General features: G+C 47.1%; 2 protein-coding genes across 12 annotated transcripts; one reads left to right on the top strand and one right to left on the bottom strand.

The window, feature by feature from the left end:
- The first annotated feature begins 3,288 nt into the window (after positions 1-3,288).
- Positions 3,289-39,664, top strand: TMEM269 (transmembrane protein 269). 11 transcript variants are annotated; one of them, XM_039509485.1, is made up of 8 exons: positions 3,339-3,354; positions 7,616-7,686; positions 20,088-20,197; positions 21,899-22,046; positions 26,039-26,136; positions 31,889-32,032; positions 33,920-34,120; positions 35,745-39,664. In XM_039509485.1, exons 4-8 carry the CDS (start codon positions 22,012-22,014, stop codon positions 35,852-35,854), a joined length of 588 nt encoding a protein of 195 aa, XP_039365419.1. In that variant the 5' UTR covers positions 3,339-3,354; positions 7,616-7,686; positions 20,088-20,197; positions 21,899-22,011; the 3' UTR covers positions 35,855-39,664. The 11 variants fall into 11 exon arrangements, with proteins under 11 accessions (XP_039365415.1, XP_039365419.1, XP_039365416.1 ...); XM_039509489.1 differs by lacking the exon at positions 3,339-3,354 and adding an exon at positions 4,733-4,782 and having other exon boundaries at positions 20,088-20,152; XM_039509484.1 differs by lacking the exon at positions 3,339-3,354 and adding an exon at positions 4,734-4,782.
- Positions 39,665-52,371: 12,707 nt separating this feature from the next.
- Positions 52,372-57,309, bottom strand: LOC120387631 (small vasohibin binding protein). Its single transcript, XM_039508565.1, has 2 exons — positions 56,947-57,309; positions 52,372-52,847 (listed from the first exon to the last, which is right to left on the bottom strand). Exons 1-2 carry the CDS (start codon positions 57,061-57,063, stop codon positions 52,761-52,763), a joined length of 204 nt encoding a protein of 67 aa, XP_039364499.1. The 5' UTR covers positions 57,064-57,309; the 3' UTR covers positions 52,372-52,760.
- Between the last annotated feature and the right edge of the window lie 13,652 nt (positions 57,310-70,961).

Consider the following 70,961-nt stretch of genomic DNA (forward strand, 5'->3'; position numbering starts at 1 on the left):
AGCAAAATATGACTTCTAAAAGACTAATGATACTGAAGTCCTTACTGGCAACATTCTCATGGACTTTGACTTCAGCAGGGATCTTTGATTAAGGACTTCCGCAATGGGATCTTAATCCCTGATGAGTTTAAGCAATTAAAACCTGAAGCCATATACATATTTTCACTGATTCATCTTCACAATGCATTATCAACCAGCAGAATTAAGAGAAATTACCAAGACCTGAAGTGGAGGAGAACATCCACTCCTCATAGAATATCATAGACTATCAGGGTTGGAAGGGACCTCAGGAGGTCATCTAGTCCAACCCCCTGCTCAGAAGCAGTGACTGTGGAATTGTGATCTCAATAGCACTGCTCAATAGGCAAACTTGGTTCAGAACATCAGAAGGGGAGATCCACCTGGTTCTGATGAAAAATAGAACATTTCCAAAATATGAGTGGATGTTTCTCTGGCTACCTGCTCAAAGATCAATCAAACAGACACTTGGATTCAGATTTTCAAAGGAGTCAAAGGGAGTTAGGTGTCCAATTCTCATTAATTTGGGCAGCTAACTCTCTGGCTTCCTCGAAAATCCCAGACTTGCATTTTAACCAGGGTTCCTGAAGCAGGCCTGAAAACCCTTCAGGCTAACAAATTTTAGTTGCACAACATGGATGGGGCCAAAGGAAGTTAAAACCCTTTTGACTTGAAGTATTTTTTAAATTATGTTTAATCGCCACTGCAGAAAACATGAATTAAGCATGGATGGGGCCTTAAATAGTCCATAGTAATTTGAGCTTTACACCTCTCATCCCTCAATAGTCAATGTATTTGGGCTAGAGTCACAAAAGAACGTCAGCCCCACTGAGATCCTCAAAAACCCCGCTCAACTGGTACCTAAGGTTCCAAGGTGCTGAAATTCAGCCATTAAAGTCTCATAGGTACCTACATTTCTGCCAGTGAACAGGTGGACAGCTGCCTTGGTCTAGGCACTCTCCTCACTCCTAAACCCCAGCATGATCCTCAAACTAGGCCTATCTCATTCACAATGGTGGGGGTAGGGGCATGTACTAAACCCACACAAAGCCACCAGAGGAGGAAGCTCCCTGTTAGAAGAATGTGAAGTAAATAGGGTAAAGTCTAAACAACCATAATCTTGCTTCTGGCCTTGCTTTTAATTTAAACAGGCTGAATAAGCAAGCAAGAGAATGTAAGTGAAAGCACAAGGCTGCACACACACACACACCCCCACCACTACCAGCAAGCGAGCTAATAGCCTTGCATTTCAGTAATAAGAGAAGATAAGGGGACCCAATCGAGCAAGGGGCTGCTATGGTAACCAAGCAGTTGGAAGGTGTAAGGAAGAGACATTGAGTCTGCGAGATAGTGACCATGGCCAAAAGTAACCCCGCTCCTTTCCCCTCCTGTCAAGTACGAAAGAGATGGTCTTATTGCCCCTAGACTCAAGACTCCCCAGAACAGAACATGACCATCTACTGAAAGGGGTGGTACCAGGGCAGGGGCATTACACGTGTCATCCAGTTTGCCAAGAAGATGGAGCTCCGTCGGGTACGGAGCTAGCGGTCAGGAGAAGAAGGGGCTCTATCGGCGTATAGAACTGTAGTTGGGGGAGGGGAAGAGGAAAACTCTATTGGCATATACAGATAAGCCCTACTGGTGTGAAGGGCTTTGGAATATGCTTGCTTGTTTAGCCCCAGTAAACCCATCGCATTGCCGCAGACTGGACTCTGGACTGTTATTTTCTGGCGAACCGTGTCTGGGAACTGAGAGGGAGGAGGGAGCTGGACCCCAGCCAACACCCCCCTTTATAACGTTTAGCTCAGTGGTTAGTGCTCTCACCCAGGACCTGGGTTCATTTCCTGCCTCTGCCTGCTGTGGAGAAGGGATTTGAACGTGGGTCTCCCACCTCCTTAGACAGTGCCCTGACCACTGGCCTATGGGGTATTCTTGGGCCAGGGCTCCTCAATTGCTTCTGTTGACACAGTTCCATGGTGCATACACAATTAAATATGCCTTGAGGCATGGGGATTGGAACCCAGGTCCCATATCCTGGGTGAGTGCTCTGACCCCTGGGCTAAAAGTTCTAAGGGGAGACAGTAACAACCCCCCCGCCCGTTTTTTGCAGGAAGGGCTTAGGCACCTAACTCCAGGAAAGGGCTCACAGCCGAGAACCCAAAGTAGAGATGGGCGCTCCCTCTGATCTACACACACACTCTTTGAGGGGTGGGGCTTAGGCCAGACCCCTCTCTGGCTAGCACACTGGCTTCTGTGGATCCCATTCCTATGCACTTAACTCTGCCCATGCATTGTCTAGGTGCCTAACTGGGGGCTGTGGGTTCCACGAGGTAGCAAGATACCTAAAAGTTAGGCACTGCAACACTGAGCATGGCAACCCCCAGGTCCCCTTTGTGAATAAAAAGGAGGTTGTTTGTGAGCAGAATTCTGTGCTGATGTAGATGGTCTCTGAGGTTTTCTCCTCGCCTTTGGAAATGAAATAAGACCTGCGAACAAACAGAAGACTTTCAAGTAGCTGCTTTTCACCTTCTTTATCTACAACCACCTGTCCTTAAACAGCAAGTTAATACAATTTCAGTGCTAAATTAAAAAAATATCATGGGCAATTCCAATTTTTTTTTAAGCAAGGGAGCTGGCTCAGGAGGGCTGTTGTGGAGGAATGAAGGGGGCTACCTCGGCCAGACTGCTCCAGGGTGAGTATGGGAAGGTTACCTATAGAGCGACGTACATGGGGCTGCTTGTCAGGCAGTATAGAGATTGTATTGGAGGGTATGTAAGGAGATGTTGGGGCAGGATGGGAGATTAAATAGGGGATGTATAATTGGTTGTTAGGGGTTGTATGGGGGCAATATAGCAGGCTATGGGGGTGGCATGGGGCAGTATAAGGGGCTGCTCAGGGCAGTATGGGAATGCTTGAGGGCAAGATAAGGGATGTATAGGGGACTATTGGGGTGATATAGTGACAGGGTTGATAAAAGGGTTGATTGGGGGCAGCCTAGGGGGTGTGCAGAGGTTCCTGGGGAGGATCTATATGGGGGGGGGGCTGCGGGTAGTACAGCAGGGGTATATAGGGGCTGCTGGGGGAAGGCATAGGAGATGTGGGGGACACAGTGCCGGCGTACAGGGGCTCTAGGAGCTGCTGGCAGGCGGTGAAGGGGATGCTGGGGCCGGTGCAGGGGGCTGCTTCCCCTCCCTCTCCCGGAGGCCCCGGCCGTCACTTCCTGTGGAATTTTCCCGGGGATGGAGGGGGGGAGCGGGTATAAAAGCGAGCGCGGGGCCGCCGGGAGCAGCAGCTGGAGCCCGAGCCACGTCCGAGTGCGGAGCCCCGCGCCCCTGGTGAGTGCGGCTGGGGGCCGGGCCGGGCGATGGGCGGGTCAGGGGCTCCGCGGGCGCTGTCCAGCTTCCCCAGCGTCTGCGAGCCCCCGTGCGGGGGGAGCCCAGCCAGCCCTGCCCCCGTCCTTCCCCCAACCCCCGAGCCCTGCACCCCCGGCTTGCCCGCATCACCCCCAGACCTGCACCCTCGACCCTCCCCGGTAGCCCCGCACCCCTGTCCTCCCCCAATCCCTCAGCCCTGCACCCTCGTACTGCCCCTATCACCCCCAACTCTACACTCCAGTCCTGCCCCCAGCCTCCCCTGTCCTGCCCCCCCATTCTGTCCCCATCACTCCACCCCCCCCAGCCTGCCCCACATCATCCCCCCCAGCCCTGCCTCCCCTCACCCTCCTGGATCCCCCCCCACCCAGCCGCAGCCTGTCATCTCCCTAGGCCCCACCAGACTCAGCCTGTTGTCCCCTGACCCCCCGGGGACCCACTCAGCCACCTTGGTTCCCCTTAGCAGCAGCCTATTGCTCCTTCCTCGCACCCCCCGGCACAGCATGCTCCCCTAAGTGATCTTAGCTGCAGGAACTGCCTGGGCCTTTGCCCCCACCTCCCTCCATGTCTTTGTGCCAAGTTATTCCTCACCCCAGTCTCTGAAGGGTTGAATCTAGGCCCTCGACTACGTTCCCCTGGGAACGCCACCTCTCCGCTCCCACCAAAACTGTCAGCGCTGCAAAACTGGTTTGTGCATATTCAGAACTGACCACGGCATTACAGGTCTTGCCCATTTCGCAGGGAAAAGATTTGCTTCTTTCCCTGCTCTGCCCCAGGCACAAACACCAAACTGCACCTAAACCGACACAAAACGAAATCCGCACGGAAACCCTCGGCGGTCCTAGCATCACCCAGCGCTACGACAAACTTCAGTCCTGTTCAATGGAGGTGGCCGATCTCACCCTCACTGCGGATGCAGCTGGGTGGATGGGAGAATTCTTCCACTGATCGATCTACCGCGTCTGGAGTGGGTGGGTTTACGGCAGCGATGGGAAAACCTGGAGTGTCCACACGACACCAGTGTAGCGGCGGGGCTGGGGCTGGGCTGTGCCTCTGGTGCAGGGGTAGCGTAAACATACCTGCGGTCTCAGTGCCCCAGGATCTTCCCACTTCTGCAGCTCCAGCCCCTGGGACCGGCCCCGTTGTGGAAGGCAGTAAACCTGGTCCAACCACTTCTCCCGCTATCTCCAGCGCTCCTCCCTCCCCGCTAATCCAATGTGTTTCGCAAAAAATTCTGTCCTGTGAATTAGCCCCACCCTGGTCCATGACTCAGAGCATTTATGAGAAGGGGATTGGTTATAAAATAAAGAAGTGCGTCAGGCTGGTGTTGTCCGCACAGGGCTGGGAGCAACGAAACGCTTAATTCGAATCCTGGCTCTGCCACTGATCTGGGTAAGTCACTTCTCTGTGCCTCGGTTTCCCATGCCTGGGTGCTGGATGCGGTGTCGTGAGGATGCGCCTGTCTTTGTGGACAGTGCTTGGATGCAAGCGGGGCAAGTGTGGGCGGCGGGTGGAGCCGCCCTTGGGGAGGCGAGCCCCGAGAGCCCCTGCCCCTCCCTCGCGGCCGGAGCCCCAGCCCCGAGTCCCCCCGCGGCCGGAGGAGGCCCGGGCCAGCCGCGGGAAAAGCCTCCCGCTGCGTCCGAAGCAGCGTCGCTATGCCCCATGCAGGTTCCGGGGCGGTGTGTTTGACTCAGCTTCCGGGGCCCAGCCGTAACTCGCCGGAGTGCAGGGAGATGAGCCGGAGCCCGGGAAGCGGAATAGCACATTCGGCCGCCCCGGAACCTGCATGGGGCATAGCACAGCGACCGCCAGCGCCGCCCCGGCCTGTGAGCGGCGCTAGCGGCATCAGGGCAGGCGGAGCCGAGCCCGTGCCAAGTTCTCTCGCTGGAAGCTGGCAGGCAAAGCGAGGCCAGATTCTGCTCTGCCCTCACCGGATTTACACCAGTCTCGCGCCAGGAGCTTTGGTGCCGCCCCCTAGATTTACACGCGGGGAACCGGAGAACCCGGCCCAGGCTGCCGGGCAGTGCTCGCTCCTCTCCCCGGGACGGCTCGGGCTGCTGTGTCTGCAGCAGGGCTGCCTAGCCCGGATTAGCCGAGTTCTCGGGATACTTCTAGGCGGGGCGAGCTAGAGCCGCCTGCGGCACTTGCTTATTGTACCCCATGGGGGGGGGGGTTCCCGGAGGAAACCTGCGTCTTTCTGCCGAGCTCAGCGTGCAGACTGAGCAGCAGCAGAATGTCCGGCCCGGGTGCCCAGCCAGGCGCCTCCTCTCCCTGCCGGGGCAGGGAGATTTCTCATGCCGCCCAGGCCGAAGTGCAACAAGCCAAGAGCTGTCTGGGTGATTTGCGAACGGATCACTGTGGTCCCTTACAGGCAGGGCCTTTCCCTCCCGGGTCCGTTGCCGTGGCCACTGGATTTGCTAGTGACCCTTACAAAGGAAGGGGTGCGCCCGTGATGGACTAAGCTGCTCAAAGGGAGTTAGTGGCTAAAAATCGACCCCCCCCTCCCCCATAAAAAATGGTGTGTGTGTCCGTCCGTCCCACAGCGGGGCTCCAAAGTTTTCTCTGAACTGCACCAGCCTTCTGAGCCCCCTTCCATCCCCAAACTCCAGCCCAGACCTTCCCTTTCCCTCTAAACTTTTGAAAAGCTGTCACATGTGCAGTCTGCCCTCCCCTAACATCCAGCCCTTCTCCACACCACTTTTCCAGATCCATGTGTATGGAGACTTAGCTGCCTGCAGCAAGTTCCCCCTTTCCCATTGCCCTGTCCCTGCTGCCTCCCCTACACCCACTGCCTCCCTAGGCCTCCCACCCATCCCCCCCATTGCCGCTGTCCCCGCTGCCTTCACTGGCCCCCTACCCATGCTGCCTTCACTGGCCCCCCAACCATCCCCCCATTGCTCCTGGCCCCCATTGCCTCCCTGGCCCCCACCCCCATCACTCCTGGTGCCCACTGCCTCCCCCATTCCCCGATCACCCTGGCTTCTGATGCCTCCCCACCCTCCTCCCAATCCCCGCTGGTCCCCCGGGCTCCCCACTGATCCTCCTTGGTCCCTGCTGCCTCCCTGGGCTCCCCATCACCCTTGGGCCCTGCTGCCTCCCCCAGATTGTCCTAATGTCCCTCAATTCACTCATCCTTGCACTTTAAAACTTCCCCATTTCCATGCTCTAGAATAACATTGCACTTCCGAAACCTCAGAGCCGTCTCTGCTGAACTCTGGGATTTCAGAAATGCAGTGCACTGCGGGGTGTAAATACCAGGGAAGTCTCCGACTGCAAGGAAGTGTAACTGGATCCAGCAGAGAGTAAACTTTAATTCAGGCTTAAACCTTGTTTTTTGAACAGGTCCTTACAGCAAAATCACTTTTAGTTCATCTACGCCACTTAATTAACATATAGATACAGTAAGAGTAACAGTTTCCGTAAAGGTTTTCTCTGTAAGAGGGAAGGTGTTTTTTTTTCTTTTTTCTTTTACAGTATGTTTCTAAGCTTAGTAAATTGTCTTTCAAATCTCAGGGATTCTCTTGTATAAGCAAGTTTGGTCTTGAAATTGCACAAGCCCTGATCTTCCTTTCACAGTACAGAAATTACTGTAATACCCTGTGGGATTGTCCCCGGATCAGTCCTAGGAAGGTTCATTCTCAGCCTACTGCAGGCTGGGTTAGGAATTCTGCTCCCACTAAATATCAGTGGGATTTAAACCCCCAACTCGTCTAGGTTCGTTGGAAGACCCAGCTGGGTTCCAGAACCAAATGCTCCTACCTGAAGCCCAGGGATGGGGGGGGGGGGGGGGGCTTGCACAGGAGACAGGAAAGCAATCAATCTATTTGCTAGTTGAGCTGCTTCTGTCAGCTGATCTGGAGTCTAGCATTGTTTGTTGAACAGTGTGAAGCAAGCTTGGTCCTACTGGTAATGAGTGTTGTGCAAGTAAGCAGAAATGCTTAGCTGTGTAGTTCCAAAGGATATGCCCATCTCTGGCTTGTAGCTTTTGTACTTCCGGCCACTAGGGAAGTTTGGGTATTTGGTACAACGGCACTTCTTGAAGGTGTTTTTTGTTTTGCTTTGGTAACAAGTCACACACCAAGTGGGTGTTTTTAGATGCTGGCAGAGCCTTCCCCAGTTAATTGGCCTTTTATAATACCCATTTGGTAACTGAGATGAGCAATTTGGGCAATGATAACTAGATGCTGTGTGCATGATCTAACCTCTCTCTAAATGTGTTTATTAGTCTTCAGTAGTAGAAGAGTGCAGCATCCCATAATAATTCAGCAAAGATGTGGATGGTGTCGCCCCCTTCTGGTGAGTACTTCTTAGCACTTTGAGCATGTTTTACTCCTTTTTGCATACTGATCTACTGATCTGACTGTTTTTTCACTGAAAACACAAACAAACCAACCAACCAGCATCCATACAACTTGGGAACCAGAGAGGAAGCATGGAGCAGATGTTCCATTTATCATACAAAGATGTTTAGTTGCCAGAGGTGTGTTAGTGTATAGATTAGGGCGGGGGGAGAAAAGAAGATTTCATTTTAGACCACAAACTACAAAGACAACAACAACGAAGCTTGTCCAGTAGTTCTTGCAGCTGATTGGAAAATGAGGGGAATCTGAACGGTTTTGTGTGCCCCCTGCTCATCACTTGTTTTGGGGTTAGAATTTCAAAACTTTTCACCCACTTCTGGTCATTCTTGACAAGTTGTGTTGCCTTTCTTAATGGGACCCTTTTTCTGGCTTTGATTACAGTTTGAGCTGAGGGAAGGAGTTGTAGCCTGAAATCCTGCAGAGCTACCAGACTGCAGCTCCACAGATCCTGGGACTGTGGCCTAGGCAGACAGTGGTCCCAGGGCTCCTCATTCCCCAATCCTGCAGAAACCATTCTGCCACTGTTTCTGCACCTCCCACACATTCAGCCCATACTGCCCTAGACAAGGAATTGAAGGGGAAGCTGGAGGTCTTCTCAGAATCCACCAGCTTAACGTGGAGCATCTGGTCCCAGCACACCCCATCGCACTCCACAGAGCCCCAATCCTGTGGATGCTTGTGAAGGGACTGTGGCTAGAGGAAAGGAGCACAGAACAGAGTCACTGTGCCCTGCTTTCCACACCCTTTCTTCCTTCCTGTTCCTGGTGACTTTAGTTCCCCTCTCCCCCCGCCAGCCAGCCCTTGGGCTCCAACGTGGCCTACCAGGCTTAGCCACACAAAGAACTACACAACATGGAGCTGTAAGATTTAATAATGACTTGTGATTAACAATCCACTGGCTTTGGGGTTTTTTTTTTTTACTTTGGTACAACTGAGACAAGGTGTAAAAAGATGAATTCAGCCAAAAGTCATTCCCCTTCTTTTCGGTACTTCATGGAAAAAATAACACTTGACCTCTTATTAATGGTGGTAGCATCCAAAGGCTCCTTTCATCCCAAGAGCAGAAGACTTGATCTCTGCCTCAAAGAGCTTAAAATATTAAACATAATCATTTAACACTCGGGCCAGCCTGGCCTGCTGGGGTCGCAGTGTCATTTTAACGTGTGTTAAAATACTCCCCACCCCCACCCCAGTGCAATGTAAGTGTTGGTTTGACAAGGAACAAAGCCTGGAGATTGAAAGTTAAGCCTGACACTGTTCGGGAACTTGAGGCCCAATCCATTTCCTGTTGGAATCCAGGAGAATCTTCCCATGGAATTTAATGGCTCTCGGATCAGGGCCTTTTCTGTCTCAGTTTGTGATAGGCTGACCAAGGAGCCAAATAATTACATCCTGCGATGGATGGGTGCATGCGAATCTTACTGAAGTCCTTAGGAGCTGTGCATATGCATCCAAAGGCAGAATTTGGTCTGTAATTTTTAACATTAATGTGGGTGATTCTGTGATGTCCATAAAATTCCTTCCTTGATATTGCTGGAGGTTGGTTTGTTTGTTGTTCTTTTAACATAGGTTTGAGCGTTCTCTTTCCTTGCTGGTCTCCCATGTCTGTGTTCTAGAAGGTTTTTCACGCAACCATTCCTGGGCATGATCCATCTTTATTTCTGAACTTTAACAATCTGATTTTAATGAACTGATTTTTTTAATGATCGTGTAACTACTAATTACCAAACAACTCCCCCAGTACAGTTACCTACCAAGATCGCAGTTCCCTATGCCGTAATATGCTGCCTTCCACATAATGAGGAAACAGTAGGAAAACACAGGTTCTGAATTAGTATTTCTCCAGCTCCCCTAAAACAGTCTGTGGCCAAGGGAGCATTTTTACTTTGAAATTCTTCTTGAATGGGCCCTACAGTATCAGGATTGCGTGATATTGCTAGTTTTTAAATGTCTGAGTATTTTCTTTTTTTCACAGTCACTGGACTGGAGGTATACAAATAGAGAGGCTGCCGTGTGCTTCTTATTACATGAGCCAGTTAGATTCTCTCATAACTGCTTCTCTCCTACTATCCTTTTTTCCCCTGCTAGCCTAAAGCAGACTGCAGTCCGCTTGAACTAGCAGTTGTGTACTCCTGTGCAGTTGGTAAGCATTGGGCTCAGTCTGCTTTGAACTAGAGAGGTGATTGCATTGGGAAACAGGAATTGGATCCTATTTTAAATACTTCCCTCTCACGGCCAAGGAATACATTTGATGTAGCTGAGTCATGCAAAAACTCTGTCTTTAATGTTTGAATAGAGTGAGGTTTAAATTTCTTTAAAAAAATGTAATTCTGGTTTTGCTTGATTGCAGAATGACTGAAATTGGATTTGGAGCATGAGATTAGCATTCACAGTCTCTCAGTGGAGCAGTTTCTCCATTGGGTTAAGATACCTGCATCAGGTTATACCTGCCTTCTGAAATTAATCATGGGTGAAATTCCCCACCCCACTGCAGAAGGATTACATGAGAGCAATACAGCCGTGCTGGCCTGTGTGCCTGGGATGTAATTTTGAAACGTTTCCTGAACCATTCTTGTGACCTTGAGCCCAGATTGCTCTCTCTGGTAGTGATGTCAATCAGGGCAAACTCCACTTGAAGTCGATGGCATTATGATGGTATAAAACCAGGATAAGTGAGATGAGAATCAGGCCTTGAGTGTCTCCCCAGTCTCAATAGGTCTAATTAGACCGATCGATTTGACAGTGTCACAGAATCTGTCCCGTGCCACAGAAGTGTATTTCGGTTTTTGAAAAGTGCTAGCCCCTGTGTTTGCCAGATAACTTTCTAAGTGTGAACTGAGCCTACATCAATGCAGAATCGTCTTGCTGATTATGCAGCCCGCTGGGAACAACATCTGAGAGATGGTGACTAGCCCCATTCATGTCAGTGGCGTGTTGACTATAAATGGCTGATGATGAAAATTCAGATGCTCTTGCTGTTAACTCTTTCACTTTAGCAAGTTAATTCAGCTAATATGTTCAGCCCATGCCAAAACCTCAGCTTCTCCCTGACATCTTCTGCACTGCAGTTGAGTTGCCCATACACAGTGCATTGCAAATGTTGTGGGAGTGTAAAACAAATTCATTTTAATGTAGATATAAATAATGCAGGAGCTATCGTAGTGATTATGTGAAGCATTTTCATATGTAAATGAAAAAAGCCTTTAAAAGAAACCATAACATTTTCCTGAAGCTGCTTCAGAATTTCTACTTTTTGGAATTGGTGTCCCAGAGAAATCAGGGGACCTTGCTATAGAACGTAATGGAATAGACAGTCTCTTAATTATGTCCCATTCACATCAGCATGAACAACGGAGTTAGCAGAGATAGTGTTTAAATCCTGTGGAACTGTTTCTGATTGCACTTTAAGTGGTGAAAAGCTAGTGTAATGCCATTAACTTCATTGGCGTTACTGCTCATTAACACTAGTTTGTGAGTGAGAAATTTAGTGTTTTCCACCCATTTGCATAGGTGTAAATGACTGCGCAAGATGTAAGACCGTGAAGAGGCAGGTCCTTGGGGATGATAATGCAGGTAGGGAAGGAAAATTAGGCTATTGTCATCTTGCCACTGTATTATTGGAGAACAGAGGTGCGATGTGTCTCTCTTAATTGTGGCTGGAAATTGATAACTTGCATTGTAAGCAGCACCTTTCATGCTTTCGTGAACAGGTGAGAGAGGGGGAAGCACGTTCATATTTTAAAGGTAACTTTGCTGAAAGGCTTTTGCTTGGTAGACTGAGCTAATTGAAGTCATACAAAACTAGTTATAGTGAGACGAAGGACAATTTTACTGCAAATCTGTCCTTTAAAAGGACACTGAGGTTTTTAAGTCCCATTTTTCTTCTTGCTGCTTAATCACCCTTTGGGAGCTTGATGCTGAAATTCCCATATCAGAATTATGTTCTCTGAAACTTGCATGCATGACTGCTGGGTGACTTGCATGGGTTTTTTTTTATCTGAGAAAATAGCATTTAAGTATGGAGCTGTTAATGAATTGTGTAGGTTTTTGCAAATACAGGTTAGCTCTTTGGATCTACAACCTTGATGTCCCTTTTAATGGGATTAACTGAAGGGAGATGTATTGATCATAGCATCTAAGCATGCTGGCTTGTCTGAGTTTATCTCTCCAGATTGGTGGGAGGAGTTACTTTAATTTAGTCTGACCACAGTTTCTAGGGGTTCGTAGACTCAGCCTTTGCATCAACCCATGCCAGCTGTCATAAAGCTCCGATGCTTCCATAAAAAACCTCATGTTTTGAAATCTAGATCACTCTTTTCAAGTACAAGGTGGTGATCAAGAATCTGGTAGGTCCCTAACGTGCAGGATGGCCCTTCTGGGTTGGTAGCACAAACAATTGCTTCATTGGAGACAAAAATATCAGTTCACCACTTAATAGGAGTGTACTGCAGCAACATTATTCCAAGAAGCAAAATCTCCTGCCTCCTATGAGACAGTGTTCCCCTATTCCTTTGCAAGTCACTCAGATTCCCTCTTACCTAGTGGAGAATTGTCACTGTCAGTATAAAATTGAGTGAAGGGGACCAATAAGGGATGTGTGTGTCACCTTAACAGGCACACTTTGTGTCTGAACCTGTAAGTGAGGTAGGTCACCAATCATTCATAGACTATAAAACTACCACCTGCGGGGCCAGGATCTCAGCTGGTGCCAATTGGCACAAAGTCATTGGAGCTACACCTGTATACATCACCTGAGAGTCTGGGCCACAATGGCTTTTTGGCAGGTGAAACTGCATGCTCTTAGAATTGACCTTGAATTTGTCTCCCCTGCTCAATGGCACCACTTTGAGCATGCCCAGCAGGGACACTGGAAAACCTTCTAGAGCCTTCCCCGCTCCCCTCTTCGTTTGCAGGGTTTCCCCTAAGCTCTAAGGAGGGGTTGGTGACATCATTTTCTGCACCAACTCCACCCATTCATCTCTGTTCCTTAAAGCCCTTGTTCCCCTCTTAACCAGCTCTAAACTAACTCCGCAGAGAGCCACTTATGCTCTGTTGGACATTTGGGGTTGCATAGTCAGACATCTGGGAACTTGTCCACACCTTTACCTAAAATCTTGGGGGAAACCCTGCATTATCTCTTGTCATTTCCTTTTCAATATGCCAATGTGTAAATTATGAGAAATAACTATATTCATTTCAGCCAGAAGAGTGCCTCCTGCTAGATTTACATTGAGTTTGAATACGATCTAAACTTATCCTAGAACTATTTTATTGTTTTAAACATCTTTCTGACTCTTCCACCGTGGATCATCTGAACTTGGCCATCTTTGTTTTCAGTTTATACAAAGAGGCATGTTTGCTCTCTGTCTAGCTGTCCCTGCAGGAAGCCACAAAAAGCAACAATTTTTAAACCCACATTAAAACATGTCCCAATTAAAATAAGCCAGCCGTACAAGAAGCCCACTTGCATAGTACTATGTGTGCTGTGCACAAAGAACCCCTGCTCCCTTTTTCAGACACTTTCTTGGCACCAATGAGTGTTAGCTGGATGGAGACATAAAGAATTTTTCTTCAGATTCATCAAGGTTTCCCTGAGCATTTTTAATATCATTTTGCTGATCTAACATTTTGGGGGCGTTTTTTAATTCAAGATTGGAAACTCAGAGAGGAATATTTTAAGTGGGCATTTCCACAAGAAGATTTTCTCTGTAGAAGGGTAGAGGTTAGGCATTGTGTCGTTTGCAACCCGGATGACTTAGGGCTTGGCTACACTTACAAATTTGCAGCGCTGCAGCAGGGTGTGAAAACACACCCTCTCCAACGCTGCAAATTGCGGCGCTGCAAAGCGCCAGTGTGGTCAAAGCCCCAGCGCTGGGAGTGTGGCTCCCAGCGCTGTCCGTTATTCCCCACAGGGAGGTGGAGTACGGACAGCGCTGGGAGAGCTCTCTCCCAGCGCTGGCGCTTTGACTACACTTAGCGCTTCAAAGCGCTACCGCGGCAGCGCTTTGAAGTGCTAAGTGTAGCCACAGCCTTAGTGAGGATTTGCCTTCTTGATCTTTCTTGGGACAATTCCTGTATAATGAGCTCATTGACGTGGAAATGCTCCAAGAAACAGGCATTGCCATATCTCTAGCAATGGTGTTCTGTGTTCAGAAATACAGGAGCCCAGAGTTCCCTCTAAGCTGCGTGGCCGCACAGCAGGCTATAAAGGGCCGCACACGTGCACAGCCACAAGGGCCTGGAGAGGAGAGAGGTAAGGGGGAGGGGAGCAAGTTGGGGCATGCAGGGATGCTGTGGGCCTCTCCCCTGGCCCTGGAGCTGCTGTCAGCAGGGAGAGGCACTGTGACCTCTCCCCCTGGAGCTGCTGCTGGTGGAGAGAGGGCTGGGGGGAGTCCTCTGGCCCCAGCCCCGGGGCAGCCTGCACCCCAAACTCCTCATCTCTGGCCCCACCCAGAGCCCACACCCCCAGCTGGAGCCCTTGCCCCCCCCAACGCCCTGCCCCCGCCCTGAGCCCCCTCCCACACTCCGAACCCCTCGGCCCCAACCCCACCACACATCACCTGTATATTGGTGCACATAACAAAATTCATTCTGCACATGGATATAAACAATTAGAGGGAAGTTGCAGGAGCCCAGCCTGCTTTGGCCTATGCTGAGGACGCCTGTTGACCTCCACAGGAGAGGCCCATGTGGCATGAGGACCTGATCCGGCCTCCATTGGAAAGACTCACTGACTTCAATGGGAGCTGGATTGTGCCTTAAATGTGGGGAGGCTAGACTGCCTCACACCACGCCAGATACACTGAGCCTGATCCTCCTGTCACACTGGGGAAACATTGCTGAAGCCAATGGAGTCTCATTGACGCGATAGGAGAATCAGGCCCTGTGGACATGGGAGTGGGATGTTGATAGTTAACACTCATTGGTTGAATGTTTTAACCTCCTTCCCCCAAGTAATCACAGTTGATGCAAGTGTACACAGGTTATTGTGAAAGACACTGCTCAAAAGTGGAACAAACTTGCCTTACTGGAGGCCAGTGGATAATCCCCTTTTTACAACAGAAAGGTAAAGAAATGCCAATTTCATACTTGGTTTTTTTTTTGTTTTTTTTTTGTAAACCCTTTGAGCACCCTTTCTCCATGTTCTGTTACTGCTGATGCTAGCAGCTGGCCATTGTGATGCCAAAAGCATTGTTGGGTATCAAGATTCTAATCTTTTTGTTGCTGCTTTTCTCTGTTTTCACTGATTGTTAAAATCCAAGATTTCTGCTGGGGAGGATTCCTGTCTGCAGCAACTCTGAGGTGGTTAGTAACCGCACAGTTCATATTGGGCCAGGAGTTTTCATTAACTCGACAGGGCTCTTCAGAAGAACTAAGTTTTAACTCTCAGGGGATGGGCTGATATTTCAAAAATACACTTCTGTGGGCCATATCCATCAGCCCTTATTCTGACAATTCACGTTAATGAACTGGATTCGGATCTCATTCGTCTGATGTAAATTCAAAATGACAAGTAATCCTGTCAGAGTTACTCTGGATCTACACCAGCAAAACTGAGCTAGAATCCAATCAAAGGGGAGTTTGGAGTAAGGATTTAGCTTATTTAAACTAAATGTCTGTCCCTATTTTGTGACATGGCTGAAAGAAGTTAACATAAACCTATGGGCCTGATTCTCCTCTCACTTTCATCCGTTTTACAGCACTGTAACTTGACGTCAGTGGAGTTACTTTTGGTGTTTGCTCGTACTTACACCAGAATGACTGAGTGACACTACTGCAGTCAATGGAAGTTAGACTTGTGTGCATCTGAGGTGAGATGAGAATCAGGTCCTATAACTTAAGGGCCCAGTCCGGTTCCATTAAAGTCAATGGCAAAACTTGTACTGACCTCCATGGGAGCAGGGAATGGGAGGGGAGGAAGAGGACAAATAATTTTCAAACTTACACTTGGAGTCCATTCTCTGTCACGCTGTCAGGACCTCCACTGGCGTAATGTACGTGCGCAAGGTCTGTCTCATACATCTAGGGAATTATCAGTTTTGATGGCTGCTTTGTTGGATAACAGCTACCAAGAATATCTCTCGAAGCATCTTGAAATTCACCAGGTAGCCCTCAAAGGTACTCACTTGGGATCTGACTGAAGACCATCAAGCTGGCTGCTAGTGTGGAGCTGAGGAATATATCCTGCTATTTTTTCCTGACACTTCTTTCCAGATGTTGTGGGCTGAAGGAGGGTCAGTGGTGACAGTTGTGAGGCTACTTTAATAAGCAGGGCCGGCTTTAGGAACTGTGGGGCCCGATTCGAATGCCCGGCGACGGTCTGGGTCTTCGGCGGCGGAGGGTCCTTCTCTTGCTCCGGGTCTTCTGTGGACCCCCCACTGCCAGAATGATGCCGAAGACCCGGAGTGAGTGAAAGACAGACACACCCACACACATGCTGCCCCGAAGTGCCGCCGAAGACCCGGACCGCCACTGGGTGAGTACAAAAAATTAAAAAGGCGCCTAAGGTGCGGGGACCGATTCCAGGGAATTGGCCTAAAGCCAGCCCTGTTAATAAGCCTGGATTTTCATTGATGTCACCGTACAGGCTTATAATAGGTTCAGAGTCCTTTATTTAATGGCCTGACTTAACTAATCCCCCTATAGCTATGGAGTGATGCAAAGAATTAATCTATATAACAACCCTGCTAAGCCCTCCTTTTTAAGACACATCTCCTGAATGCCCTAATTTTGGTTTAGGATATTCTGTTTTCTCAAACTTATCTTGTAAGAATGAGGTTATAAAGAGTGACCGTCATCCCAGTGTAGATGGTCTAACCAAGGCCCCTCATTAGGGTCTAGTGGTGTACTGGAGCTTATACAGGCCCCCTTGGGACTGGGGTGACATTCATCCCAAGAGTTAGTCAGGTTTAGTGTGCAAAGGCTGCATCCTTCAGGGCTTTCTTCTGCAAAGCTTCATTAAAGTCAGTTGGAGCCTTGCCTGAGTAGGGAATGCAATATCAGGCCCTAAGTGAGTGTAAGAGAATGGAAACATCTGACATGGTGGATTTCATGTATACCCACTTTGCCCGGGTGTGAAGGATTGCACAGGGCATGATTCTCATCTCATCTATGCTGGTGTAATTCCACTGACATTCGTGGAGTTACTCTGGATTTACAACAGCATGACTGAGGGGAAAATCAGGCCCGTATGTCTTTGATAGGTTTCCATTAACACTCAGTCAAGACCTTGTTGTATACTCCTTATAAAAATAACTTTGATAATAAATAAAACTTGAGCCAGTATCAGTGGTAGAATAAAAAAAACCCAGCAAGGAGCTGCCTGGCAGATTCAGTTCAGAGGTTCTGTTTTCTTCTGAAGAAGCTCATAATGGGGGAGAACAGCTGTTGTACATCAAACCATAATAATGAAAAAAAATCCCAGCAGAGATCTTGGATGTTTTTAAATTTTGGACTTGTAACAGTATTGGCATCTAAGCAAAAGACACCTGCAAGGCTCATTCTGGGAATTTTCTAGCATGAGCTAGATCCACCTGTGTGTATGAACACAAAACACTTTCATGACATTTGCAATAATTTTTGGCCTACCTCTCAACTGTGACAGAAAATCATAGAGATGGGGAAAGGTCCATTTGGTGTGGGGGGAGAACAGCTGTCCCATCAGGGATTGTTCCTTAAATATATTTAAGTGTTTTGTTTAATTCAGCTGGAAAAGCTAAAGGAGTAAAACTGGATATCAGTGGTTAGATTTTTAAATTTAAGACTCTGTGAGGGTCTCTTGTTAAATGTTGCATTTGGCTGCTGAATTCCAACAAAAGCATCAAATAAAATCAGGCGGGTGGTGATTATTGAGTAGGGGAAGGATTGTGTGTGAATGTTCAGTGTTCAATACACTAGAGGGAATAGTACCTGATGATGGAATAATTTATAGGCAAAGAAGTCTTTTTTGTCTTTAAACATCACAGATGTGTTCCATTTGAGAGGTATAGTATGAATTGTGATGTCCACTTGTTGCACCAAACTAAGGAGTTGTTAACTGGTGTTTTGGGATATGAATGAAGAGAGCTGTTCACTTAAAATACCGTTTTAGCACATAAAACATGCACTATATTATGCCCATCTTGCAAAGTATGTTGCTAAATAGGATCTGGCTGGGTCAGTACCTGGATAGGAATCCTCCAAGGATCACCTGAGGTTCTTCTGCAAAATTACATAGGGAAGACAAAAGTCTCACCTTGGGTAGACACCAAATCCAGCTAGTGCAAGCTTGGGATGTTTTGCAGCACTCCCTGCAACCTGGCTGCACTGTCCTCACAATAGAGAGGAAGAACAAGTTCCCTTCTATCTGATAGAGGAAACCAAGTCCCAGTGCTAAAGGTTCCTGCTGGAAAATATAGAATGCAGGTGAATTAACATAAAACAAAGCAAACGGGTACAAAGCAGAATGTGTGTAACCCAGGAAAACACTCTGCAGGCTGGAATGAATGGGGCTCAGGCTGGCACTCTGGGTACGGAGGGCTGCTTGCAAGGCACTGTGGTGGTCTTAAGCCCTCCATAAACGCTATTTTCAAGGGTTGCAAGGGGCTATGTACCGTTTAAATCCCATTCAAGTGGGCCTTCTGCCCAAGGCTGTTTCAGTTGCGGGAAACCCGGAACCCCAGTTCTTTTCAATGGGCTGCCCAGTAAAACAGGACCTGATGCCAGGTCACTTGTAACATATGAAACTACACTCATGCCTAGTACAAAGCCATTAAAGTCAATGGTGTTACATAGGGATGAATTTTGCCCCAGAGAATAAAATGAGTGATTGAACAAAATGATTGAAATGGCTTCTTACCATTGGCTATTTTCAGTTTCCATAGTTACACAAAGGTGGACAAGTGAGGGCAGGGGTGTTTTTTCTTTTGTTCCTGCCCTTCCCTCCCGTTTTGGGGGGGGGGGTGTTTACGTATAGGTGGCCTTCTATTCCTTTGATAAACAGTAATATTGAAGTCTTTAAATTACTGAGATGAAACGTTAAAGTGCAATTATAATATATTTAAAACTGTTATTTCTCTATTGCTGTTCCCAATCTCCAACCAGCAGCACAATTTAAAAAGCACTCGAGATAGAGACAAGACTCTTCCCTTGGTTGCATCTGGTGAATTGTGTGGGAGAACATGGGTGTAATCCTGTAAACAGCCTTATCCCTGCAAATATAACGAGCCAGTATCACCAGTACACATTGCATCACCACAGCTGCATAAAGGATCTAAGTGGCTGCAGACTTGGTTTAAATGGTTGTTGAAGATGGGTTTATTGCTGCTTTTAATCATCGTAACAATACAGAGCAGCCAAAGTGAGGTGGCAAATTTGATCCCAAATCTACAAATAAACATGCATTTAATTCATATGGAAATCACCTTGATTTCTTGTATGTTCCTTCCCTCTCTTTCCATGGTGTCTGTGATCTTTGACATTTCTCTTAGCTTGTGGTAAAAGAACACGACCTGCAAAAATGGAACAGATGTTAAAAGAACCAATAGTCCAGCTGTTCAGCTTTTGATGGTTACAAAAGAATCTGTCTGTTCTTTAGATTTCATGTTACTGAATATTTTTCAGCCAGTTCATTTGAAAAGTTGGATGTAATTGACTGCTTCCCACAAGCCCTGAGCACAGGAAACATTCCTGCATTTTTACCTTGGGAGATTTGTTAGTAGGACTGGTCCAGCTGTTTTTTAAGCAGGTATCTCATTTCAGTGATTCATGCGCACTAATTTGACAATCAGTTTGGTTTTAGTCAATTAAAACATTTCAAATGCGCCCACTGATGTAAATGGTGCCTCTTCTAACAACCTTTTTGCTGTGTTTTATGTTAATCCAAATGGGATTGTTTGTAATGTGGGGTAAATAGACTTCATAGTCCTCCGGGTGCATGTTTTATCTGCTCAAGTATTACGTTTAAGTGGACTAAACGTACTGTTCCTCTGACTTTGCCTAGAATGGACACAGCTTTACAGTTTTGATGGGATGTTTAACAGTTGTTTTTAAAAACTAACTTGTGCTTTTGTACAAAGAGCAAACAAGTGAGCAGGTCACTGAAGTTTAAAAAGAATAAGCCTGACTGCAGATGGTACCTTCAAATGGGGGCCCATGGCTGCCTCGTGGGAAATCTGTTTTCACAAGAGCAAGTGCTAGTGAAACTTTGATAAAGATGTCTTACAAGATACTGGCTTTTACTGTATTGTCCCAGTATGAGCCTTGGGAGGGCTTGAAGGGAGGGCGGTAAAGCCGTATACACCAATCTGACTCGTTTCACATTGATGGCTTTTGCTCTGACATGCTGTTTTCTTTCAGATGAAGAATCTCATGAACTTGCCTGGCTTTGGAAACACGTCAAGGGCAGGGTGCAAAACACACTAGTAGGACATGACCCTTAACCTTTTCTCTAAAGAGTAGCCCTATAGGTATATAAGATAAATAGAGCTTAAAACGTGGGGTTGGTTTTATTGTAAGTTTGGTTTTTGGTTTTTTTTCCTAAGTAAAAATAATGTTTGTTTTAGTGGCTGGGTGTGGGGGAGTAAAGCAGAAACAGCTTTAAGAATTTTCTGATAAGCTTTTTTAAAAATGCATATTCAATTGTATAATTGTGGCACGTGGTTATAGAATGGGGTGAATGAAAGCTAACGGGGCGACTGGGCTGAACATCTGAAGAGTGAATTGCTTTCATTTGTGATGTTATCTTTGGCTGCAGTGGCCTAGAACTCAATTGATGTGTTGCCCCCAATTTCTTGCAAAACTAACGTGCACAAAGTCCCATCACTTTCGGCCAGCACAAGCCCTATGCTCCATTTAAACCAGTTTTGATGCCTTCAGTGGTGCATAGGCTTTGTGCTAGCCCCCTGCACAGGAATGTCACCTCCTATGAATAAAAAGTCTCTAGAGGTAGCAATTCTTCTGGGCTGCTACCTGAGATAACATCTTATTGTTGCAGTCTTTCCTCCCCTCCCTCCTGTGCTATTCAGGGGAGGGGGGGCTAAAGGGACCGAGGAAGGCAAAAGGCATCCATCCCTATGAATATATACACGTGTGTGTGTGTGTGTGTGTGTGTATATATATATATATATATAAGAATGCAAAGGCTGCAAATGGCCAGATCATGGCAAGAGCTGAGTGAGTGAGGACATGCAGTGCCTAGTCATTAGGCAGGTGTGAAACGATGAGGCTGAAAGTGCATGAAAACACTCTGAGCAGCATGTATGGTAACAACACCTCTGGGAGCTAATCTCACATTAGTCGACTCACGATGTGGGCAGAAGGGCTACAGCCAGGCTGGCACGTTAGCATTGACAGCTGCCAAAGGAAGCACCGAGATGAGTGCTGGCCCCTTTTAATGGCAGAGGAACTGCCGGCTGACTCAGGTCTCCCCACGAAGAACAAAGTCAGGTACTAATTTACACACCAATAGCAGGAAAACTCCCCTCTTTGTAAGGCTGTCCCAAAAGCAAACTTCTGAAGGAAGGACCTCAATATAGAGTATTGGAGTTGGGGGGCACTAGTCCTTGTCCCCGTTCCACCACTTTTGCATCAACTCTTTTTTTAAAATCCAGACTGGGCCGCGATTGGGATTTAGTGTTTTATTGGCTTTACTTTTGTTTAAGGAAAAAAACCTATAAGGCCAAAGCAGCAAAGAATCCTGTGGCACCTTATAGACTAACAGGCGTTTTGCAGCAAACGTTTGCATCCGACGAAGTGGGCATTCACCCACGAAAGCTCATGCTGCAAAACGTCTGTTAGTCTATAAGGTGCCACAGGATTCTTTGCTGCTTTTACAGAACCAGACTAACAAGGCTACCTCTCTGATACTATAAGGCCAAGAAGCTCCTGTCCCCTTTTCACAGCAGTTCTGTGTCCCAGGACACATTGCAGTAGGATCGCCATTAAAAGCCTAGCTCCATGTTCACACAATAAAATCAGCCCTCTCTAAGACTCCCTTAGCTTGACCCTAGAATGAATTCACAGATACTTGGGGAATTTAACTATAGACTCAACGCTGATCCATTGGGCCTTCTCCTGTTCTTCAAGGATCTATGCTTAAATAATTTCCTCTTGGAAAGGCAGCGGCAAAGGTCTTCTCATCCTGACTGTCTCCCCCTGCTGGGTTCCAGGTATATTTCACCACTTTAAGAAGCTGTTCCTGAGTGAGCAAGCAGGCCGAGCCCAGGCTCTGGAGTTTGTCCGCAAGAATGTCGCCAATGCCCTCTCTGTGGCTAACCTGATCATGGGTCTGTCTTCCGTCCTCTGCAGCCTAAATGGGTAGGTCTGGGGCTGGGGCTTCACACACTGGTGTGGTTTCATGGGAGGGACTGCTTAAAAATTGGCAGGGGTGGAGGGAGGGACAGGGAATCCTCATTATAATCAATGGCAAAACTTCCATTTGCTCCACTGGGGGAAGAGCCAGGGCCACTAAGGCCATGGTTACATTTGAAGAGACGGCAGGAGTGTGAATGGTGGAGCGCACCAGAGAGCTGCACACTAACTGCCCTGTGTGGACACTCCTGCTGCAAACCAGTAGGGACCTAGTGCATGTGAATCCAGTTGTCTTTCCAACTGGGCTCTGTTAATGTGAACTAAGAACCTTTTAGTTCATGCCCACAGTGTGCACAGGGGACAGCTAAAGCGCAGCTCTGGTGCACGCTGCGCTTTGCCCCCCTTAGCTGCACTGCGGTGCTGTGTAGACAAACCATTAGCTAACAAGGGTGCATTTCAAAACGTGGCACTTTGCCCAGCTTGCAGTTTGTCCCCTGACATCTCCAAGGTGACAGCTATCAGCTGGTGAGGGATGGCTGTTGCCTCAAGGAATTTCTGTGCTATGTCCTGCCATGATTTACACCCTCTGCCCCCTGGTGGACTTCAGTGGAATGCCTGGACCGTAAATCAGGATAAGAATTGGCCCATGTAGCATAAAATTTCTCTGCACTGCATTATCAGTGAGCTGCCAAGGTACCTCCTCCAGGCTAAGTAAGCAACACTGTCGGTAGGAAAGAAAAGAGGCCTGGTGAGGTAACAAAGCAGCGAAGGGATTGAAGAGTGTTAAACCAGGCCCAGGGGAATATATTCAAGGTTGTCTTCCACCCATATGAGTAGGGGTTTCCATAAATTTCTGCAGGATGCCAAAAGGACCTTTCCTTATACAATGTCCTGTAAGGATACCCAGCTAACACTATTCCCTGGACTTAATCACTTGTTAATTTACACAGTGCTGGAATTGAATGGCCAGTCCTGCAGACCTGCTCAGATACCGCTCCTGTTGACATCACTGTAGGGATGTGCCTCCATTCAGACTGAAATCGGGTCTGAAATCTCATCGGGGCTTGTCAAACAGGGAATCACTTCTGCTCATAAAATAGAATAAAAAGAAAAGAGCTGATCGTCCCAGACTTTTATCCTCCAGAGACACACTTGAAATAGTCTTTTAGAGAACAACAGATCGCTCATGGCTCAGGAATTATTTCCACATGGTATCACTTGTGTGCTGTGTTTCGTTCAGGAGGATGAATCACAGGGAGACATTTTCCTGGAGCAAAGCCAACCTGGCAGTCTAGTGTGTAGTTGTTGCTCTCCTTAGCTTCGCTTTAAGCCTGTCTACCCTACCGCTACCAAAACCGAGTTGGAGGCTCAGTAAAAGGGCTGGTTTCGCGTTAGTGTAAATGGGCATAGCCCCAGTGCCAAGAGTAAGGTTCTGTAATTGAGCCTTGGTCACGTGCCAGGCTTTGGTGTCGTTATGTGACCTGGCTACAATATGGCAGGCTCCTGTGCACACTACAGAGCTGATCGTGGTGCACATGACTCTGCAGTGGTAACACAGATGGCTCCCTAAGGCACTATTTATGTTGATGTTAAAGTGAGGGGGGAAGGGAGATGCCAAGCAATATAGCCCCAAAATTTAGGCTTGGGCATTTTTTAAACAAAAAAGTAGTCTGTAAAGTCAATAGAAACATTTTGTTATTTGGCACTTAACTCAGGTAGTAGCAGACTCTGCTTTCGTACATGGAGAAGCCGAGTTCTAGCCTGGCTGGTTCTGCAAACTGCCAGGAGTTCATGGTGTGCAGTGTAGTAAAAACGATGGAATTACAGTACAAACATTTTGATCCATGGTGCAAACAAAAATTGTGCAAGAAAGAACAGAATAGGACACCCCAGGACCTAATTTGGGGATATTTCTGTAGCATCCGTTACTGTCGTTTCTAAGTGGTATGAAACCATACAATTTTGGGTCTGCACCCAAAATCCCATTTCTCAAACTGGAGGTCCTGACCCAAAAGGGGTCTCAAGACTATTGTAGGGTGGGCAGTGGCGGCCACTGGCCAGGCACCCTGCTCTGAAGGTAGCGCCGCTGCCAACAGAAGCGCAGAGATAAGGACAGCACTCTTTTGCGGTGCTATCAGCAGCAGCACTGCTTTCAGAGCTGGGTGCCCAGCCAGCAGCCACCGCTCTCCATCCGCCCACCTCTGAAGGCAGTGCAGAAGGAAGGGTAGCAATACCGTGACATCCCCGACACACACAATAGCCAGTTTTCACGCAGGAGACCAGATTTCATGGTGCATGACTTGTTTTTCATGGCCATGAATTTGGTACAGCCCTTTTTATGAATCATATCTAGGAACCTCTGTGATCATCGAATACCTGCAGGGAAATGTATTAACTCTGTTTGGACGAGAGATGCTCACTCTTTCTCCCTCAAGGTGAAGTGAACACAACAAATTAGGTCCATGGGGATGATGGATGAACTGATACTCCTTGAAGGACAGGGATTCTGTTGCCGTGTGGATACCACCTTGTACCCGTTCACAGCAACCAATTGGAGATCGTACTACAGCAGCCTAAGGGATGTGCCTGGCCCACAGGAATTAATAGAGGCGGTGCTTATGAAAGCAGTGATGCCATGGATGGCGGATGGAGCCCCACTTCGGGGAGGCTAGCCCCCACTCCACCCCTTGCCCCCCTCCGTGGCCAGAGCTCTGAGACCACCCTGCCCCCACCCCCTCACCAGAGGAGCCCCATGCCAGCCCCACCTACTTAGAGGAGCCCTGAGCTGGCTAGAGCCACCGCCGCAGACCCCAGGCTGCCCTGCGGGAAAAGTCAAAAGCTCTTCTCTTCTTCTCTCTTCCAGAAGATGAACCTGAGCTTTTGCAATGCCCCATGCAGCTTCAGGGGCAGCTGAGAGGCAGTATGTGTACTAGGTTTGTCAGTAATCTCCCTGGAGTCCAGCGAGTTACTGATGAACCCAGGAAGCTGAGTAGCACATCCCGTTGACCCGGAACCTGCATGGGGCATCATACAAGCAAAAACTTCCCCACCAAACCCGCAAGCAGGGTCCGGCGGCAACGGCTGCTCTAGGGGAGGCTGTGCCTATTCTACCCACCGCTCATGAGTCGTGCCTTGGCCAGATCTTACAGTAACTCGCAGAGCACAGGAGGCCGCAGCACTGTACTGCTAGTCAGCATCCTGTTGCTCAGTTGGACCAAATTCTGTCCTCCTTTTACACCCGGGAGGGACAGAGGCACAACTTGAATAAAAATGGAGGGGCCGTTGGAATGACAATGCAGGAGATCCATAGGCACATTGAGGGGGACATCAACAGGAGAGTTGGGGAGGGACTTATTTTGCACTGCAAAAATGATTGCACCTCTGCTGAGGCATCTTAGAACACTCGCCTACCAAATTTGTTTTGGCTGCTTGACCTCCCTGTGAAGCTCTTATGCACGTTAATCTGCTTTGGTCAAGGCCATGGCATCCCAGACACACTACTGACTTCCCTCCTCCTCCTCCTCTCCTGTGTGATTATCCTCTAAGGGGGGAGGACTGTACCTGATTCCCTATTGAAGCCCATCAGCCCCTGCCTGTGGTCAAGGTCAATCAAGTCACCTTCCTCCAAGGCTGAGCAAGTGGCACATGTATGGGCCAGGACTTTTGTCTTCCCCACATCACAGAGTGGAATTTGCTCCTCCACTGTAAGTGCTGCTTCCCTTTCCGGAGAGCCTGTGTGAACAAGGCACCAGGAGGTGCAGGCCTGGCCCCTCGGGGAGCTATGGCCTGGGAGGTGGGAAAGGCAGAGGTGTAACAGAACATCTGGGAGTGAGCTCTGGTTTCAGGCTCCTGCACTGATGCAGAGCCGTGCACATTCCAGCTTCACAGGGTGTCTCCCAGCAACCCTGAAGATTAATGCTCTTGTTACCTGTTAAAAACCTCAGAACCTGACGTAGCCATGGAGACACTAATGTCCTTCCCTTGCTCTTTTCCTCTAGGCAATACCACTGTGCTTGCTGGCTGCTCCTGATTGGATTCCTGCTTGACCTAGCTGATGGAGCGGTTGCTAGGCAACTGAATGCTTGCTCAGCCCTGGGTGAGTTCCATCTTGTCCTCCTCTAGAAGCTCAGAATACTAGGCCTGTTACTCAGGCTGTGAGACAGGCAATGTCCATCTACATAATGAACAAACGAGACATACCAGGTCCACTCATCCCTGATGGGCAGGATAAACTGCACCTAAGGATAAAATTAGCCCACAGACTGTATTGCTACCCCCCTCCCCCCCTACTGCACTGGTTGCAAATTAAACACCCAAGCTCAATAGCCATTAAACGTTGTGCCTCCCCTGGTAGCCAGGCAGCAGCAGCAGTTTTCTCCAGTAGTTCTCGTGAATGGTGGCATTGCAGAGAGGCTGTTAGGAAGCACTAAAACAACCATATCAGTTTGACCTGTAGATATGAAAAACACAGGTGGGGAGCAAATTCCATGTGTGTGTGGGGAAAATAACATAGGCCTCAACCCTTGCCTGTGGACAGAGAGGAAACGTACTGCATCCCTGTCCAGAGGCTGTGGAATGGAGGCCTCTGCTGCACTGTTCCCCTTCCAGTGGGGATCCACATATGTGGATGGGAGCTCTCCATTCATCTTCCACCATCAGACTGACTGCAAAGAGCCCTTCTGGCTTGGCCCAAGATCTGTGTGAAACTCTGGGAGTGGTGAGTTTTGCCGATGGGTGGGTTTAAAACCCTTCTAATTCTGCAAGGAGGCAGCTTCCGCGGATAACCTATACATGATCTGGTGGGGAAACTGAGAGAAACCTCCCTTGGTTTTCTATTGCCACCTGTTTTTTTCCCCACCCAGCTATTTGGGCCATAATATTGATTGCTCTACATCAGCTCATGCAGCATGCTAGTGGGAGAGTCTGCTTGGAGGCAGAGAGAAATTGTATATTTGATCCAAATTTCCTGTGCAGTCCGGCTTCATCTGTTATCATCCTTCAGAGCAGAGCGAAGAGCGCATATATGGTGTGGTTCTAGGTTTCCCAGACCTGCATTGCCACAGGAATATGTGAACACAGGATCAGCCTTGCAAGGGCAGAGGGCTAAATACAGTATCCAAAAGAGAAGTTCATGAGATGAACAGGGATCTGGGGCCCAGTGCTACGTTTTTAGCCCACCCTAAGCCTCCACTGCAGTCACTGGGCTCAGGTTCACCATTGCCCTGCACTTGGGGGAGTCATTTACACAAGTGCAAAGTGAGTATCCGAATGGTGGCATTGCACACCTGTGTTGGACTGGTGTGAACGATAGGCCCATGGCAACACCGAAGGGGCCTTGGGAGTGCAAGGACTATATATCCAGGCCCCTGGACATTCCCAGGTTGTTTCTCTGTGATCGACTCTCTGTGCCCCATGTGGGAGTGTTCCTGTGCATGTAGCCAGGGTAAGTCCATGTTTGGGACTGGAGCAGTTTGCTTAGAGTTGAGCCGGGACACTGCCTCCATCTGAGCAGCTCGGTCTCTGGCCCCGCTGGCTCATAGGAAAAAGGCTTTGTGGTGCTGTCCAGGTTTGTTGTCTCTCAGTGACTCAAGATCAGGTGCGCTTGGTTTATAAGCAGCATTTTTCTAACTGGCAGCCCTGCAAGGTGCCTTTGGGAACCAGGAGTCAAGCTAGGTTGTACCATAAGGCTCGGGGAGTTAACGGTTCTGACGGTTCACAGGCCAGAACCGACTCTTGCTCCCTCTGCTGTAGCTTGGCTCTCCGGGGCCAATGGGAATAAAACCAACAACATTTATTTTAGTCAGTGAAGTTGGCAGATGAGGCTCTGATACACCCAGGGAGCATAGAAGAAGGTGCCAATTTTAAAAGAAAGGGTCTTCAGGGTCCCACTCCCCCTGCACCTAAACCAACCCAATGAGCCACCCACATCCGGATCCCCACCCTACTGAGCCCCAACCAGCTGCACCTGGATCCCCATGCCACTGAGCCCCACTCCCCCAGCATCTGGACCCTCCCACTGAGCTCCTCACACCCAGACCCCACTGTTAAGCCTCAACCACCTTCACCTGGATCATAGACTGTCAGGGTTGGAAGGAACCTCAGGCAGTATCTAGTCCAACCCCCTGCTCAAAGCAGGACCAATTTCCAACTAAATCATCCCAGCCAGGGCTTTGTCAAGCCTGACCTTAAAAACCTATAAGGAAGGAGATTCCACCACCTCCCTAGGGAACCCATTCCAGTGCTTCATCACCCTCCTAGTGAAATAGTGTTTCCTAATATCTAACCTAAACCTCCCCCACTGCAACTTGAGACCATTGCTCCTTGTTCTGTCATCTGCTACCACTGAGAACAGTCTAGATCCACGATCTTTGGAACCTCCTTTCAGGTAGTTGAAAGCAGCTATCAAATCCCCCCTCATTAGTCTGTAGAAGAGAAGAAACAATCCCAGTTCCCTCAGCCTCTCCTCATAAGTCATGTGCTCCAGCCCCCTAATCATTTTTGTTGCCCTCCGCTGGACTCTTTCCAATTTTTCCACATCCTTCTTGTAGTGTGGGGCCCAAAACTGGACACAGATGAGGCCTCATCAATGTCGAGTAGAGGGGAACGATCACATCCCTCGATCTGCTGGCACTGCCTCTACTTATACAGCCCAAAATGCTGTTAGCCTCCTTGGCAACAAGGGCACACTGTCAACTCATATCCAGCTTCTCGTCCACTGTAACCCCTAGGTCCTTTTCTGCAGAACTGCTGCCTAGCCATTCGAAACCTAGTCTGTAGCAGTGCATGGGATTCTTCCGTCCTAAATGCAGGACTCTGCACTTGTCCTTGTTGAACCCCATCAGGTTTCTTTTGGCCCAGTCCTCTAATTTGTCTAGGTCCCTCTGTATCCTATCCCTACCCTCCAGCGTATCTACCACTCCTCCCAGTTTAGTGTCATCTGCAAACTTGCTAAGGGTGCAGTCCACACCATCCTCCAGATCATTAATGAAGATATTGAACAAAACTGGCCCCAGGACCGACCCTTGGGGCCCACTGCTTGATACCGGCTGCCAACTAGACATGGAGCTGTTGATCACTACCCGTTGAGCCCGACGATCTAGCCAGCTTTCTATCCACCTTATAGTCCACTCATCCAGCCCATACTTCTTTAACTTGCTGGCAAGAATACTGTGGGAGACCGTATCAAAAGCTTTGCTAAAATCAAGGAATAACACATCCACTGCTTTCCCCTCATCCACAGAGCCAGTTATCTCTTCATAGAAGGCAATTAGGTTAGTCAGGCATGACTTGCCCTTGGTGAATCCATGCTCACTATTCCTGATCACTTTCCTCTCCTCTAAGTGCTTCAGAATTGATTCCTTGAGGACCTGCTCCATGATTTTTCCAGGGACTGAGGTGAGGCTGACTGGCCTGTAGTTCCCCGGATCCTCCTCCTTCCCTTTTTTAAAAGATGGGCACTACATTAGCTTTTTTCCAGTCATCCAGGACCTCCCCGATCGCCGTGAGTTTTAAAAGATAATGGCCAGTGGCTCTGCAATCACATCCGTGACTTGTGCTCATCCAGTTTTTATAAATAGTCCTGAACCACTTCTTTCTCCACAGAAGGCTGGTCACCTCCTCCCCATGCTATGCTGCCCAGTGCAGCAGTCTGGGAGCTGACCTTGTTCGTGAAGACAGAGGCAAAAAAAATCATTGAGTACATTAGCTTTTTCCACATCCTGTCACTAGGTTGCCTCCCTCATTCAGTAAGGGGCCCACACCTCTCTGGAGGTGAAAGGAGTTGCACCAGAAAGTGGAGGGAGTTTAAAATGTGCCTAGCTAACTCTTCCAAGTGATTTGTAAAATCAAAGATCAAAACTAGACTTCCGATCTGCCAAAGCTGGAACATCTTCCCCGCCATCGCCTGCCTCACTGGAGCCCAAGCCAGAGAGTAACCCCCCCCCCCCCATCCCTTACTTAGTTCTTCCAGTGGTTCATTATTAGGGTGACCAGCCAGCAAGTGTGAAAAATTGGGATGGAGTGGAGGGTTAATAGACAAAGCCCCAAATATCGGGACTGTCCCTATAAAATTGGGACATCTGGTCACCCTCTTTATCTTCACGGTTACACAATTGGGCCTTATTTCCACTTCAGCATAACTAGCTTCTGCTTCAAGCTAGTTTGGGGGGAGAGATAGCTCAGTGGTTTGAGCATTGGCCTGCTAAACCCAAGGTTGTGAGTTCAATCCTTGAGGGGGCCACCTAGGGATCTGGGGCAAAATCAGTACTTGGTCCTGCTAGTGAAGGCAGGGGGCTGGACTCAATGACCTTTCAAGGTCCCTTCCAGTTCTTCTTCAAGTGATTGCTCCTATGCATTCCAGTTAGGTGTGCACACCACGCGTGCACGGCTTTTCAGAAGATTTTTACCCTAGCAACTCCAGCGGGCTGGCTGGGCGCCCCCTGGAGTGGCGCCGCTATAGCGCAGGATATATACCCCAGCCGGCCCATCCGCTCCTCAGTTCCTTCTTTCCATCTCCCGCCGAGATCCCGCTCCATTCCATCTGGTTCCTCAGGGCTTGGAGCATTTATACACCCCCCCAGTGGGGCCCCGCCATAAACCTGGCTCTTCATTCTGGTTCTGCCCAGTTTTACGACTGCCCTATTCGAGCCAATGTCAACATGCTCCTTGAAATACTGTGTTCCTCAAGGACAAGGGCAGTTATTACCACGTCCGACCTGTCTCCCTAAGGAGGTGTCTGCCTTTTATATCTACCAGGATATCTTCCTTCTGGTGGAGAGCAACAATTGCCCTCCTTTGACATCCGTAGGGCGTCTGCAATCTATATCTAGCGGACAGAGCCCTCTCGTAACGCCCCCAAAACCTTCATCGTACCGGCATACCGGACGAAGGGCATGCCTGTCTCCTCCTAGAGGATTTCATCTTCAATGATGTTGTGCATACACACCTCCTGTGTTTTGGCCCATGTTCCATAGTGCCACCTTACTGCACATTCCACCAGGGCTCAGGCTTCTCTGCTGCCTTCCTGGCTCACATACCCATCAGGGGATGTGTCGTGCTACTACCTGGTCCTCTATCCCGACCATTGCCTCTTTGGTCCAACAGTCCAGAGCTGATGCAGCCTTTGGCTTAGCAGTTTGCATTCTGCGACATCTACCTCCGACCCCACCGCCTAGGTAAGGCTTGGGAATCACCTAACTGGAATGCATAGGAGCAATCACTCGAAGAAGAAAAGACGGTTACTCACCTGTAGTAACTGTTGTTCTTCGAGATGTGTTGCTCCTATCCATTCCAGACCCGCCCTCCTTCCCCACTGTCGGAGTAGCCGGCAAGAAGGAACTGAGGAGCGGACGGGCCGGCTGGGGTATATAACAGGCGCTATAGCGGCGCCACTCCAGGGGGCGCCCAGCCGGCCCGCCAGAGTTGCTAGGGTAAAAATCTTCCGAAGAGCCGTGCACACGCGGCGCGCACACCTAACTGGAATGGATAGGAGCAACACATCTCGAAGAACAACAGTTACTACAGGTGAGTAACCGTCTTTTCTAGGAGATTGGTATATCTCCAATTATTACCTTACCTAGCTCTTGGCTGGACTGAAGAGTCCCCTGCTGTCAGAAATCCCCCTGTCTAGACACCTATGGGTCATGAGCAAGGCATGGATGTAGCTCTTTAGTCTCTGTAAGGGACATGCTGTGGTGGGGCGACGGTGCTAGTTGTGTCCGGCCCAGGGAGTTCCCTAGTGGGTGATGCTAGACTCGCCCCAAGAGCACTGCTGGGCTTGGGAAATCCATCTGCCCCTTCCTGCCATTTGTGGTGCTGGTCGCTGAGCAGCTGCTTCTCACTCACTGCAGGTGCCAAGTTGGATGACTTTGCTGACTTCACTTCATTCGGTCTGGCCACAGCTCTGCTGCTGCAGGCTCATGGGATCCTGGATGGCTTGCTGGCTATCGTCTATGTGCTCGCAGTCTTTTCCCGCTTGTGCTTCTTCTCGAGTGGTAAGTGTGTGGTCTCCCTTTCTCTGCGTGGGGCTGGAGCATGGCTACAGCCAGTAATAAGGGAGTGTAAGTAGGTTGAAAAGTCCATCACCTCACCTTCTAGTTGTAGGAGTTTATTCAAGGTTCTGTTCTAGTCTCTGCTAACATGGGCCAGGCAGCACCTCCTGCTGGGAGGAAATGGAATCAGACAAAAGTGCTGGTCCTGCTTTTTGAACTCCTGTAGCTGAGAAGTAGCCGTGCCCTGTGAGTTTCTAAACAGCACAGACTCATTGGTTCTATTTCATATCCACTGCTGCAAGTGATGGCACCTGTGTGTGTGACAGTGCTTGGAGGTGTGGGAGGCCCCAGTCATGGATCTCTGCCACTGGGAAGGAGGGAGAGCAGGTCAGCATCTGGCAGCTGGGCAGCAGTAGGAAGAGTTCAGACTCGCAGGGCCACCATGTTCTCCTTGTGGAGGTTCCTGGTTTCTCTGTCCCACTCCAGCAGAAGATATAGTGGGAGAGTGTGGGTGAGATGCTGTGTATGTGTTCGAGACTTTCAGCTTTAGTGTCTCTCTTTGTTGTTAACAACACATTAAACTTTCAAACCTGTATCAGTGACCTCTTCCCTTCATTCTTTACTACTTGCCCAATTTTTGTGTCATTTGCAAACTTTATCAGTGATGATTCTGTGTTTTCTCCCAGGTTATTGATAAAAATGTGGGGGCAGGGCCCAGAACCGATCCTTGTTGGACCCCACTGGAAACACCCCCACTTGATGATGGTTCCCCATTTACAGTTACATTTTGAGACTATCCATTAGCCAGTTTTTAGTCCATTGAATGTGTCCTGTTCATTTTATTTTGCTCTAGTTGTTGAATTAAAATGTTGTGTGGTACCAAGTCACATGCTTTACAGAAGTGTAAGAAAATTACATTAGCAGTGTTATAAATTTGGTTAATAAAAGTAGTCTCATCAAAATATCAAGTTAGTGAGACAGGATCTGTTTTCCATAAGCCCATGTTGATTTGCATTAATTACATTACCTCCTTTTAATTCTTTATTGGGGTGGCTGATATGGGACCCTATTAATATCTTACCTGGGTCGATGTTGGGCAGACAGGCCTACAACTACCTGGGTCAGCCTGTTTACCCTTTTTAAAACTGGCCCAACATTGGCTTTCCTCCAGTCATCTGGGATTTCCCCAGTGCTCCAAGACTCATTGAACATCTGCATTTTCCCTTCCAATAGCTGGAGTGAGAGAGCAACAAAAGAGAAGGTAGAAGAGAGGAAAGCAAGAGGGTGAAAAACCTGTTGGGGAGTAGAAGAGAGGAAAGAAGAAAACAAATGTAGCCCTGATTGCTCGAGGGGAAGGAGGGAGGAAAATTAGCCAATGACCCTTTTTTGGTTATGATGCCTTTTCTCAGCATTGAGATACTGTGTGATGGACACAGTATGCATTGGCCTGCTAAACCCAGGGTTGGGAGCTCAATCCTTGAGGGGGCCATTTAGGGATTTGGGGCAAAAATCTGTCTGGGAATTGGTCCTGCTTTGAGCAGGGGGTTGGACTAGATACCTCCTGAGGTCCCTTCCAGCCCTGATATTCTATGGTACAGTATGAACTCCTAGATAGTTTGGTCCACTGTCTAGTCATTGATGTTTTTCAGCTGAGGGAAATGAAAAATACACATAGTAAATGGTGAAACGTGATTTTTAAGTTTTCATTTTTCTTATCTCAGGTGTTACAAACAAAACAAGGGAAGAACTGTTCACATTTTTGGTTAACCTGTCCATGTCCCTTTTTAGGGCTGAACCAAGCATTCTTGTTTATTTCCCAGAATCCTCTGGCTTATAGCTTTGTGGCAATTTGAAAAGGAAAAGTCACCCATTCCTTCCTCTTCCTTGTAGGAATCCCTTTCATGTACCGAGGGCTGCCCTGTCCCTATGCTTCTTCGCTCCTGACTGGCACATACCTCTTGACCGGGGGCAACCTTGTGGTTCTACGGATTGTGGCCATGATAATGATCCTGTTCATGGTTGACCAGGGCTTCTATCCCCATGACAAAGTATTGGAGTCCCAGCTCTGGAAAAAGATGGTCTATGCAGGGGGTAAGTTTTAAAACAAACCAGCACAAAACCTTGGCTCAGTTGTTTCTGATAATACACACAAGGGGTGAGGGCATAGTGCTTGCCCTTCATTATCTAGTCCCTTCTTTGACTTCATTTTTCAGGCCAGCTGACGGAAAGGGTCAACTAATGTGAACCAGAGTTCTTGGGAGCTGTATGAAAATATACATTTCTTTTTTGTACTGTAAACCTAAAATAGATATCTAGTGTACAAGTTCTTCAACATGTGTTTGAAACATGAGGGGGTTCTTACTCACCTGACTACAGGGTGTGCCTCTTTAAGAGAAGCAGAAATAAGAATACGTGGAAGGCCCATAGTGCCTGTCATCACAGACGTTGTGAATGCACGCTACAAAACGGGGAAGAGCATTTTCTCAGCTTTTAGGGATCAGCAAACAGGCAGAGGCACAGAAGTCACTTGTGTAATATTACGCAGTGGCCATGTTTTGACTAGGAATAGAACCAGTTTCTCAACTCTCAATTGCTATGATCAAACTCTTAGGTTGTGCTCCCTCCTACCTGAAATAAACCTAGATGATTCAGAAGCATAGAAAGTGTCACGCCAGATCCTATCAATGGTCCATCTAGCTCAGTTACCTTTCTCTGGGAATGGCCAGTACCAGATGCTTCAGAGGAAGGTGTAAAACACCCAACTGCTCATACTGGACAATTGCATTTTTCATTCACAGACGTTTTATGCAGTGTAATTTTGTGAGCTCTATTTTTGAAGTACTTTTCCTCAAGAACGTCTAGTAAGAAGGGAATAAAAGAGAATTCAGTCTTCAGAACTGTGCTGTATTCCTGCTAGTTGATTGTACTCCAACATATCCAGTCAATACCTCTATAAATCTCCACCTGAAACATTAATTCTGGGGTTTTACCAGCCACAGATAACAGACCGTGGCTTGTTTTGTTTTATAGAACCCCAAAATGGAGCCATGAAAGCAGCCAGACAGTTATTTTGTCTGACTTATAGCCATGGCATGGAAACTGGTAGAAGCACAGAATTTGTGTGTATAAAAGGTGGGGTCATGAAACTAGTTCACCAGGCTGGCAGCTGCACTGAACACAGTGCTGCAGGAAGGCAGTGTGACAAGAGAGAGTTTAACTGATAAATCTTTGATGAGTAGCTGTATGCTGCACAGCAGAGAATCTGAGATGAGAATGGCATTACTTCTGCTTCTAGCAGTATCATTTTCCATGTTCGCTGTCACAATCTTTAACACAACCTCCTTGAAGGCACTAGGCTTTTGCTTGTGTATAGAAGAGTGTCTCTGGCAGCTTGTACGTTCATGGATTATATATTTCTCTTTTAAGATCATGAAGTACATTATACATGGTGGCAATGGCTCCTTTTGCCACAGAGTTACATGCTGTGAAAGGTGCAAGAGAAGACCAGATCATACTAAACAACCTGTGTCTGGTGTTTTTTAAAAGGACTTATTTCCAGCAGTGAGCAGAAGAATCCTTCAGGCTCAAACCTGCTAGAAAATCTTTCAGTGACAGAAAGGCAGGGATTTGGGGAAGTGCGTGAAATGCATATTTACATTTGTTAACCTTGTCAGTTGTATCTGACCTACTTTCCTGTGCTATTTTCCTGTTGCAGGTATCCTGATGGTTTTGTTCTCTTCCTATTCAATAGTCTCTCTCTACTATCTCGTTTGGTCGTCTACTTACATCTTCTTCCCGGTTGCCTTGTGGAGCTGCAAAGTTTAACTGCACGCTTGGTATCGTGTAGATGATGACAGCTTCATGTGTCACCATGATAACCTGCCAAAGGCAACACCTGTGACCTAAATGAAGACTTATCCTCTGTTAACATCCATGAGTTGCCTAATCCTTACTAAAGGTTTCATCATTGCAATCATCTATACTTGAAAGTAACAGCGACAGGATGTCTTGTCACTTCAAATAACACTTTCAAACTGGAGTGGTAGGAAGTATCTGTGTTAACGCAGCTCCTGCAGTTCCCCTGCGTGTTTCAAAGTGTTCATGTAGTGCCTGCTGTCTGACACCACATGTAATAACTAACGTGAAGTTTAACACTTGTTAATGGGGAAACTTCATTTAAACTCTCCCAGCTATTTGAGGGTTTGCTGTAGATGTGAGTGTACATATTCCTTACAAAAAGATACTGTCTGGATTTAAGTTGAGAAATTCATTTTCAGATTTTTATTATGCTTAAAATCATGAATTTACGAAGTTATTTGCTTCTTCTAGAGTTATAGGGCAGCAGACACCCACTATGGGGGTTCCTCTAACGACCCCACAGGCCCAACCTCGCCTGTGGCTCTGGAAGAAGCCCAGGAAGGCTGAGATCAGTATCAGAAGCACTGAGATTGGTATCTTAAGCACTGAGATGTTGATTTGAAAACTGCTGCTTAACCTCTTGATCCAGTGGGCCCAACTTTATTATGCGGGAGGGCCACAGGAACTTAAGCACGACCTTGGGTGGGCCAAACAGATTTGACAGATTTTAATCAGATTTCAAGGCACCTGTATTGATTTATATTTGAAGTCCAGCTTGTTTCATATGTATTTAGCTAGGTTGTTTCTATGTACAGTATTGTCTGTTTACACACTTGTGTAAACTAAAATGATGTAAACAACAAAACGCTAATGAATCGGCCATTAGTATATTGTGTTGAAGCAGGGTGTGGGCTTTATGAAATGCTCTGGTGGCCTGTAGGTTGGGCTCCCCTGTCCTAACCCAATGAAATGGCATGAAAATAGTTAGAGTAAGTTTATTTGTATATTTGTAATACACAGGAGAGCAGAGCAGATGGCTTTTTTCTTAATGGATCACTGAGGGCAATTTGAAATTGCTCTCAGACCTTCTCAGCAACAGCGTTTGCATTTGCACGAAAGATGAAAACGTTCCGCCCCTTTCTAGAGGTGGCACAGGGCAGGGGCACAGCTAGGAAATGTTGGTTTAGAAGCACCAGTGACTAACTGAACATAAGCACATGACTTTGCAGTGAACCACCTAGTCCTATATTTTCTGCAGATACTGTAGCTGGGCTTTTATCCTGCTCCAAGGGCCTTGGCTTCTCATCAGAGTCTGGGAAAACAGGTGTACCTAAAACCTAGAGTAGTGTTGACTGTTTTAGATAATTATGAACAGCTCCCCATTGAAATGTGAGATCTGTAGATTACAAATTGTAACCACTGACTACTCTAACACTCACATAGAAGTAATCAGACTAGCAAGATCATCTTGTACTGAAACATATAACCATACATACATTGTACCAGACCAAAATCCCACTGCAGTGGGACCTTACCATTTCAGAGAATCCTGTGCTGAGGGAAGGAAAGTTCTGACTATCCCACTACAAAGCACCTGCCTCTGAGAAGGGGAAAATGTCTTGCAGACCAAGGGATAAAGAATAACCTCTTAAATGTTTGGGATCCTGGTGTAACTACATTGAAGTCTGTGGAGTTGCACCAGGTCTGAACTTGGCCCATGTGCAGCTTTGTTGCTTTTACTGGAGTTGTACCTACTGAGGTAGGAATTTGGCCCACTACCTAAACTTCGCTGGTGAAGGGACTTTACCCAACTGTGAATTGTCTTGGCAATGTGAAAACCTCTCCCTGGACATAACTTGGACTGTCCCTGTGGGTTACAAGTCTGAGGCTCAAAACTTCACTCTATGACGGACCAGGGAAATTGACCAAATACATATGCACCTACATCAGTCTGGGCGTAGCTACTTCAAAGACTATCACAAAACAGTAAAACAAACACTTGAGACCTGATTCTGATCTCTTTGCTGTGGTGTCAATCTGGAGTAACGCCTCTGAAGTCAGACTAACATCTGGGTAAAGCTGGTGTCAGACCAAAATCAGGCCCTCACAGTTCAAGTTATGGCCTCAATTGACAAGTTATGATCTGAGTATCATGCCGATAAAGAATTTTTTAATTAAAATAACCATTAGATTAACTAGGTTTTAACACTGGTGTCCTTCTGATTAATGATTCAGTCTGAGAGTGATTTGAAAAGAAAATTCCCAAACTCGTGGGATAAGCTCTTTCTGCCTTAGCTTTTTGACAGACACTTGTTCTTATAAAGGGTGAGCTGTCGGGGAAAGTGGGTCATGTAAGCACCTAGCTTCTACCTCCCACCTTCTCTCGGGTTGTGGAAATGAGCCTGACCTTCACAGTGCGCCCCCAGAGGAGCAGACTCCTGAGAACTGCTGAAGCAAGTCCTGCACCTTGAAGCTCCCTCTCTAGAGGCCTGATCCTGCGAGGCACTGAACGCCTCCCAGGAGGTGCAGCTGACTTCACTGGGATCTGAAAGGTGCTCAGCATTTCACAGTACCAGACCTTGATATTGCTGCTCCTTTGTGTTTGAGTCTTGAAATGACAAACGAGTCACTTGCGTACCCCAGGAGGGCCCATAGAGCAGTCCTTGCATTCACCAGTGCTAGTCGGGCACAATAGAATGTGGCAGCTGTCGCAGTGGGTCAAAGCAGAGGTGCACTTGACTGTTTTCAAGCCATTGGGTCCCTAATTCTGATTGCATCAGCATCCTTAGAAGTATCTGAACTCGGTCCTGTAGCCTAGAGGGGGTAAAACTAGCCAGGCTGAACAGTGGCTTCCTAGCTGTGCTCAGAAATGCCTTGTTGGAGCCCTAGTCTCTCTCCCAGCCCCTGGAGGAGGGAGAGCCTAAGCCCAGGCATAGCCGCTGTGGCTGATTTGAGTGGCAGTGTATTGCTGCAACCTCTGCAGCCAAAGAATGGCTCCATTATGAGGCCATGAGTATCACAGTGGAGCAAGGAGAGAGAGTAGCTAGGAATCCACCCATATGGTACCTTATCCCAACACATGCAAAACTGGGGGGAAAACCAGAAGCCTTCCCATTAGGCATAGCCTTCACTCCCAGAGTGCTCTGGCTCTTCCCAAGTGTTTTTTAAACATGGCACCTGATCTGATGCTGTGACTACACCTGGCATTGCTTCCATGTCACCATCTTTTGTTGGCACAGCTAATGGGTTTGAGAGAGTAAAAGCACCAAGCAAGAAGCCACATGGCAAAGTGGACTGTAGCTCATCTGTAGCTGTGAGGTGCGAGACCGGAGACTGTTGCGAAGCTGTTCTGTTCTGGCAATTGAAATGTGAACAAGAGAACACTCAATTGGCAGATGTATCACGAATGTACATAGTAATTTATTATAAGGAAGTAACTGTGGTGTGGGTTTTTATTGTTGAAGTCCTGAATATATTTTAAAGAGAATTAGGTCCATCCCCACCTGAATACTGTGGGGACAGAACTCTTTCATTTCTCCTCTATTGATCGAATCTTTGATGGGGAAGAAAATCATCTGTACCAGCTCTTTTAAAATATGACCTGAAGTCTTGATGTCCTGGAGTTCTATAATATTTATTTTTTACTGATCACTGTAGTGAAATGTATTTTATTTCTCCCCCCTGCATTTGCTTTATCTGGGGAAAGGGCACAGGAATGGAAAATTGTACTTTGAAATTGAAGTTCAATCTCTGGAAATAAAAATTTGGGGAAAAACATCCAATGCTGTGCTTTGTTTGTAAATCTGTTTGTTCCTGGACAGCAAAGAAGCTGGAGACTGAAAACGTGAGGAAAACCTTCCACAGTTCTTGCCTTCAAACACAGGCATCTGTGGAATACAACTCTGCTCACTGTAGCTTGACGAACGTGCGTTCCCTGCGAGGCTGGGTGTTGGCAGAAGGGTTTGTTTATTAGCATGCAAAGAGGTACAGCAAACATTCCCATGGGAGACTGGAATTCCAGCGCTGTCACATGACACCACTGCTAAAACCAGACCAGCGAGGACAAGAGAACACTCCGGAAGGTACCAGTCAGGAGATGGAGCAAAGGATAACCTAGTTGAACTGCTTCCTAGCTCTGCTGCTGACTTGCAGTGTGATCTTGGCGAAGTCTCTTAGGCCAAAAGAATTGCCCCTAAATCCATATTTCTTTATGGATCCAAGTTTGGAAATGGCATTAACACACCTACCCCCTACTTTCCCTGTGTATTTAAAAAAAACAACCACACAACCCAAATCCCTCCTTTCTGTAAATGTGCTTTGAAAAGCCAGTATTTATCAGGCAGTTTTGGCCTGGTCAGTATTTTAATAGCACACAACTTCCGCCTTATTGCGGGAGTTGTTTATCGCTGCACTTACAGCAGAAACAAGGCTGTCTTGAAAAGCTCATCGCAGCCATAACTAAACCGTTGCTACTACCAAGGAGCAACAACATGACAAACACACTGGTCATAAAGCCAGAAGGGTCCACTGTGGACACCCAGCCTGCCCTGTACAATACAGATCATAGGACATCCCTGGATTAACCTGTGTTCGAATTAGAGCAGAGCTCAGAAAAATATGCCATCTTGAATTAAAAATTACTAGTGATGTAGAACAGAGGAATCTTCAATCTAGCAGACAAAAGTATCACCAGATCCAAGGGGGAAGCTGAAGCTAGACAAATTAGACTGAAATAAGGCCCAATTTATTTAACAGTGAGGGTAACCCTGTCACAAGGAGAGCTTGCTTCTCATGCTCCCAGAAAGCATTAAGTCATATATGGCACTGTTTGACTTGGCCTCACCTTGGGGAGAAGTAAATGACTTAGCCAAGGAGGAAATCTGCTTTGCCCTGCAGGCATTGTGCTATCAGCTGAAAAAAATTCCCTGCAATGGCTAAATTCATTCCTAATACTAAAGGCTGAGAAGCATTGCCAGGGATAAATTAGCCCCTTTTGGTTAATGATAAACATCACCATCTTCCTAGCTGGAGGTAATTCATATAGCCATACAGATTTGTCAAAAAAAAAAAAAAAAAGACTTATTGGGCTTTATGATAAAAGCGTGAAACTTGTCACAGCCATAGGGCATGCCTTAATAACAATTTTCAGAGATGGGGCCATTGCCAACTCATGCTGTGTTAGCTGTGCCAGCCATTTTAACAACATTCCCATCATTGGCAAAGAACATTGCTTTACAGTTGGACATACAAGGGCTGTATTCTTGGTTTTGCTTCAACGTGACCTTAACATTGGCGTAAGGACACATTTTGTACTAATTTTGATTGTCAGCGTGGTCTTGGCAGAATTTAATCATATTTCTCTTTCTCTTTCAGATGCTACTTTGGTTGTGTGAAAACATCTTGGTGATTGGGTGGTATTGACAGCACACAGTAGAGAAAGATATTAGATTATCGGCTATTACTGGTCCTTCAAATGTATCTTTTAGACAAGCTTGTTCAAGAGCAGGTTCATCAAGAGAGACCCATTCCTCTATTGACTGGGGCAAGTGTGTACTTTGTCAGGAAGACACAGGTGCAGAGTTGATTAATCCAGCAGACTCAAAAAGAGAGCATGTCGGATGTGGCTATCAAACTCTACTAGAAGATATCAGATGTTCCCATAAGCTGAAGGCACATCCCATATCCACAGACATATGTATATTAGATGATGGTGTGATACATGAAGGGGTTGGGGGAGTAGCTCCCTTTGATGGACACCCTGTAATACAAGCCTGGAGTGGCCAGTATTAATTTTAAAAATCCTTGTGGGCCCCCACTTCCTGCACTCGGCGTGACAGAGGGGGGATTCAGCCTTGACACTTTAGGCTTGTATTACACCCCGAAGACTACAGCTTTTCTCTGACTTTGGCTTGGTAAATGCTGCCACCACCCAAATGTAAAAAAAAAAACCAAAACTTGGACCAAGGAAGGTACACTTAGGAATTCCTCCCTGTGGAGTACCCTCAAGCCCTTTTACCCCCCCATCCCCGGGAAGAGCTGAGAGAGAAAACAAAGGAAATTTGCTGTTGCCACCAGCTAATCAAACAGCATGTGCACAAACCTCTTAGGACAGCAAAAATCCAACCCTGTTCTTAAAAAGGTAAATTTTATTAAAAACAAAAAGAAAATACACCTGCAACTTAGGCTTTTGCTAGATTTTAAAAGAGCAATTCCAAAATTCAAGCACCCAAAATAGCTTTCTTGGGGGTTCAGCTTAAAGTTTACAAGCAAAATAAAAAATAAACCTGATTGTGTCTAACTAAACATTCCCTATCCAAATAATTCCTTCGAGGTAAGGAAGATGAATTTTCATACCTGGTTCAAGCCTTACACAGCATTGCTGCTCCATCCCTGCAGCCCAGAGAACACCAGAGAAAGGGAAAGTTTCTTTCCCAATTTTAAAAAGTTCTAGCCTTCCCATTGGCTCTTTTGGTCAGGTGCCCACTCCTTCTCTTTTACCTGTGGGCTTGTTAACCCTTTACAGGTAAAGCAAGCAGAGAACAGACCAAGAGGGATTTTACAGCTAGCTGGGTGTCCATCAAAGGAAGCTATTCCCTCCCTCCTTCATGTATCACAGATGGTGATGGCACTGAAAAGTCTTTGAACGGTAACAACAGATGTTGGTACAAATTCTCTTTGTCAAGTTTAAAAGGAACAAACTTATAGCAGCTGAGGGGGGAAAAGGCTGAGAAAGCTGTGGTTCACACTGGTGAACTGCAGGGAAAGAAACTCGTTTAAGTGACCAACGCAAAGTATCTCCAGAAAAAGAAGCGTGCTTTATTTGTGAAATGAACATACCATCAGAAGATTTGCATGAAGCTTCTACCCTGGGCATAGATCCTCAAGTCCACAGGCTGGCAGATCAGTGCTTGCAAAAGTAAGGCTTTGTCTACACTGGCAAGTGAAAGACAAAACTTTTCCCATTCAGAGATGTTAAAAAAAAACACACACCCTGAAAAACAAAAGTTTTGTTGACATTAAGTGCTGGTGTGAACAGTGCTTTGTTGGCAGGAGTGCTCTACTAGAAATCTTTGAGGGGGTCAACAAGCATGTGGCCAAGAGGAATCCAGTGGATATAGTGTGCTTAGATTTTCAGAAAGCCTTTGACAAGGTCCCTCACCAAAGGCTATTAAGCAAAGTAAGCTGTCATGGGATAAGAGGGAAGGTCCTCTCATGGATCGATAACTGGTTAAAAGATAGGAAATAAAGGGTAGGAATAAATGGTCAGTTTTCAGAATGGAGAGAGGTAAATAGTGGTGTCCCCCAGGGGTCTGTTCTGGGCCCAGTCCTATTTAACATATTCATAAATGATCTGGAAAAAAGGGTAAACAATGAGGTGGCAAAATTTGCAGATGACACAAAACTACTCAAGATAGTTAAGTCCCAGGCAGACTGCGAAGAGGATCTCACAAAACTGGGTGACTGGGCAACAAAATGGCAGATGAAATTCAATGGTGATAAATACAAAGTAATGCACATTGGAAAACAGAATCCCAACTATACATATAAAATGATGGGGGCTAACTTAGCTGTTACCACTCAAGAAAGAGATCTTGGAGTCATTGTTGATAGTTCTCTGAAAACATCCACTCAATGTGCGGTGGCAGTCAAAAAAGCGAACAGAATGCTGGGAATCATTAAGAAAGGGATAGATAATAAGAAAGAAAATATCATATTGCCTAAATATAAATCCATGGTACGCCCACATCTTGAATACTGTGTGCAGATGTGGTCACCCCATCTCAAATAAGATATACTGGAATTGGAAAACATTCAGAAAAGGGCAACAAAAATTATTAGGGGCATGGAGCATCTGCTATATGAAGAGACATTAGTAAAACTGGGACTTTTCAGCTTGGAAAAAAGACGACTAAGGCGGGATATGAGTGAGGTCTATAAAATCATAACTGGTGTGGAGAAAGTAAATAAGGAAGTGTTATTTACTCCTTCTCATAACACAAGAACTAGGGGTCACCAAATAACATTAATAGGCAGCACGTTTAAAACAAGCAAAAGGAAGTATTTTTCACACAACATACTCAATCTGTGGAACTCCTTGCCAGAGGATGTTGTGAAGGCCAAGACTATAATAGGGTTAAAAAAAGAACTAGATAAATTCATGGGGGATAGGTCCATCAATGGCTATTAGCCAGGATGGACAGGAATGGTGTCCCGAGCCTGTTTGCCAAAAGCTGGGAATGGGCAACGGGATGGATCACTTGATGATTCCCTGTTCTGTTCATTCCTTCTGGGGCGCCTGGCATTGGCCACTGTTGGAGGACAGGATACTGAGCTGGATGGACCTTTGGTCTGACCCAGTATGGCCGTTCATAGAATCATAGAATCTCAGGGTTGGAAGGGACCTCAGGAGGTATCTAGTCCAACCCCCTGCTCTGAGCAGGACCAAACCCAACTAAATCATCACCACGGCAACAGACTCCTTCTATGGAACTGGACTGCACTTTTTCAGCATCCCAGTACTCAAATGGAGGGAGTTGTCTGTGAAATTCCCACCCTGGGCTGTGAGATGGCAGCATCAGTGAAGACGACTATATCATCACTTCCTGATGCTATAGTCTTCACAATTGTCCTTCCACTGATCTTGCAGAAAACCAGTGCTCCCATCCCTGCTGCACATGCTGACAGACAGCTCATTACACAGGCCCTGTAAGGAAAATGCAAATGGCTTGAACAAGTAAAGCAAGCAGCAAGTCTGGATACCTTCAATGGAGATCAAGACATTTCCGGGACAGCTTATCAGGCCAGCAAACAGCTGGTGCAAGACTTCACCCCAGCCTGCACTGCACTTCATCCCTTCCTTCCAGACGACTCTGAGCCTGGGGAGGCTGATGGTTGGTTAATAGAGAGAGCTGGATAGTGGAGGCTCAGATAAATGTGGTTCTACTGTATATCAATAAAACTTTGTGTTCAAGTGATACTTGTATATATTGTGGCTAGGAAAATGAAAGTTCAGCATTTCATTCAAGTTTTTTATCCGAGAATTTTAGTTTTTTATCATGGATAACTAGGATCCCTGGTGATGATCCCTTTTCTGAAAATCTTTATGAAGGCATGCCTTAAGACTCTAGCAAATCTCATGCTTTTATCATAAAACCTGCAATTCTTTCGCAAACCTGATCAGCTAATAATCATCTGATCATAACAACGGGGACTTCCCGGCAGGAAAGCTGCATGAAGGGCTGTGATCTCCCTCACCTCCCAGTTATGAGCCTCTTCAGACACGGGCTTCCAAAGCTGCAAAGCCACTCCCTGATGAACATATCACTTCCTTTCACTGCTCACATCAGCAGCATATCCCTGTATTTCAGCATGATCTTCCCAGCAGTGCGATTTCCTAATTTGTATGTTCTTGCTGGTCCCTTTGGATCAGTGTTCCCGTAGAACAGACAATAATATTTCTTTCATAATAAATCAGCACTGAGCAGCCTGATTTTCTGCCCATGCTGTTTAGCTCCCACAAGGCTATCCCCTCACAGCAGATAAACTAGAGTGGGGAATTTGAAGGGAAGGTTTTATTGCCATGGGCCTGGGGTGCTCCCATTCATAAGAGCAGGAGTTGACAGCAAATGACACAAGTTTCCTGGAAAACATTTACAGCTCCTCCTGCTCCCGTAGATTTTGTTTAAGGTGTTTATTTTGCTTTGTTTCATGCTATTTTTCATTCTCTCTTCCTCTTTGAAGTATCTTTTGCTCAGAGGTCTCCACCAGGCCAAGACAGGTTGGAATTTTCTATGGTAGTATGTGGAATCAGGGTGGATAAAAATCAATTGGATTTTTTTTAATTTAAATTGGATTTTTTTGATAGATTTTTTCCTCAAAAAGCATTTTATCTAAAGATAGTTTTAATTAAGATACATTGTAGCTCAAAGATATCTCATCATGGAATAAGGATTATAAATTCTAATTCTATAGTATGAGAATATAATCATGTAATGTTTAAGAAAAGTTTTGTAAATGAGTTCCAACAGTTCACGCACTAGGGACCCAATTTTATGGGATTCCAGGGGCTTCTGTAGAGATTATTTAGGTTAATCTTTCTATCTACTCAATGGGACTAAGTGCTCAGTCTAGAAGATACCATCAGAGATGCTTATTTTTAACTGTGGATTTGTGTCTCCAAAGATAATATCCTTGTTAACAGCAAAAATGTTTTAAAATAAATAAATAATATATAGAGGTGAGAAATAACAGACTTCAACCCTATTGTCCCTCTGCAAATTTGTGTACACAGAGTCAATCCCTTACCTCTCTCTAAAAGTGCAGTTTCAAAAAATTCAATGAATAGAAGATTGTTGGGGGTGGAATAGATCTGGACAAGGGGAAGAGGTCTGGAGATAAATGTGAGAAGGGAGGGACAGGCAGTAGAAATAAAAGTTAAACTGTTTGAGCAGCATATTCCAGAAGTCTTGAGGTCTTTCTGAGTGTAGCCTTCATTGATTTGAGATCTACCATACCATTCTCTCACTAGAAGGGAAAACCTATACTGGCAGCAGGCCGTAAAAGAGACCTAGTTTGGGAATATTTTAATGAAGTTCCTCTATCTGTGGGTAAGCTGGTATGTGTGCAAAATGCAAACAGTGCAACAAAGAAATGCAAGGCCTGGTTGCCGGAATGAAACCACATCATGAGAAGTGTTCCTTCTCAGGAGGAAGCTGCCTTGAAGACGATGAAAGGAACATGTCTGAACTTGCAGGATCTTCAGGTTGGTAAACTTTTTTATTTCATACTTCTTTCTTAAGGACTGCCTGTCTTCCTTCTGGACTAGTCTTGAATTCTCATGTTTGAACAAAAAATACAACTGTTACTCTATGGTACTATCATTTTAGATGCATTTGTGATAAAAAATAAAGAGCTGAAATAGGCAGATCTTCCTTTTACAAATTCACCTTGAAAGTAGCACTGAGTGTCAGTAAATAGAATGAGTAATACTAAATGAGCAGTATGGTAATAATAATTAAATAACTGCATTGACTTATTTTGTTTAGGAGAATCCATCCTCAACATACAGGATTCTGAAGACTATCCACCTTGAAAATCACCATCATTTTCTATAGTTTCAGAGTTATCTGCCAATGATAGTGTTTCAGTCACATCATGTATGTCACTGAGCCGCAGTATATCACCTGTAGCAAAAAAGAAAAAAAATTCTCCATTATCCAGAACCAACCATAGATAAGTTTGTGATAAGAACCAGCAAATTACAAAAAGGGGTAATTGATGAAATAATAGCCCGGTTTGTTTATGCAACAAACTCTCCTTTCCATATGATTAAGAACCCACACTTCATTAGCATGGTTCAGTCATTAAAACCAGGATACAGTCCACCCAACAGAGCAGATGTCACAGGCATATTGCTGGATAAAGTGTATGGAAGGGAAATTGAGCAGTGTGCAAAAGGTCTAGAGGGTAAAATTGTTAACCTGAGTCTTGATGGGTGGAGCAGTGTCCAAAATGATCCTGTTGTATGTGCTTGTGTGACAATAGAAGAAGGGACTGTCTTCCTTACAGAAACAATTGATACATCAGGAAATGCACACGCAGCAGAATACTTACAAGAAGTAGCAGTAAAAGCTATAACAAACTGTGAAAAAAAATTCAAATCTCTAGTACACAGCTTGGTCACAGTCAATGCTGCAAATGTATCCAAGATGAGAAGAAATTATTTAGAAGAGAGTGAAGAGAGTCCAAGCTAATAACATATGGTTGCAGTGCTCATTTGAGGCACCTCGTAGCCAAAGACTTCAGAGTTCCAGAAATAAAGGCTAATGTTGTTGAAATTGCAAAATACTTCCATAACAACCACTTTGCAGCAGCTGCTCTGAAAAAAATTAACTCTACCACAAGACGTGCGAGGGAACTCAATAGTGGACTGTTTTGAGCACTATATCAAGAACTGGCCTAATCCGATGATCGTGAAAAAATAGATGGCACTGTCACAGCCAAAGTTCTCAACCTTGGGCTTAAGAGAAATGTTGAACACATGCTGAGTACCTTGAAGCCTATTTCTGTAGACTTGACCAAAATGCAGGGAAATAGCTGTTTTATTGCTGATGCTGTTGAAATCTGGAAGAAACTGAGTGAGATCTTAAAAAGAGAAATATGCAATGACAGAGTGAAATTACAAGCATTAAAAAAATGAATGGGATAAGCACTATCTTCAGCTCATTTTCTTGCAAATATTCTCAATACTCAGCACCAGGTTCAAACCTTAACTGCTGAATAAGAGGAGTTGGTTATGACATGGACATCCAGCAATCATCCCTCCATAATGCCAACTATAATAAACTTCAGAGCTAAGAGTGAACCATTCAAGAAATATATGTTTGCTGATCAGGGGCGGCTCTAGGAATTTCGCCGCCCCAAGCACGGTGGCACGCCGCGGGGGGCGCTCTGGCGGTTGCCGGTCCCGCGGCTCCGGTGGACCTCCTGCAGAGGGTCCGCTGGTCACGTGGCTCCGGTGGAGCATCCGCAGGCATGCCTGCGGGAGGTCCACCGGAGCCACCTGCCGCCCTCCCGGCGACAGGCAGAGCGCCCCCCGCGGCATGCTGCCCCAAGCATGCGCTTGGCGCGCTGGGGTCTGGAGCTGGCCCTGTTGCTGACGTTTTAAAGAAAGTCACACCAGTGAACTGGTGGAAGTCACTTCAGCACTTGGATTCAGAGACTGTTGAAGTGATAATCTCACTTTTAACAGCAGTAGCTTCTTCTGCTAGTGTAGAAAGAATATTTTAGAACATTAGGGTTGGAAGGGACCTCAGGAGGTATCTAGCCCAACCCCCTGCTCAAAGCAGGACCAATCCCCAGACAGATTTTTACCCCAGTTCCCTAAATGGCCCCCTCAAGGATTGAACTCACAACGCTGGGTTTAGCAGGCCAATGCTCAAACCACTGAGCTATCCCTTTCTTCCTTTGGACTAATTCATTCCAAACTGAGAAATCATTTGGGACCTGAAAGAGCAGGGAAGCTTGTTTTTCTTTTTCAGATTATGAACAAACAAGAAAATGAAGGTGAAGATGACTGAGTTAGCTGTAGAGGCCAATATTTTAAGTTTCTCATGTTGATCTGGCTGACATAGTCGATTTAATTTTTGTGTGTTTTTTTAACGATTTCATTTAACTATTTTAGTTAAAAACAATTTTAACAAAAACAAACCTGATTTTAAAAAACTTGAATTTTTAGCTAAATTAAAAAATTCATATGCTTGTTTTGTTAAAATATTATATGTTTGCTGTTGAAGGAAAAAATCCAGAATACATAACGTTGTTTTGGTTAAATAAAACAATTTAAATGTCTGTCTCCTCCTAATACAGCATGGCAAGAAAATCCTCCAAATATTAATGATTAACCTGTGGAATTGGAGATAGTTCACCTCCCAATGACTTCATAAATATCTACTTCAATTACCTTTGGTAAATGAAATAACCAATCATTCATTTTCTGATATAGCTATAAAACTAATCTGAAAAGTGTTCAAAATAAATCACTTGAAAAGTGTATCGTGTGTACCTTCTAAAAATGAAACCTACATCTATCTCTGAGTTGTGAAGAATATGTATTAAGGTTATAACAACCAACAAGAATACACTTTTATGTAGAAATCCATGATTAAATTGAGTCTTCCAGACTTGTGATTTAAATGAAATCCACCCTTTGTGGAATGCAGGAGTTTATGCACCTCTCAGAGGGAGATTTATTCCGTAAGTGACTATGCTCCTAGCAATAAGGTTCTACAAACTCATTGATGCTGTAACTGTAAAGACGGACATTTATATCAACAGGGCAAAGTGTTTGTGTTAACTGCACTGACACCAAGCTGTTTCCTCAACTATAGCCCCTGACTTGCCTAGATTAATCAAACCTGCCTACTAGAGTGAAGCTTATCAAAGCCCAGAACCCCAATCAGCCCAAAAAGTTGTCAGTTAATAACCAACTCCCTCTACACCCGTCCACCCCTTTCTATTTTGTAATGACTGGGAAGGGATGGTTTCTCTATCTCTTAACGTTTTCAGATCAAAACTGGATGCCCTTCTAAAAGATCTGCTTTAGTCAAACAAAAATTGGAAATGGGGTAAGTGAGGGGTAGGAGCGGGAGGGAGGGGGAAACCCTAACATTAACCCCCACCACACACACAAAGCAAGCAGGAGGCTCCCAGGAGCAGTTCCAAGGCAGAGGGCAGGAGCAGCACATGGCAGTGGGGGGAGGGACAGCTGAACTGCTGGCAATTGATAGCCTGCTGAGCGGCTGCCACGCAGGAAACTTAGGGGAATAGGGAGCTGATAGGGGGGCTGCTGGTCCACACTGGTTCCAAGCCCCCACCAGCTCGCTCCAAAGGCCTGCTTTTCCTGCAAGCAGTGGACAAAGCAGGTGGCTGCCAAACAACGTTATAAGGGAGCATTGTACAACTTTAAACGAGCATGTTCTCTAATTGATCAGCAATGTAACAACGTTAACTGGGACGACTTTAAGTGAGGAGTTACTGTACTAAACTTAGTGCTTTTTTCTAACTAAGAAGATACATTATCTATACACATTTAAGCAATTATGTAGCATAGCTTACAATTATTCTTATTTTTATTTTTTACCTTTTTATTATGGTAGAAAATGGCAAATGATGCATTTCTTATTTACTAGATGCTGGGGTTTTTTTTACTTGTGATTTGTCAAGCTCTATTTCAATGGAAATTCAAATAAAACTGCACAAAAACAGCATTTAAAAAATTACTGAAATCTACCTTAAACAGTGCTGGGTACATAAGGAAAAAATTACCAAAATGTTTTGCATTTAAAACTGATTTATTAAATGAAGGAAGCATTATCTAAAGTTAGTGAATTGAACCGATTGTTCCTGGTCACCACATTATTCAAGATTTTAGAACTAGTAGATCTCATCCTCTCACACCTAATTTGTATTCATAGATTGAAAGAGGAAAACAAACTTTCTTGCTTTGTCAACTCCTAATCGGTTTCTTAATTTTGAATGAACTAGCCATTGAAGTGAATTAGCTAAATACACAAAAATGAAGAAAATATTCTCTCTGCGCCTGCAGCATAGGCTACTGCTGACAAAAGCTGATTTAGCTCTTCAACAAACTCTGGTTCCAGGGACTTAGCCAGAGACTTCCCCCAGTTCAGTGGTTTGACTTTCTTTAAAATTTGACAGCAAATGTACTGCTTGCTATTTTTTTGTATTTAATTTAATTGATTTTAAGGTACTATATGTTCAGGTCTTGATATAGATTTTCAATTTCAAATATAAGTACATTTATTTTTTTAAAATAAATCTGTATTTAATTTAAATCAAAAACTGGATTTTTGATTTAAATATGATTTTTTACAATATCTTTAATCACTTTAATCCTTAATTTGTATCCATCCTGCATCAGTCAGAGACACGGGGACAATCTTCTTTCACAAATCCTTACAAACAGCGACACTTGTACTAAGTGACTATTCAAGCAACTGCCAAAGAGATGAGTAGTCTAATAAAGGTGACTGAATTTGAGCTGGGAAGGTGAAGGGAATACAGTCAGAGGTTGAAGTAGATGCATGTTTTAAAAAACACTCGTACTTAACAAATACCTGTTACAGAACCACTTGAATTTTTTTCAGTCAAAGTGAACGTTTTCAGAAACACTCAGGAAGAACACAAGATACTGCCAGACACCCACACTTCCCTTTCACAGCTTTTTTTTGTTAGTGAGTTTCACCATCACACACAAGGGAAGAAGTGATGAGGGAGCTCCCCAGGCACATCTTACTGCTGCTCAGCTACCACTTCTCTACATCCCTGCTCAAGCTACCGGCACCATTAGGAAGATGCCACTGCTTGCATCCGAAGAAGTGGGTATTCACCCACGAAAGCTCATGCTGCAAAACATCTGTTAGTATATAAGGTGCCACAGGATTCTTTGCTGCTTCTACAGAACCAGACTAACATGGCTACCCCTCTGATATTAGGAAGATGGAATGTGGTACCCATGGGGCTCTGAGGAGTTAATCTGCGAGCTGGAGGATGGCAAGGAGTAGACTCTACACATCCATCTGCAGTATAGGAAGCTCACAAAGGTGTGACATTGCCCATTCGTTACAATGGGAAGTTCTTAGCTGAATGAGCATATCCCCCCCAGATGAATATAGACTGAGAGGAGTCAGATCCTGTCACTGGATATTCTCTTCCCCAACCCTCTCCAAATCTCAGAGCTGTGTGTTTATGGCATGCTCTCTGCGTGTCCATTCTCTGCTCCCAACCTGCTCTAAGCAGTGTGCCTGTAGCATGCTAGATCATGAATGTTCTTAGCCCCCATCCAGTTACTGGTCTGTCTTGTATCCAGTAGCATTTAAAAGAAATGGGTGGTAGTTTCACTCTCCTGGCCAACAGCTCACAGCTACAACCACGACACATGCTGCTTTGAGAAGACACTTTCCTTATGCGTCAGGCCCAGGTAAGGGCAACCACAATTTTTATTTAAAAAACGTTTATTTGTCAAACCAAAGTAATAAATACCTTTAAGAAGGACAGTGTTAAAAAAATGAAAAATGTGCCATCTTAACAAGGATGAACCAGAGGATTCTGCACTGCTGCTGGGAATGGGTCAGAGGCAGTTACAATGAAGGGCAAGTGGAGAAAGGTTCGTGCCGTACAAGTGATCCTACCCCCTCTATATCTGCAAGTGTGCAGTTCTGTACGGTTCTTTTACTATTACCCACGGTCAGCAGAAAGATGCCTGGGAACACTGAACTCTGACCATCACTTATCCATGTTGTTTCCTGGTCTAAAATGCCACTGGCAATCCTGGGATGGCAGACAGAAGGTCTCATTCTCCAGAAGCCTGCATCTGCTTGCAGAAGGCATCGAACTGCTGCTGTTCAAGCTCCGTCATCACTCTGTTCAGGGCGTAGATCTGTGCAGAGAAAAGGGAGGTGTCTGAGAATAACGCTTGCCACCTGGGGCCGTAGTTTTCATGCTGGGAGACTGGAGTCCTACTCTGCTTCTAGGAATTGTCTCTCCAAAGCATTAAAGAAACTGTATCCATGCCAACAGGCACCTCAACTTTTAACTACAAAGAGACCGTATCACTCAAAAAGTCACACTTGTCTCAAATGCTTTTACCTGCTACAACAAGTAACCCCCAAAGTTTCCCACAGCTGAGAGGAGGAAAAATGATTTGCTGTTTTTTCAGCCTCCTTCCTGCACACTTGTCAATACAGCAGTCTAGCAGTTTGTCAGGGTACACAGCAAGTCCCACCTGTTCAGTCAGTCACCATCCCATTTGTGGCTCTCTCTGTATGGCAGAGGGGAAAAAAATGCATGTGTTGAAATGTAAAGTGAGCCCCCATGGCCTGGAAGATTTGGGGCAGCGGTTGCCCCCAAAGCCACATTTAACTCATTTCTGAAGATGGCAGCATCAGTGGCGCACACAGTAAGGAAGAGCAGATCCCAGAGCTGCTGTGGCCATTGACACATTTGCCCTCAGCTATAAGTGGGCTAGGGCTCCAAGGATGAGTGGGTTCTCTACAGATGAATGTTGAAGGCACTTTCAGGACAACTGTAACTTCCCCTCTGCTGCCCTCCTGTGTTGATTTTCTAGGGAGCATATCTCATCAAGCTGCCACTGGGGTTTCTCCCAGGTCACTTGAGTGCAATAGCTTTAACATCAGTGACCCACCGTTCAGACGCCCTCGCCAGAGCTCCCAATCAGATGTCTGCTGCCAAAGCAGCACTTTGCACATGAGAGAAGTAAGGGAAGTTGGCTAGGGCTATGCACTCTCTGCAACAAGCAGTCTCTTTATACCCGGAGAGAGCTATGGAGGGAGTGGATTACAGGTGCAGCCAGAAAGAGACAGGCATTTTAAAGGATAATGTTTAGTTGCTGCCATTGATCACGGAAACATTCTGAGAGGAGCAAAAGATCAGGAAAGAAAAAGTACAGAGATGGGAGCAAGAGTAAGCAGTGCTCCCAAGGGGTACGTCTACAGCAGCACATCTATGATGCTTCAGCTGTGCCATTGTAGCACCCTGGTATAGCCACTTCCCACTACGACAAAAATGGGTTTTCTGTCACTGTAGTAAAAGCACCTCTCTGAGAAGCAGTAGCTAGGTCTACTAAAGAATTTTTCCATTGAGTCTACGGGGGGCTTAGGGCAACCTAACTACATCAAACTGGGCATGAAAGTTTTCCACAGCCCTGAGCAATGTAGCTTGGTGGATCTAACTTTTAGGTGTAAATCAGGGTTACGAGTGCCACATCACAGAATATTAGGGTTGGAAGGGACCTCAGGAGGTATCTAGTCCAACCCCCTGCTCAAAGCAGGACCAATCTCCAACTAAATCATCCCAGCCAGGGCTTTGTCAAGCCGGGCCTTAAAAACCTCTAAAGATGGAGATCCCACCACCTCCCTAGGGAACCCATTCCAGTGCTTCACCACCCTCCTAGTGAAATAGTGTTTCCTAATACCCAACCTAGACCTCCCCTCACTGTAACTTGAGACCATTGCTTCTTGTTCTGTCATCTGCCACCACTGAGAACAGCCTAGCTCCATCCTCTTTGGAACCCCCTTTCAGGTAGTTGAAGGCTGCTATCAAATCCCCCCTCACTCTTCTCTTCTGCAGGCTAAACAATCCCAGTTCCCTCAGCCTCTCCTCGTAAGTCATGTGCCCCAGCCCTCTTATTTTCGTTGCCCTCTGCTGGACTCCATGGGAATCATGTGAGTCATCAACATTTAGACATGCTATGTGTGCAGCTTGGCAGTTCATTTGCCTACAGCATAAGAAGAAAAGTTCACTTGTGATAAACAACTCGTAAGAACAGAGCTGGAAAGTTCTTCTCACATCACCCTTCTTTCCTACAATCCTAGGGATGCAGTGTCATGCTCCCAGTCTCACTCCATTAGTTGGTGAAGGCAGCATGTAACCAGGCATGGTATAACTGTGCCCCCTGTTGGTCCATGGGAATGATATCAAGAACTTCAAAAGCAAACTCAGGAGCTAGAGGAGACCGGCAAAGGCAAGAGGCATTTACAAGACAAGGAGGATTAAACAGAAAAGAAACAGCCCTCCAAGAACATGTTCAGATACAACATATGGCTCCCTGCCTACACCGCATTTATTCATGTGTTATGCCTTTATAGAGAACAATAAGGAAACTAATTTAAACAGTCAGGAAAGCAAGAGTTAAAGTTCTAATAGTAACTAGCTGACCTGCACTGCAAACACTGTACTGGCTAATAACTTAACTAGTAACTGAAATTTTAGACATGAAGCAAAGTATTATGAGAACTCTAACTTTTAGACTTCCCAATTGTTTTAAGTGGTTTAAATGGTGCTTTACATTGTTTTTGAAGTTTCTGTTTGTCAGTAAAGAAAAGAGAAGAAAAAGACTATGCCTGAGCATGTTAGCATTGAAATGGTCCCCATTAGGTTTTGCTATTCATACTTGTCTGCACAAGGGACATGGCTACCATTTGCCAGCTGTTGCCAATACCAGTGTAAGCAATGCTGAAACTCTTCTGTAGATGCTTCTCTAGCTGCCAGTCTTCTCAATGCTGTGTGAGTCAGACTAGTTCTAAAGAGGTTTACACACCACAGGTGTGTGGTCTACACACACAGCTGCACCTTAACTAGCAATGTGATTTTAAACTGATTAGTTAGACTAGTGCAAAACCCCTGTGGGGTTAGTTACTCTTAAATCTGGATTACATCAAATTTAGCTTGTGTCAGTGAATGTACATGGACATGCAAAGCAGATAGAACCACTTTAATTCTAGTCAAGTTCTTATGCTGCCTTTATCAGCACAGTATCAAGCACCTTCCGGATGTGCATTACGTGGTGTGACTAACGGCATGTTTACACTTGCCATTTAAAGTGGAAAAAGCATCTACACTTGCCATGACTTTTTGCAGTGAAACTTGGACATTTCATCTGTGGTGATGTGCAAGTGAAGACAAGTTCTTCCTGTTTACACAGCTTTTAGCCTCCTGATGATATCCCACAGTGCCTAAGTGACCACTCTAGCCAGCAGCTCTGCTGCTAGGTCAACAGACATCCATCCCTCCCCCTGTAAAGCCCCAGGAACTTTGAAACTTCCCTTCCTGTTTTCTTGGTAAGTGCTCACTTATCTGGCCAGGTGACAATGGCTGCTCCATGGAGCAAGCAATCCCTTGCTTGGAGCAATGCTGAGCTACTGGAGCTTATCGGTGCAGGGACCCAGGATGCCTTGCAATCACTCCCTCCACACTTCCCACAAGCCCAGTCGCCAAACTGGAGAGAGCTGCACTGTGGGATAACTGCCCTAGACAGGTAGGGGTTTGCCCCAGTTAACAAAGGACGTTTTCTGTACGTAGACAAGTCCGCAGTATTATGCTCAATGGTAACGCAACTACCCATAGGGCTTTCAGCATCACTAGCTGCAGTGCAGCTGAACTAGTGTTTAGTACTGGTGGGAAATTTAGAAAGTTTCCCTTTTATAGACAGGGTCTACAATGGAGTGGAGGAAGGGGACACGTCCCACTTTTGCAGCTGTAGTTATATGACTGGCCACATTTTGCAGCAAGGGAAGGTTAACAAGGCGACAGCACAGCTGAAAAAGCAAGAGACAAGGGCTGCAGTCACAGGAAGAGGTGTGTTTCATTGAGAAATTGACACCATCTCCCTCTCACTGACTGGGCCACTGGCAACCTATAAAGACAGGCAGAAAACTTTTGAGGTCACGAGAGGGCGCAGAGTTTTAAGAGCTTGAGAATGCCTCCGAGAGATGGTTTAGTCACGTTCTTTTATCGAGCCCATCGCTGTGGTGTCAGACTTTGGTTTCCCGATCTGCATGTCAGCCTCAGAGCGGATCAGGTGCCCACAACACGAGAGAAGGAGCGATGGGGAAGGCAGAGTGTCTGACCACTGGCTGCAGCGCACACATCCCCTTGCAGCCAGGAAAGGGCCCTGCTCCAAGGGGCGTGGGCCGTGCCCCATCCGAGCTGGGGCCCAGCATAGGGCGCCTCCCTCTCACCTCCGCCCGCTGTCTCTGCTTCAGCTCCTGCTGGGCCGATTTCTGCTTGGCCTTCTCCAGGCGGCTGACGGGCTCCTTGGGTTTGGGTTTCTCCTTCCGCCCACCGCCGGGCTCCATGGCTCCTTCCCGCTCGGCTCGGCCCGGGGCCGGGGCCGGGCCTGCGAGTGAGACAGCGGCGTCACGCCCTGCAGCCCCCAGTAGCCCCGCTGCCGCCCGCCGCTCAGGGGGGCCGCGCTGACCCAGGCGGGTAGGCGCCGCGCCGCGCCGTTTACTCGCGAGTGTAAAATGGTGGGGGAGGGGCTGGTCCCATCGAGGACTCGGCACTCGATTGCTCCTACATGACGTCAGATGGTAGGTGTAAGGGGGCTAGGGAAGCGCGTGCACAAATATGAGCGAGTGCGCAGGCGCGAGGATACGCATGCGTAAACGTTGTGTGAAAACTGGATAATGCGCAGGCGCAACACGGGGGGCGGAAATCGAGCATCGAAAACGGAGAGAGTAGCATGCGCATGCGCATGCAGTGAGACCGAGGGATGGGCAGGGCGCCAACAGAGCCCAGCATCTCGTGGGGACCGGCCTAGCGCAGCGCCCCCTGGTGGGGGGCGGTCTCCTCGGAGCTGGGCCCGCGGTAGGCTCTGCAACGGGGCCATTGGGCTGGGGCTGAGGGAAGCCCGTGGGGGGATGGGGGTGCCTAGGCGGCTGGTGTTGGGCGTGCCGGGGGTGGGGGATTGGCACTGGGGTACCTGTTGGGTGGTGCCCGTGGGGTGCCTATGGAGGGGGTGCCCGTGGGGGGGGCATGGGGGTGTCCATAGGCGGGGCTATGGGGGAGGTGTCCGTGGGGCTATGGGGGAGGTGTCCGGGGGGGGGGTGTCCATAGGCACAGGTCAGGGCACCAGAAGACTTGCAAAGGGGGCGGAGGCCAAACCACCAAAACCGGCAGATTTGAGCAGTGCTGGCTGGGATCCCGTACAGCAGGTCATCACGCCAGCTGTTACACCACCCAGATCCAGACGGGCCAAGGGGGGTCCAGGCCCTGGCTCCCTCCACCCATTGCACCCCTGCCGAGTTCAGTTTCTCAAAGTGAGGGTCAATGCCCCTTTGGCCTCCCCATCTCTGGCCTCCTGGCACAGGTTTGTGGGGATGAGGGTGGGGACTGGGTGCAGATGCCAGAGGCATGGGCACTGGTGTCAGGCAGTATCAGGTTGCCAGTCTGTGGCAGCTGGCTTGAGAGCCCTGTGCTGTCTGTGTCCTTGCTGCCCCGGTTAAGCTCAGATTTCCCCTGGCGGAGGTTTAACCTTCCTGCATCATGCATGCCTAAGAAAGGAGAGGGATAGCTCAGTGGTTTGAGCATTGGCCTGCTAAACCCAGGGTTGTGAGTTGAGCCCTTGAGGGGGCCATTATAGGGATCTGGGGCAAAAATCTGTCTGGGGATTGGTCCTGCTTTGAGCAGGGGGTTGTACTAGATACCTCCTGAGGCCCCTTCCCACCCTGATATTCTATGATTCTAAAGCATGTCTCATATTCCTGCTCCCTTCCCCACATTAGCTGTGCTGGTGATCTCCACCCAAAACCCACCAGGTGTTCTGCAGCCCTGTGGAGAGGCCCAGTAAACTGTTGCCCATTGGTAGTGAGCCAGTATTCAGTGCCTTTCTGCATTGTTTTTATTAGAAGGAAAAATCAGTGACACAAGTCAGATATATCTTTGGTGAATCCTGTTTATTTTCAAAGAATATCTGCAAAGATCTTTTCCCCTCAGCTCAGTAGGAATAAACAACAGGAAGTAGTTTCTAGCTCACAGTTTCCAAGTCTGCCCTTTCCATCAGTCCTTCTCCCAAGGAGCTCTGTCTCTGCTCCCTCTCAGGGCCACACATGTTCATCACTCACACGATTGCTTCGCTTGTTTTCTCTGCTTTAACACACACACACAGCTTGCTAAACCATTTCCTAGGCTCTGTGTTTGCAGTGACTGAACCTCACAACCCACATGGTTTAGCTTCTGACCACGCCTTGCCGTGCGGCCAGTCGCTTCTTTTGTTTCCAGCTATCGCTATGTAAAGGGACTTAATTTAGAATGAAAGAGTGCTTGGCACACCCATTGGCTTTAACCAAGCCTGTGATTGGCTATAGATCAAAGACCTGCTTGATGGCCACCATTAATGCCTTCCAGCATAACAAGACTATCTAGGAGGGAGACTTGGTTCAATTCAGCGCCTGAAGTTTTTGGCCCATAAGCCTTCACACACGAGTCTTCTTATCACATATGTCTTTATAGGCTGAACAGTGTGGTGCGCTACCGCTCTGTATGGTGAAGAGATTCCGGCACGTAAATACCTGGATGGCATATCAGAAACAAAACTACGCTGAGCTCAATGATTCCTGGTCTTCCCTTTCCCTGGCTACTAGTGCCTTCTGCAAATGAAACCAAGTCTCCGAAGAGCTACCCAGAGGAGAAAATTGGATACCTAAATAAACATGACATCTTGTTACTAATTTTTAAATAAGAACAGCCACACTGGGTCAGACCAATGGTCCATCTATCCCAGTATCCTGTCTGCCGACAGTGGCCAGTGCCAGGTGCTTCAAAGGGACTCAACAGAGCAGGGCAATTATCGAGTGATCCATCCTCTGTCTTTCAGACCCAACTTCTGGCAATCAGAGGCTTAAGGATACCCAGAGCATGGGGTTGCATCCCTGCCCATCTTGGCTAATAGCCATTGATGGACCTGTCCTCCATGAACTTCTCTAATTCTTTTTTGAACCCACTTATACTTTTGGCCTTCACAACTGATCACGGCTTGGCCTCCCAAGACAGAAAGCACAAAGCTGGTCATATGTAGAAAAGCCACTGCCCTGCATTGATTCCCTTCCCTCCCAATCTCTTCCTTCCCCTGCCTTTCAAGTTGGGAGGTCTTGTTTGTTTTTAAAACTCCAATACTTTGCCCTTCTCATCTGAAGATCTCAAAGCACTATCAAGCAACTAGCTCTGCCTCAGTGCCTTTGAAAGGGGTACATGTTGCCGGGGAAACTGATGCATAGCTTCAGGCGTGCATTTTCAGATGGGGCCACTGCTTTGGTGGACCCAACCTTAGTCACTTTGGTTTTGATTTTTCAGAGATGCTTCCATTGATTCTGGCTGGACCTGCTGGCATTCAGCACTAAATCAAACCATTTATGTCTCAAGTTAGGCACTAAATATCACTTGCCTCTTATGAAGGTGCCCAAGATTGTGGCTAGTTAGTGGCAGAGCTGGACCTAAAAATCCTGGCACCCACTCTCCTGCTCAGGGCCGCCCAGAGGATTCAGGGGGCCTGGGGCAAAGTGGGGGAGCTGCGGCGCTTGTACTCACCTGGCGGCAGTCTGGGTCTTGGGGGCATTTTGGCGGTGGGGGGCCCTTCAGTCGCTCTGCGTCTTTGGCAGCACTGAAGGTCCCCCTGCCGCCAAAATGCCGCCGAAGACCTGGAGCGACTGAAGGGCCCCCCGTCGCCGAAATGCCGCCGAAGACCCAGACCGCCGCTGGGCCAGGGCTCGCGGGGCCCCTGTGGGAAATTGCCCCACTTTCTCCCCCCCCCCCCCCCGGGTGGCCCTGCTCCTGCTCTAAGCACTAGACCAAGCTGCCTCCCTGGTTTGCAGTTTGAGGGTGGGATTTTATTTGTAATTAAGATGTGTTTTTCCTGTTGGACCAGGGGTGAGCAAACTTTTTGGCCTGAAGGCCACAGCGGGGTTGCGAAACGGTATGGAGGGCTGGGTAGGGAAGGCTGTGCCTCCCCAAACAGCCTACCCCCCACCCCCTATCCGCCCCCTCCCACTTCCCACCCCGACTCCCCCCCTCAGAACCTCGGACCCATCCAACCCCCCTGCTCCTTGTCCCCTGACTGCCCCCTCCTGGGATCCCTGCCCCTAACCGCCCCCTTGGGACCCCACCCCCCGTCCACCCCCCCCAGCCCCTTTCGGAATGTGGCCCTGCGAAAATGGGCGGAGGACTCAGGAGGAGCAGGGGCAGCCACCCAGCTGGAGAGAAGCAGTGGTTTCTCCTTCAAAGCACCACTTCTCTCCGGCTGGCTGCGCGGCCGCCCGGTGATCCTCCTGAATCCTCCGGCTGTGTTCCCCGCGCTCCCGCCACCCACCTGCTCCCCTGCCCCTGCAGTGCAGCCCTTTCCCCCCGCAGGGGGTGCAGTGGTGCTGATCTGCCCGAGTGCCCAGCCCTGGGGCCCCCTGTTGTTGGGGGGCCCCGTGCCAGGCCACCCTGTGTTCACTGGTAAATCTGCCCCTGAACTGTGTTGCCCAGCCGGAGCCAGCTACGCTGCCGCGCTGCCAGCATGGTGAGCTGAGGCTGCGGGGGAGGGGGAACAGCAGGGGTGGGGCCGGGATCGGGCAGGACGTCCCCGCGGGCCGGATGTGGCCCGCGAGCCGTAGTTTGCTCACCTCTGTGTTGGACAGTGACCCAGATGCTTTGGCATAGGGGAGGGATACATATTTTTATTTTTTGTGTGTTCTGTCCACTTCCTGGTTAATGCCAAGATCACTTCCTTGTTTGCTAGGTTGCCAACCCTCCTAGTTTGGCCAGGAGTCTCCGGGAATCGGGCTTGATCTCTTGGAGGCTACTGAAGCCAATCTGGGAGATTGTAGGTTGCTAAAACTCCGGCGGCCCAGCAGGACTAAGGCAGGCTCTCTACCTTCCCTGGCTCCATGCTGCTCCTGGAAGTGGTGATATGTCCGGCAGCAGCTCCTAGAAGGAGGCACAGCCAGGGGTGTCTCTGTGCGCTGCTCCCGCCCCAAGCGCCAACCATAGGTGCCAACTTCTCTTTACACATTTTAAAAATAATAAACATGGAAATATAAACTTTGCTGCAGTCACCTTCTCTCTACTTCCCTGCTGGGCTCTTTCACAGGGGCGTACTGTTGTTGTCCATGTTGTGCTTTAAACAAGGATCAGAGAGACAGAGTTCCAAGGGGACTTCCCCAGGCGAGATCCCAGCAATGCGTTGGTAGTCACTGAGGACCAGCCTCTCAGTGGCATTAAGTGGCTCTGCCTCATTTGCATGGGGCATGTGAGAGTCCAGCTGGTTGATCAGCTGTGAAAATGTAGGCCTCTTAGAAGCTTTCCACTGCCAGCAACTCCTCATGATCCGATACCTGTCGTTAGTAACAGATACAAGTCATATTTATGCACAAGCTTTGTTTGAAGTCAAGAGAACAAATCAAGAAAGAAGCCAAGTCCCATGGCATGTGTCTCTGCATTGAACTCACCACGTAGTGATAATAGCTTAGCTCTTGCATACTTAAATTGGCTGCCAGTCTCTAGCCAGTAGAGACCTTGGAGGTTTAAAGGTACAAGTTAAATTCCACATGGTGGGTGACTGATCTGTGGTCAGATGGATTCAGGGCACTTGGCAGGTCATGTTGCCTTTTGGATTCAGTTTGGTTCAGGAAAGTAGTTAGTAGCTGGGAGGCCTTTGGGCAGTGGTGCCCTAAACTGTATTTATGATTATTTTCAGGGATGGTAGTTTAAAGAGACTGGAGAACAGTGCATCCGATTCCAGTGATCCCTCCCCTTGCTTGCAGGTAGGGCATTTCCTCATTACTGGCAAGTGGGGGATTTTGTTCTGTTGAGTGCCAACAGCTCTTGAGAGCAGTGATGGCTCTCACTTAGAATCATAGAATCATAGAATCTCAGGGTTGGAAGGGACCTCAGGAGGTCATCTAGTCCAACCCCCTGCTCAAAGCAGGACCAAACCCAACTAAATCATCCCAGCCAGGGCTTTGTCAAGCCTGACCTTAAAAACCTCTAAGGAAGGAGATTCCACTACCTCCCTAGGTAACCCATTCCAGTGCTTCACCACCCTACTAGTGAAAAAGTTTTTCCTAATATCCAACCTAAACCTCCCCCTCTGCAACTTGAGACCATTACTCCTTGTTCTGTCATCTTCTACCACTGAGAACAGTCTAGATCCATCCTCTTTGGAACCCCCTTTCAGGTAGTTGAAAGCAGCTATCAAATCCCCCCTCATTCTTCTCTTCTGCAGACTAAACAATCCCAGTTCCCTCAGCCTCTCCTCATAAGTCATGTGCTCCAGCCCCCTAATCATTTTTGTTGCCCTCCGCTGGACTCTCTCCAATTTATCCACATCCTTCTTGTAGTGTGGGGCCCAAAACTGGACACAGTACTCCAAATGAGGCCTCACCAGTGCTGAGTAGAGGGGAATGATCACATCCCTTGATCTGCTGGAAATGCCCCTACTTATACAACCCAAAATGCCATTAGCCTTCTTGGCAACAAGGGCACACTGTTGACTCATATTCAGCTTTTCGTCCACCGTAACCCCTAGGTCCCTTTCTGCAGAACTGCTACCCAACCATTCGGTCCCTAGTCTGTAGCAGTGCATGGGATTCTTCCGTCCTAAGTGCAGGACTCTGCACTTGTCCTTGTTGAACCTCATCATATTTCTTTTGGCCCAATCCTCTAATTTGTCTAGGTCTCTCTGTATCCTATCCCTACCCTCCAGCGTATCAACCACTCCTCCCAGTTTAGTGTCATCTGCAAACTTGCTAAGGGTGCAGTCCACACCATCCTCCAGATCGTTAATGAAGATATTGAACAAAACCGGCCCCAGCACCGACCCTTGGGGCACTCCACTTGATACCAGCTGCCAACTAGACATGGAACCATTGATCACTACCCGTTGAGCTCGACCATCTAGCCAGTTTTCTATCCACCTTACCGTCCATTCATCCAGCCCAGACTTCTTTAACTTGCTGGCAAGAATACTGTGGGAGACTGTATCAAAAGCTTTGCTAAAATCCAGAAATAGTACATCCACTGCTTTCCCCTCATCCACAGAACCGGTTATCTCGTCATAGAAGGCAATTAGGTTAGTCAGGCATGACTTGCCCTTGGTGAATCCATGCTGACTGTTCCTGATCACTTTCCCCTCCTTTAAGTGGTTCAGGATTGATTCCTTGAGGACCTGTTCCATGATTTTTCCAGGGACTGAGGTGAGACTGACTGGCCTGTAGTTCCCTGGATCTTCCTTCTTCCCTTTTTTAAAGATGGGCACTACATTAGCTTTTTTCCAGTCATCCGGGACCTCCCCCGATCGCCATGATTTTTCAAAGATAATGTCCAATGGCTCTGCAATCTCATCGGCCAACTCCTTTAGCACCCTCGGATGCAGCGCATCCGGCCCCATGGACTCGTCCAGCTTTCCTAAATAGCCCCGAACTACTTCTTTCTCCACAGAGAGCTGGTCACCTCCTCCCCATACCATGCTGCAGAGTGCAGCTGTCTGGGAGCTGACCTTGTCTGTGAAGACAGAGGCAAAAAAAGCATTGAGTACACTAGCTTTCTCCACATCCTCCGTCACTAGGTTCCCTCCCTCATTCAGCAAGGGGCCCACACTTTCCTTGACTTTCTTCCTGTTGCTAACATACCTAAAGAAACCCTTCTTGTTACTCCTAACATCTCCGGCTAGCTGCAACTCCAAGTGTGATTTGGCCTTCCTGATTTCACACCTACATGCCTGAGCAATACTTTTATACTCCTCCCTGGTTATTTGGTCTGGGAGAAGGTGAGAGAGAGACAGTGGTGAGAGCGAGTGAAGGAGAAACCTTCTGACTTACCAGACACCCACAAGCCAGGGCTGGCATTGAAAGCTGCCTTCTCCTTCCCCTTCCCCAGGTTAGATCTCTGCCAGTACACAGCATGGGGCTGGGATTCTCAATCAATGGCTGTGCCTGGGGGTAACTCTTCTGCCTTGTGTGTCAGCCTCTGGAAAATCGGTCTGCTCAATTGTCCAGGCCCCACCACCCAGTATAAACTCAGCCCCTGCCAAGTAGCAGGTGTTAGGCACTTCCTGGATATAACATGGCAGCTGTTCCCTTAGCAAGCTCAGTTGTGATTTTGTCAGTGAAAGCAGTGGGGTGGGGGCAGCTCAGTAGGGGGAGGAGGGAGAGGACAATTTGACTTTTAAATGAGGGCTATGGCAACTTGGGAGGTAGAAACCAGAGTCTCAGTAGGTCACTTCCATCCTAACTCTGTTGTTGCCTCCCTCTTTATTACTGGAGGAGGAAATATCCATAGCCCTGATTATACACTGTCACCTGTGGCCATCACAACCACAGATGAGAGAAGCGAGGGGGGTGCAGGGTGCAGGAGACAAGATGCCAAGTGTCTCATAAGCTGCAGGTGGCCAGTTCAAACCCTGCTGAGGTGGGAAGTTGTGCCCCGGCATGAAATGGGTTGAGTCTCAGTTCCCAGTGAGCATGTGCCCCCATCCCAGAAACCACCACCAGGATGGGGCCCATGTCTGCAGTGTCAGTGCAGAAGGAGCCATAGAGAGCGAGTCCCGTTCTCACACTTGGGAGTGGTCCCTCCAGCTGAGGGCAGCCTGGGGAACGCTCGTACTGCTTCTGCCCCAGGGATTGATTCAGGGCTTCAGCACTCAGTCTAGCACCAGCTTCAAAGTAATGAGCAAGGGGGAAACGGAGGCATGCAACACCTTGCTCCGGAGCTAATAAAAGAGCTTGGAGAGAGCGGGAAGGGCCGTGCTAACAGAATGTCCATTAAAAACAATCAAGCCATGGCACTGCTTCGGGTTAGGGGCCAATGGTTTCAAGCATCGCTGGAGCAATCGCATACGGTAGCTTAGCCACAGCTTAGCCCCATGTAGTGAAAAGGGTGGTTGCCATGAAACCTGTGTGTTGTGAAATATACCAAGCTCAGGCTGACCTGAGAGTAGTGTAAACAGGTAAGGACGAGTAGTGGGAAGACACACGTAGGAACAGTCTCACTGGGTCAGACCAATAAGAACATAAGAATGGCCGTACCGGGTCAGACCAAAGGTCCATCTAGCCCAGTATCTGTCTACCGACAGTGGCCAATGCCAGGTGCCTCAGAGGGAGTGAATCTAACAGGCAATGATCAAGTGATCTCTCTCCTGCCATCCATCTCCATCCTCTGACGAACAGAGGCTAGGGACACCATTCTTACCCATCCTGGCTAATAGCCATTTATGGACTTAGCCACCATGAATTTATCCAGTCCCCTTTTAAACATTGTTATAGTCCTAGCCTTCACAACCTCCTCAGGTAAGGAGTTCCACAAGTTGACTGTGTGCTGCGTGAAGAAGAACTTCCTTATTTGTTTTAAACCTGCTGCCTATTAATTTCATTTGGTGACCCCTAGTTCTTGTATTATGGGAATAAGTAAATAACTTTTCCTTATCCACTTTCTCCACATCACTCATGATTTTATATACCTCTATCATGTCCCCCCTTAGTCTTCTCTTTTCCAAGCTGAAGAGTCCTAGCCTCTTTAATCTTTCCTCGTATGGGACCCTCTCTAAACCCCTAATCATTTTAGTTGCCCTTTTCTGAACCTTTTCTAGTGCTAGAATATCTTTTTTGAGGTGAGGAGACCACATCTATACACAGTATTCGAGATGTGGGCGTACCATGGATTTATATAAGGGCAATAATATATTCTCAGTCTTATTCTCTATCCCCTTTTTAATGATTCCTAACATCCTGTTTGCTTTTTTGACCGCCTCTGCACACTGCATGGACATCTTCAGAGAACTATCCATGATGACGCCAAGATCTTTTTCCTGACTCGTTGTAGCTAAATTAGCCCCCATCATGTTGTATGTATAGTTGGGGTTATTTTTTCCAATGTGCATTACTTTACATTTATCCACATTAAATTTCATTTGCCATTTTGTTGCCCAATCACAATAGTCCATCTAGCCCAGCATCCTGTCTTCTGACAGTGGCCAGTGCCAGGTGCTTCAGAGGGAATGAACGGAACAGGGCAATTTTGAGTGATCCATCCCCTGTCATCCAGTCCCAGCTGTGGGCATCTGGAGGTTTAGGGACCCCTAGAGCATGGGGTTGTGTCCCTGACCAGCTTGTCTGCTAGCCATTGATGGACCTATCCTCCAGGGGCTTATCTAGCTCTTTTATAAATTCAGTTATGCTTTTGGCCCTCACAGTGTCCTCTGGCAATGAGTTCCACAGGTTGACTGTGCACTATGGGAAGAAGTACTTCTTTTTATTTGTTTTAAACCTGCTGACTATTAATTTTCTGGATGACCCCTAGTTCTTCTGTTATGTGGCAGGATAAATAACACTTTCTTCACATCATTCATGATTTTATAGCCCTCTATCATATCCCCCCCCAGTCATCTCTTTTCTAAAATGAACAGTCCCAGTGTTTTTAATCTCTCCTCATATGGAAGCTGTTCCATACCCCTAATCATTTTTGTTACCCTTCTCTGTGCCTTTTCCAATTCTAATATATCTTTTTAAGATGACGCAACCAGAACTGCACACAGTATTCAGGGTGTGGGAGTACCATGTATTTTATATAGTGGCATTATACTTTCTGTTTTATTATTTATTCCTTTCCTAATGGTTGCTAACAGTCTGTTCTCTTTTTTGACACTGCTGCACATTGAGCAGATGTTTTTTAAAGAACTATCCAGGATGATCTCTTTCTTGGTGATAACTAATTTAGATCCCATCATTTTGTATGTACAGTTGAAATTGTTTTTCCCAGTGTGCGTTACTGTGCATTTATCAACATTGAATTTCATCTGCTATTTTGTTGCCCAGTCACTCAGTTTTGTGAGATCCCTTTGTAACTTTTCGCAGTCAGCTTTGGACTTTACTATCTTGAGTAATTTTGTATCATCTGCAAATTTTGCCACCTCACTGTTCACCCACTTTTCCAGATCATTTATGAATATGTTGTACAGCACAGGTCCAAGTACAGATCGTTGAGGGACCCAGCTGTTTACCTCTTTCCATTGTGAAAAATGACCATTTATTCCTACCCTTTGTTTCCTATCTTTTAACCAGTTACTGATCCATGAGAGGATCTTCCCTCTTATCCCATGACTGCTTAGTTTGAGTCTTTGGTGAGGGACTTGTCAAAGGCGTTCTGAAAGTCCAAGTACACTCTATCCACTGGATCACCCCGTCCGCGTGTTTGTTGACACCCTCAAAGAATTCTAATAGATTGGTGAGACATGATTTCTCTTTACAAAAGCCATGTTGGCTTTTCCCCAACATATTGTGTTCATTTATGTGTTTGATAATTTAGTTCTTTACTGTAATTTCAACCAGTTTTGCCTGGTATTACAGTAAGGCTTACCAGCCTGTAATTACCAGGATCACCTCTGGAGTATTTTAAAAAAATCAGTATTACTTTAGCTACCCTCCAATCATCTGGTACAGATGCTGATTTAAGCGATGGGTTACATACCATAGTGAGTAGTTCTGCAAGTTCATATCTGAGTTCCTTCAGAACTCTTGGGTGAATCCCATCTGGGCCTCGTGACTTATTACTGTTTAATTTATCAGTTTGTTCCCAAGTCTCCTCTCCTGACACCTCAATCTGGGACAGAACCTAAGATTTGTCACCTAAAAAGAATGGCTCAGGCGTGGGGATATCTCCCATGTCCTCTGCAGTGAAGACTGATGCAAATAATTTGTTTAGAATTCATCCCTAATGGTCTTGTCTTCCTTGAGTACCCCTTTAGCACCACCATTGTCCAGTGGCCCCTCTGATTGTTTGGCAGGCTTCCTGCTTCTGTTATACTTAAAAACTGTTTGCTGTTAGTTTTTGTGTCTTTAGCTAGTTGCTCTTCAAATTCTTTTTTGGCCTTCCTAATTATATTCTTACACTTAACTTGCCAGAGTTTATGCTCCTTTTTGTTTTCCTCAGTAGCATGTAACTGCCAATTTTTAAAGGATGCCTTTTTGCCTTTAATCACCATGAGTGTGATACTGAAGGAATAGAGCAGCAGGTCATGGGAGACAGCAATGGTCTCGTCCCCCATATTCATCCATGCACCCACTAGTTTAGGAGAATGGCAGCTCACATCATCTCCCAGGCTGTAGAAGGAGCAAATCCAAGAGCTCCTTAGCTCTATCTTGACACATCTCCCTGCCAAATGCTTTATTAATGTCATTTGTGTCGCTCTAGCACCTTCCACCCACAGATCTCCAGGGGCTTTAGGCATCAGGGAGCTTACGGCTCACAGCCCCCACTGGGGTGGGTCAGCCTTATGATGCCCATTTTACACAGGAGGCACAGAGAGGGGAAGGGACCGAAATCACAGCTGCAAACCCAGCCCAGCACAAGGCTATCCTTCCACTATCCAGTCAGGTCCTTCCCCTAGCACTTTTACAAATGGACTCTGCCCCATTGGAATCAATCCGTGTTTTACCATGGAGAGACCCTGGGTCTTTACTGAGCAGGGCAGGTTCCGAGTGGCTAGTAATGGAGCTGAATGGTCAGCCCGGAGCACAGTTATAGCTAAGGCCTGATGGTTAGAAGGTGCTGTGGTTGGATTATTCTGTGAGGGTTACAAGTCACTTACAGATTGTTACCACACTGCTGTGGCTTCTGCATGCGGTGCTGTCGCTGTAGCCAGGATAACACTTCAGAGGGCAGCAGGGTCGGGTAAGGGGGAGCACCTGGGGAAGGAGAATAAGGAGCTATCAGCAGATTAGACCCCGAATCCGCTAAGGAATTAAAGGGACCATGTCGCTAGCTGGCCCGAGGACCAAAGGGAAGGGAATGTGCCCCCCTGTCCTGGGTTACGGCGGGCTGGCTTGGACAGGTTAGAGGAGCCCCATGAGCTACCCTACTTGGCCCCCTGGCGACAACAGCTCCTAGGAGATGCAGCAGGCAGCCAGGGATTAGCTGGTATAGGAACACCCTGCGTTGGCTTGTCTCTGACGTGTTGCCCTGGAGGTTGCTGCGGGAGGCAGACTGCAGACACTAGGGGTATTTCACCTTTTGGATGCCTTGTGGCCCCTTGGTCTCAGTCTTTCCTGCTTGGCTAAGCTGCAACTAAAGGTTGGGGTGAAGGGGGCTTCTAGAGGTGTGTGAAGGGAGCAAACAGAGGCTGGTGTGTGGTTCCAGGGTGTATAACTAAGAGGGAGAGGATGAAAATGGAAGAATTGAAGCTGTAGGGTCTCCAGATGTGCTGGGCTGCTGGCACCTAGAGATCTAGCAAGTACACAGGCAGCCAGACCTGCCCTGCGGTGGGGATGAGGGATATGCTAGGCAGAAATTGGAATGGTCTAACATGCGGCTCCGCTCAAAAGCTGTTTGGGAGAGGATGGCCCTGGGGTTGTGAGGCTGATGGCATCCAGCTCCTGCGGAGCCTCCAGCTGACAGGCTCCATGCTGACCTGGAGGGATAAAGGAGGCAGGCTCGCACACCTGCTCTGTGCTCTCCTGCTTGGAGGAGGGCAGGGGCTAGCTATTGGTGAAGGGCCTGAAGCCCGTCACACCCATTAACTAGCCCAGGCCCTACTGCTCCTGGGTCCCCAGAGAACCTCAGGTGTGCTCAGGCCACCTCCACCTGTGTGTGGGGAGGCACAGAGCACAAGGCGTTACAAACTCTCCCTCTGCAGCGCGGGGGCTGGAGGCCCAGGGTGCTTTTCACTGGGCTGTGACAAAGGACAAGTCAGAAATCCGCTGCCTCACACAGTGCTGGGTCATCAACCTAGGTTGGATATTAGGAAAAACTTTTTCACTAGTAGGGTGGTGAAGCACTGGAATGGGTTCCCTAGGGAGGTGGTGGAATCTCCTTCCTTAGAGGTTTTTAAGGTCAGGCTTGACAAAGCCCTGGCTGGGATGATTTAGTTGGGTTTGGTCCTGCTTTGAGCAGGGGGTTGGACTAGATACCTCCTGAGGTCCCTTCCAACCCTGAGATTCGATGATTCCCCCTGTCCATTCTGAGCAGGGGCCAGTCACTTTTACATGCTTCCTGCAGTGGTGTGTTTACCTCACTCCTCTCTAAGCTGTTGACCCTTGCTGACATTTCAAGAGGGAGCAGAGGCGCAGACAGTTTAGTGAAGTCAGAGGCAGAGCCAGGGAGAAACCCCGCCTAGTGATGTGCTCTAACTCCTAGGCCACACTCCCCACTGCCTGAATGCTGCAGGTTTGTTTGCATCATCACATTCACAAAGGTCACAAACCAATATTTTTTCAGGAGGGCAGTG

The sequence above is a fragment of the Mauremys reevesii genome, linkage group 21, assembly GCF_016161935.1.
Source record: "Mauremys reevesii isolate NIE-2019 linkage group 21, ASM1616193v1, whole genome shotgun sequence".
NCBI lineage: Eukaryota > Metazoa > Chordata > Testudines > Geoemydidae > Mauremys > Mauremys reevesii.

Coding starts and splice junctions, on each gene's coding strand:
- TMEM269 (XM_039509481.1), top strand. CDS start 7,662: ATGTGGATGGTGTCGCCCCCTTCTG. Junction 7,687..21,898: donor GATGGTGTCGCCCCCTTCTG/GTGAGTACTTCT, acceptor GCTGGGTTCCAG/GTATATTTCACCACTTTAAG. Junction 34,121..35,744: donor AAAGATGGTCTATGCAGGGG/GTAAGTTTTAAA, acceptor TTCCTGTTGCAG/GTATCCTGATGGTTTTGTTC.
- LOC120387631 (XM_039508565.1), bottom strand. CDS start 57,063: ATGGAGCCCGGCGGTGGGCGGAAGGAGAAACCCAAACCCAAGGAGCCC. Junction 52,848..56,946: donor AGCAGAGACAGCGGGCGGAG/GTGAGAGGGAGG, acceptor TTCTCTGCACAG/ATCTACGCCCTGAACAGAGT.